This window comes from Chiloscyllium plagiosum, unplaced genomic scaffold (genome assembly GCF_037043375.1).
Source record: "Chiloscyllium plagiosum isolate Xiang-an unplaced genomic scaffold, Cpla_swu_hap1 HiC_scaffold_29, whole genome shotgun sequence".
Lineage (NCBI taxonomy): Eukaryota > Metazoa > Chordata > Chondrichthyes > Orectolobiformes > Hemiscylliidae > Chiloscyllium > Chiloscyllium plagiosum.
In genome coordinates, this window is record NW_028270167.1 from 47747140 (window position 1) to 47819228 (window position 72089).

The following is a 72089-nucleotide window of genomic DNA, read 5'->3' on the forward strand; positions in this document are numbered from 1 at the left end:
CACGCAGGACACTCAATGACCCATGCTGGACACTCATGACCCACGCAGGACACTCAATGACCCACGTAGGACACTCAATGACCAACACCGGTCACTCAATGACACACGCACGACTCTCAATGACCCACGCTGGACACTCATGACCCACGCAGGACACTCATGACCCACACAGGACACTCAATGACCCACGCAGGACACTCAATGACCCACGCAGGATACTCAATGGCCCACGCAGGACACTCAATGACACATGCAGGACACTCATAACCCACGCAGGACACTCAATGACCAACGTAGGACACTCAATGACCAACACAGGCCACTCAATGCCCCACACAGGATTCTAAATGACCCACGCTGGACACTCAATGACCCAAGCAGGACACTCAATGACCCACGCAGGACACTGATGACCCACACAGGACATTCAATGACCCACGCAGGACACTCATGACCCACACAGGACACTCAATGACCCACGCAGGACACTCAATGACCCATGCAAGACACTCAATGACCCACGCAGGATACTCAATAGCCCACGCTGGACACTCAATGACCCATGCAGGACAACCATGACCCACGCAGGACACTCAATGTCCCACGCAGGACACTCATGACCCAGGCAGGACACTCAATGACCCACGCAGGACACTCAATGACCAACGTAGGACACTCAATGATCAACACAGGCCACTCAATGCCCCACACAGGATTCTAAATGACCCACGCTGGACACTCAATGACCCAAGCAGGACACTCAATGACCCACGCAGGACACTGATGACCCACACAGGACATTCAATGACCCACGCAGGACACTCATGACCCACACAGGACACTCAATGACCCACGCAGGACACTCAATGACCCATGCAAGACACTCAATGACCCACTCAGGATACTCAATAGCCCACGCTGGACACTCAATGACCCATGCAGGACAACCATGACCCACGCAGGACACTCAATGTCCCACGCAGGACACTCATGACCCAGGCAGGACACTCAATGACCCACGTAGGACACTCAATGACCCACGCATGATACTCATGACCCACGCAGGACACTCAATGACCCAGGCAGGACACTCAATGACCCAAACCGGACACTCAATGGCCCACGCAGGACACTCATGACCCACACACGACACTCAATGACCCATGCAAGACACTCAATGACGCACGCAGGATACTCAATAGCACACGCAGGACACTCAATGACCCATGCAGGACACTCATGACCCACGTAGGACACACAATGACCCACGTAGGACACTCATGACCCACGCAGGACACTCAATGTCCCACGCAGGACACTCATGATCCACGCAGGACACTCAATGACCCACGCAGGACACTCATGACCCACGCAGGACACTCAATGACCCACGCAGGACACTCATGACCCACGCAGGACACTGAATCACCCGCGCAGGACACCCATGACCCACGCAGGACACCCACGACGCACGCAGGGCACTCAATGACCCACACAGGACACTCAATGACCCATGCAGGACACTCATGACCCACGTAGGACACACAATGACCCACGTAGGACACTCATGACCCACGCAGGACACTCAATGTCCCACGCAGGACACTCATGATCCACGCAGGACACTCAATGACCCACGCAGGACACTCATGACCCACGCAGGACACTCAATGACCCACGCAGGACACTCATGACCCACGCAGGACACTGAATCACCCGCGCAGGACACCCATGACCCACGCAGGACACCCACGACGCACGCAGGGCACTCAATGACCCACACAGGACACTCAATGAAACACGCAGGACACTCATGACCCACGCAGGACACTCAATGACCCACGCAGGACACTCATGACCCACGCAGGACACTCAATGAAACACGCAGGACACTCATGACCCACGCAGGACACTCATGACCCACACAGGACACTCAATGACCCACGCAGGACACTCAATGACCCACGCAAGACACTCATGACCCACGAAGGACACTCAATGACCCACGTAGGACTCTCAATGACCCATGCAGGACACTCAATGACACATGCAGGACACTCATAACCCACGCAGGACACTCAATGACCCACGTAGGACACTCAATGACCAACACCGGTCACTCAATGACCCACGCACGACTCTCAATGACCCACGCTGGACACTCATGACCCAAACAGGACACTCAATGACCCACGCAGGACACTCATGACCCACACAGGACACTCAATGACCCACGCAGGACACTCATAACCCAAACAGGACACTCAATGACCCACGCAGGACACTCATGACCCACACAGGACACTCAATGACCCACGCAGGACACTCAATGACCCACGCAGGATACTCAATGGCCCACGCAGGACACTCAATGACCCATGCAGGACACTCATGACCCACGGAGGACACTCAATGACCCACGCAGGACTCTCATTGACCAACACCGGCCACTCATGACCCACGCAGGACACTCAATGACCCACGCAGGACACTCATGACCCACGCAGGACACTCATGACCCACGAAGGACACTCAATGACCCACGTAGGACTCTCAATGACCCATGCAGGACATTCAATGACCCATGCAGGACACACATGACGCACGCAGAACACTCAATGACCCACGTAGGACACTCAATGACCAACACCGGTCACTCAATGACCCACGCAAGACTCTCAATGACCCACGCTGGACACTCATGACCCAAACAGGACATTCAATGACCCACGCAGGACACTCATGACCCACACAGGACACTCAATGACCCACGCAGGACACTCAATGACCCACGCAGGATACTCTATGGCCCACGCAGGACACTCAATGACCCATGCAGGACACTCATGACCCACGCAGGACACTCAATGACCCACGTAGGACTCTCATTGACCAACACCGGCCACTCATGACCCACGCAGGACACTCAATGACCCATGCAGGACACTCATGAACCACGCAGGACACTCAATGACCCACGCAGGACACTCACGGCCCACGCAGGACACTCAATTACCCACGCAGGACACTCATGACCCACGCAGGACACTCATGACCCACACAGGACACTCAATGACCCACGCAGGACACTCAATGACCCACGCACGATACTCAATGGCCCACGCAGGACAGTCAATGACCCAAGCAGGACCCTCATGACCCACGCAGGACTCTCAATGACCCACGTAGGACACTCAATGACCAACACAGGCCACTCAATGACCCACGCAGGATTCTAAATGACCCACGCTGGACTCTCAATGACCCAAGCAGGACACTCAATGACCCACGCAGGACACACATGACCCAGACAGGGCATTCAATGACCCACGCAGGACACTCATGACCCGCGCAGGAAACTCAATGACCCACACCGGACACTCATGACCCACGCAGGACACTCATGACCCACACAGGACACTCAATGAACCACGCAGGACACTCAATGACCCACGCAGGATACTCAATGGCACATGCAGGACACTCAATGACCCATGCAGGACACTCATGACCCACGCAGGACACTCAATGACCCACGTAGGACACTCAATGTCCAACACAGGCCACTCAATGACCCACGCAGGATTCTAAATGAGCCACGCTGGACACTCAATGACCCAAGCAGGACACTCAATGACCCACGCAGGACACACATGACCCACACAGGGCATTCAATGACGCACACAGGAAACTCATGACCCATGCAGGACACTCAATGACCCACGCAGGACACTCATGACCCATGCAGGACACTCAATGACCCACACAGGACACTCAATGGCTCACGCAGGACACTCAATGACCCACGCAGGACACTCATGACCCACACAGGACACTCAATGAACCATGCAAGACACTCAATGACCCACGCAGGATACTCAATGGCCCACTCAGGACCCTCAATGACGCATGCAGGACACTCATGACCAAGCAGGACACTCAATGACCCACGTAGGACACTCATGACCCACGCAGGACACTGAATCACACAAGCAGGACACCCATGACCCACGCAGGACACTCACGATACACGCAGGACACTCAATGGCCCACGCAGGACACTCATGACCAACCAGGACACTCAATGACCCACGCAGGACACTCAATGACCCACGCAGGACACTCATGACTCACGAAGGACACTCAATGACCCACGTAGGACTCTTAATGACCCATGCAGGACACTCAATGACCCATGCTGGACACTCATGACCCACGCAGGACACTCAATGACCCACGTAGGACACTCAATGACCAACACCGGTCACTCAATGACACACGCACGACTCTCAATGACCCACGCTGGACACTCATGACCCAAACAGGACACTCAATGACCCACGCAGGACACTCATGACCCGCACAGGACACTCAATGACCCACGCAGGACACTCAATGACCCACGCAGGATACTCAATGGCCCACGCAGGACACTCAATGACACATGCAGGACACTCATAACCCACGCAGGACACTCAATGACCAACGTAGGACACTCAATGACCAACACAGGCCACTCAATGCCCCACACAGGATTCTAAATGACCCACGCTGGACACTCAATGACCCAAGCAGGACACTCAATGACCCACGCAGGACACTGATGACCCACACAGGACATTCAATGACCCACGCAGGACACTCATGACCCACACAGGACACTCAATGACCCACGCAGGACACTCAATGACCCATGCAAGACACTCAATGACCCACGCAGGATACTCAATAGCCCACGCTGGACACTCAATGACCCATGCAGGACAACCATGACCCACGCAGGACACTCAATGGCCCACGCAGGACACTCATGACCCAGGCAGGACACTCAATGACCCACGCAGGACACTCAATGACCAACGTAGGACACTCAATGACCAACACAGGCCACTCAATGCCCCACACAGGATTCTAAATGACCCACGCTGGACACTCAATGACCCAAGCAGGACACTCAATGACCCACGCAGGACACTGATGACCCACACAGGACATTCAATGACCCACGCAGGACACTCATGACCCACACAGGACACTCAATGACCCACGCAGGACACTCAATGACCCATGCAAGACACTCAATGACCCACGCAGGATACTCAATAGCCCACGCTGGACACTCAATGACCCATGCAGGACAACCATGACCCACGCAGGACACTCAATGTCCCACGCAGGACACTCATGACCCAGGCAGGACACTCAATGACCCACGCAGGACACTCAATGACCCACGCAGGATACTCATGACCCACGCAGGACACTCAATGACCCAGGCAGGACACTCAATGACCCACACCGGACACTCAATGGCCCACGCAGGACACTCATGACCCACACACGACACTCAATGACCCATGCAAGACACTCAATGACGCACGCAGGATACTCAATAGCACACGCAGGACACTCAATGACCCACGCAGGACACTCATGACTCACGAAGGACACTCAATGACCCACGTAGGACTCTTAATGACCCATGCAGGACACTCAATGACCCATGCAAGACACTCAATGACCCACGCAGGATACTCAATGGCCCACGCAGGACCCTCAATGACCCATGCAGGACACTCATGACCCACATAGGAGACTCAATGACCCACGTAGGACACTCATGACCCACGCACGACTCTCAATAACCCACGCTGGACACTCATGACCCAAACAGGACACTCAATGACCCACGCAGGACACTCATGACCCACACAGGACACTCAATGACCCACGCAGGACACTCAATGACCCACGCAGGATACTCAATGGCCCACGCAGGACACTCAATGACCCATGCAGGACACTCATGACCCACGCAGGACACTCAATGACCCACGTAGGACTCTCATTGACCAACACCGGCCACTCATGACCCACGCAGGACACTCAATGACCCACGCAGGACACTCATGAACCACGCAGGACACTCAATGACCCACGCAGGACACTCATGGCCCACGCAGGACACTCAATGACCCACGCAGGACACTCATGACCCACGCAGGACACTCATGACCCACACAGGACACTCAATGACCCACGCAGGACACTCAATGACCCACGCAGGATACTCAATGGCCCTCGCAGGACACTCAATGGCCCACGCAGGACACTCATGACCCACGCAGGACACTCAATGTCCCACGCAGGACACTCAATGACACATGCAGCACACTCATAACCCACGCAGGACACTCAATGACCAACGTAGGACACTCAATGACCAACACAGGCCACTCAATGCCCCACACAGGATTCTAAATGACCCACGCTGGACACTCAATGACCCAAGCAGGACACTCAATGACCCACGCAGGACACTGATGACCCACGTAGGACACTCAATGACCCACGCAGGACACTCATGACCCACACAGGACACTCAATGACCCACGCAGGACACTCAATGACCCATGCAAGACACTCAATGACCCACGCAGGATACTCAATAGCCCACGCTGGACACTCAATGACCCATGCAGGACAACCATGACCCACGCAGGACACTCAATGTCCCACGCAGGACACTCATGACCCACGCAGGACACTCATGACCCACACAGTACACTCAATGACCCACGCAAGACACTCAATGATCCACGCAGGATGCTCAATAGCCCACGCAGGACTCTCAATAACCCATGCAGGACACTCATGACCCACGCAGGACACTCAATGACCCATGGAGGACACTCATGACCCACACAGGACACTCAATGACCCACGCAGGACACTCAATGACCCACGCAGGATATTCAATGGCCCACGCAGGACACTCAATGACACATACAGGACACTCATGACCCACGCAGGACACACAATGACCCACGTAGGACACTCAATGACCAACACAGGCCACTCAATGACCCACACAGGATTCTAAATGACCCACGCTGGACACTCAATGACCCAAGCAGGACACTCAATGACCCACGCAGGACACTCATGACCCACACAAGACATTCAAAGACCAACGCAGGACACTCATGACCCACGCAGGTCACTCAATGACACACGCAGGACACTCAAGGACCCACACAGGACACTGAATAGCCCACGCAGGACACTCATGCCCCATGCAGGACACTCATGACCCACGCAGGACACTCAATGTCCCACGCAGGACACTCATGACCCACGCAGGACACTCAATGACCCACGCAGGACACTCATGACCCACGCAGGACACTCAATGATCCACGCAGGACACTCAATGACCCACGCAGGACACTGAATCACCCACGCAGGACACCCATGACCCACGCAGGACACTCAATGACACACGCAGGACACTCAATGACCCACACAGGACACTCAATGGCCCACGCAGGACACTCATGACCCACGCAGGACACTCAATGACCCACGCAGGACACTCATGACCCACGCAGGACACTCAATGACCCACGCAGGACACTCATGACCCACACAGGACACTCAATGTCCCATGCAAGACACTCAATGACCCACGCAGGATACTCAATGGCCCACGCAGGACCCTCAATGACCCATGCAGGACACTCATGACCCACATAGGAGACTCAATGACCCACGTAGGACACTCATGACCCACGCACGACTCTCAATAACCCACGCTGGACACTCATGACCCAAACAGGACACTCAATGACCCACGCAGGACACTCATGACCCACACAGGACACTCAATGACCCACGCAGGACACTCAATGGCCCACGCAGGACACTCAATGACCCATGCAGGACACTCATGACCCACGCAGGACACTCAATGACCCACGTAGGACTCTCATTGACCAACACCGGCCACTCATGACCCACGCAGGACACTCAATGACCCACGCAGGACACTCATGAACCACGCAGGACACTCAATGACCCACGCAGGACACTCATGGCCCACGCAGGACACTCAATGACCCACGCAGGACACTCATGACCCACGCAGGACACTCATGACCCACACAGGACACTCAATGACCCACGCAGGACACTCAATGACCCACGCAGGATACTCAATGGCCCTCGCAGGACACTCAATGGCCCACGCAGGACACTCATGACCCACGCAGGACACTCAATGTCCCACGCAGGACACTCAATGACACATGCAGCACACTCAATGACCCACACAGGACACTCATGACCCACGCAGGACACTCAATGACCCAGGCAGGTCACTCATGACCCACACAGGAGACTCAATGACCCACGCAAGACACACAATGATCCACGCAGGATGCTCAATGGCCCACGCAGGACACACATGACCCACACAGGACACTCAATGACCCACGCAGGACACTCAATGTCCCACGCAGGACACTCATGACCCACGCAGGACACACAATGACCCACGCAGTACACTCATGACCCACACAGGACACTCAATGAACCATGCAAGACACTCAATGACCCACGCAGGATACTCAATGGCCCACTCAGGACCCTCAATGACGCATGCAGGACACTCATGACCAAGCAGGACACTCAATGACCCACGTAGGACACTCATGACCCACGCAGGACACTGAATCACACACGCAGGACACCCATGACCCACGCAGGACACTCACGATGCACGCAGGACACTCAATGGCCCACGCAGGACACTCATGACCCACACAGGACACTCAATGACCCACGCAGGACACTCAATGACCCACGCAGGACACTCATGACCCACGAAGGACACTCAATGACCCACGTAGGACTCTCAATGACCCATGCAGGACACTCAATGACCCATGCTGGACACTCATGACCCACGCAGGACACTCAATGACCCACGTAGGACACTCAATGACCAACACCGGTCACTCAATGACACACGCACGACTCTCAATGACCCACGCTGGACACTCATGACCCAAACAGGACACTCATGACCCACACAGGACACTCAATGACCCACGCAGGACACTCAATGACCCACGCAGGATACTCAATGGCTCACGCAGGACACTCAATGACCCATGCTGGACACTCATGACCCACGCAGGACACTCAATGACCCACGTAGGACACTCAATGACCAACACCGGTCACTCAATGACACACGCACGACTCTCAATGACCCACGCTGGACACTCATGACCCACGCAGGACACTCATGACCCACACAGGACACTCAATGACCCACGCAGGACACTCAATGACCCACGCAGGATACTCAATGGCCCACGCAGGACACTCAATGACACATGCAGGACACTCATAACCCACGCAGGACACTCAATGACCAACGTAGGACACTCAATGACCAACACAGGCCACTCAATGCCCCACACAGGATTCTAAATGACCCACGCTGGACACTCAATGACCCAAGCAGGACACTCAATGACCCACGCAGGACACTGATGACCCACACAGGACATTCAATGACCCACGCAGGACACTCATGACCCACACAGGACACTCAATGACCCACGCAGGACACTCAATGACCCATGCAAGACACTCAATGACCCACGCAGGATACTCAATAGCCCACGCTGGACACTCAATGACCCATGCAGGACAACCATGACCCACGCAGGACACTCAATGTCCCACGCAGGACACTCATGACCCAGGCAGGACACTCAATGACCCACGCAGGACACTCAATGACCAACGTAGGACACTCAATGATCAACACAGGCCACTCAATGCCCCACACAGGATTCTAAATGACCCACGCTGGACACTCAATGACCCAAGCAGGACACTCAATGACCCACGCAGGACACTGATGACCCACACAGGACATTCAATGACCCACGCAGGACACTCATGACCCACACAGGACACTCAATGACCCACGCAGGACACTCAATGACCCATGCAAGACACTCAATGACCCACTCAGGATACTCAATAGCCCACGCTGGACACTCAATGACCCATGCAGGACAACCATGACCCACGCAGGACACTCAATGTCCCACGCAGGACACTCATGACCCAGGCAGGACACTCAATGACCCACGTAGGACACTCAATGACCCACGCATGATACTCATGACCCACGCAGGACACTCAATGACCCAGGCAGGACACTCAATGACCCAAACCGGACACTCAATGGCCCACGCAGGACACTCATGACCCACACACGACACTCAATGACCCATGCAAGACACTCAATGACGCACGCAGGATACTCAATAGCACACGCAGGACACTCAATGACCCATGCAGGACACTCATGACCCACGTAGGACACACAATGACCCACGTAGGACACTCATGACCCACGCAGGACACTCAATGTCCCACGCAGGACACTCATGATCCACGCAGGACACTCAATGACCCACGCAGGACACTCATGACCCACGCAGGACACTCAATGACCCACGCAGGACACTCATGACCCACGCAGGACACTGAATCACCCGCGCAGGACACCCATGACCCACGCAGGACACCCACGACGCACGCAGGGCACTCAATGACCCACACAGGACACTCAATGACCCATGCAGGACACTCATGACCCACGTAGGACACACAATGACCCACGTAGGACACTCATGACCCACGCAGGACACTCAATGTCCCACGCAGGACACTCATGATCCACGCAGGACACTCAATGACCCACGCAGGACACTCATGACCCACGCAGGACACTCAATGACCCACGCAGGACACTCATGACCCACGCAGGACACTGAATCACCCGCGCAGGACACCCATGACCCACGCAGGACACCCACGACGCACGCAGGGCACTCAATGACCCACACAGGACACTCAATGAAACACGCAGGACACTCATGACCCACGCAGGACACTCAATGACCCACGCAGGACACTCATGACCCACGCAGGACACTCAATGAAACACGCAGGACACTCATGACCCACGCAGGACACTCATGACCCACACAGGACACTCAATGACCCACGCAGGACACTCAATGACCCACGCAAGACACTCATGACCCACGAAGGACACTCAATGACCCACGTAGGACTCTCAATGACCCATGCAGGACACTCAATGACACATGCAGGACACTCATAACCCACGCAGGACACTCAATGACCCACGTAGGACACTCAATGACCAACACCGGTCACTCAATGACCCACGCACGACTCTCAATGACCCACGCTGGACACTCATGACCCAAACAGGACACTCAATGACCCACGCAGGACACTCATGACCCACACAGGACACTCAATGACCCACGCAGGACACTCATAACCCAAACAGGACACTCAATGACCCACGCAGGACACTCATGACCCACACAGGACACTCAATGACCCACGCAGGACACTCAATGACCCACGCAGGATACTCAATGGCCCACGCAGGACACTCAATGACCCATGCAGGACACTCATGACCCACGGAGGACACTCAATGACCCACGCAGGACTCTCATTGACCAACACCGGCCACTCATGACCCACGCAGGACACTCAATGACCCACGCAGGACACTCATGACCCACGCAGGACACTCATGACCCACGAAGGACACTCAATGACCCACGTAGGACTCTCAATGACCCATGCAGGACATTCAATGACCCATGCAGGACACACATGACGCACGCAGAACACTCAATGACCCACGTAGGACACTCAATGACCAACACCGGTCACTCAATGACCCACGCAAGACTCTCAATGACCCACGCTGGACACTCATGACCCAAACAGGACATTCAATGACCCACGCAGGACACTCATGACCCACACAGGACACTCAATGACCCACGCAGGACACTCAATGACCCACGCAGGATACTCTATGGCCCACGCAGGACACTCAATGACCCATGCAGGACACTCATGACCCACGCAGGACACTCAATGACCCACGTAGGACTCTCATTGACCAACACCGGCCACTCATGACCCACGCAGGACACTCAATGACCCACGCAGGACACTCATGAACCACGCAGGACACTCAATGACCCACGCAGGACACTCACGGCCCACGCAGGACACTCAATTACCCACGCAGGACACTCATGACCCACGCAGGACACTCATGACCCACACAGGACACTCAATGACCCACGCAGGACACTCAATGACCCACGCACGATACTCAATGGCCCACGCAGGACAGTCAATGACCCAAGCAGGACCCTCATGACCCACGCAGGACTCTCAATGACCCACGTAGGACACTCAATGACCAACACAGGCCACTCAATGACCCACGCAGGATTCTAAATGACCCACGCTGGACTCTCAATGACCCAAGCAGGACACTCAATGACCCACGCAGGACACACATGACCCAGACAGGGCATTCAATGACCCACGCAGGACACTCATGACCCGCGCAGGAAACTCAATGACCCACACCGGACACTCATGACCCACGCAGGACACTCATGACCCACACAGGACACTCAATGAACCACGCAGGACACTCAATGACCCACGCAGGATACTCAATGGCACATGCAGGACACTCAATGACCCATGCAGGACACTCATGACCCACGCAGGACACTCAATGACCCACGTAGGACACTCAATGTCCAACACAGGCCACTCAATGACCCACGCAGGATTCTAAATGAGCCACGCTGGACACTCAATGACCCAAGCAGGACACTCAATGACCCACGCAGGACACACATGACCCACACAGGGCATTCAATGACGCACACAGGAAACTCATGACCCATGCAGGACACTCAATGACCCACGCAGGACACTCATGACCCATGCAGGACACTCAATGACCCACACAGGACACTCAATGGCTCACGCAGGACACTCAATGACCCACGCAGGACACTCATGACCCACACAGGACACTCAATGAACCATGCAAGACACTCAATGACCCACGCAGGATACTCAATGGCCCACTCAGGACCCTCAATGACGCATGCAGGACACTCATGACCAAGCAGGACACTCAATGACCCACGTAGGACACTCATGACCCACGCAGGACACTGAATCACACAAGCAGGACACCCATGACCCACGCAGGACACTCACGATACACGCAGGACACTCAATGGCCCACGCAGGACACTCATGACCAACCAGGACACTCAATGACCCACGCAGGACACTCAATGACCCACGCAGGACACTCATGACTCACGAAGGACACTCAATGACCCACGTAGGACTCTTAATGACCCATGCAGGACACTCAATGACCCATGCTGGACACTCATGACCCACGCAGGACACTCAATGACCCACGTAGGACACTCAATGACCAACACCGGTCACTCAATGACACACGCACGACTCTCAATGACCCACGCTGGACACTCATGACCCAAACAGGACACTCAATGACCCACGCAGGACACTCATGACCCACACAGGACACTCAATGACCCACGCAGGACACTCAATGACCCACGCAGGATACTCAATGGCCCACGCAGGACACTCAATGACACATGCAGGACACTCATAACCCACGCAGGACACTCAATGACCAACGTAGGACACTCAATGACCAACACAGGCCACTCAATGCCCCACACAGGATTCTAAATGACCCACGCTGGACACTCAATGACCCAAGCAGGACACTCAATGACCCACGCAGGACACTGATGACCCACACAGGACATTCAATGACCCACGCAGGACACTCATGACCCACACAGGACACTCAATGACCCACGCAGGACACTCAATGACCCATGCAAGACACTCAATGACCCACGCAGGATACTCAATAGCCCACGCTGGACACTCAATGACCCATGCAGGACAACCATGACCCACGCAGGACACTCAATGGCCCACGCAGGACACTCATGACCCAGGCAGGACACTCAATGACCCACGCAGGACACTCAATGACCAACGTAGGACACTCAATGACCAACACAGGCCACTCAATGCCCCACACAGGATTCTAAATGACCCACGCTGGACACTCAATGACCCAAGCAGGACACTCAATGACCCACGCAGGACACTGATGACCCACACAGGACATTCAATGACCCACGCAGGACACTCATGACCCACACAGGACACTCAATGACCCACGCAGGACACTCAATGACCCATGCAAGACACTCAATGACCCACGCAGGATACTCAATAGCCCACGCTGGACACTCAATGACCCATGCAGGACAACCATGACCCACGCAGGACACTCAATGTCCCACGCAGGACACTCATGACCCAGGCAGGACACTCAATGACCCACGCAGGACACTCAATGACCCACGCAGGATACTCATGACCCACGCAGGACACTCAATGACCCAGGCAGGACACTCAATGACCCACACCGGACACTCAATGGCCCACGCAGGACACTCATGACCCACACACGACACTCAATGACCCATGCAAGACACTCAATGACGCACGCAGGATACTCAATAGCACACGCAGGACACTCAATGACCCACGCAGGACACTCATGACCCACGCAGGACACTCAATGACCCACGCAGGACACTCATGACCCACACAGGACACTCAATGACCCATGCAAGACACTCAATGACCCACGCAGGATACTCAATGGCCCACGCAGGACCCTCAATGACCCATGCAGGACACTCATGACCCACATAGGAGACTCAATGACCCACGTAGGACACTCATGACCCACGCACGACTCTCAATAACCCACGCTGGACACTCATGACCCAAACAGGACACTCAATGACCCACGCAGGACACTCATGACCCACACAGGACACTCAATGACCCACGCAGGACACTCAATGACCCACGCAGGATACTCAATGGCCCACGCAGGACACTCAATGACCCATGCAGGACACTCATGACCCACGCAGGACACTCAATGACCCACGTAGGACTCTCATTGACCAACACCGGCCACTCATGACCCACGCAGGACACTCAATGACCCACGCAGGACACTCATGAACCACGCAGGACACTCAATGACCCACGCAGGACACTCATGGCCCACGCAGGACACTCAATGACCCACGCAGGACACTCATGACCCACGCAGGACACTCATGACCCACACAGGACACTCAATGACCCACGCAGGACACTCAATGACCCACGCAGGATACTCAATGGCCCTCGCAGGACACTCAATGGCCCACGCAGGACACTCATGACCCACGCAGGACACTCAATGTCCCACGCAGGACACTCAATGACACATGCAGCACACTCATAACCCACGCAGGACACTCAATGACCAACGTAGGACACTCAATGACCAACACAGGCCACTCAATGCCCCACACAGGATTCTAAATGACCCACGCTGGACACTCAATGACCCAAGCAGGACACTCAATGACCCACGCAGGACACTGATGACCCACGTAGGACACTCAATGACCCACGCAGGACACTCATGACCCACACAGGACACTCAATGACCCACGCAGGACACTCAATGACCCATGCAAGACACTCAATGACCCACGCAGGATACTCAATAGCCCACGCTGGACACTCAATGACCCATGCAGGACAACCATGACCCACGCAGGACACTCAATGTCCCACGCAGGACACTCATGACCCAGGCAGGACACTCAATGACCCACGCAGGACATTCAATGACCAACGTAGGACACTCAATGACCAACACAGGCCACTCAATGCCCCACACAGGATTCTAAATGACCCACGCTGGACACTCAATGACCCAAGCAGGACACTCAATGACCCACGCAGGACACTGATGACCCACACAGGACATTCAATGACCCACGCAGGACACTCATGACCCACACAGGACACTCAATGACCCACGCAGGACACTCAATGACCCATGCAAGACACTCAATGACCCACGCAGGATACTCAATAGCCCACGCTGGACACTCAATGACCCATGCAGGACAACCATGACCCACGCAGGACACTCAATGTCCCACGCAGGACACTCATGACCCAGGCAGGACACTCAATGACCCACGCAGGACACTCAATGACCCACGCAGGATACTCATGACCCACGCAGGACACTCAATGACCCAGGCAGGACACTCAATGACCCACACCGGACACTCAATGGCCCACGCAGGACACTCATGACCCACACACGACACTCAATGACCCATGCAAGACACTCAATGACGCACGCAGGATACTCAATAGCACACGCAGGACACTCAATGACCCATGCAGGACACTCATGACCCACGTAGGACACACAATGACCCACGTAGGACACTCATGACCCACGCAGGACACTCAATGTCCCACGCAGGACACTCATGATCCACGCAGGACACTCAATGACCCACGCAGGACACTCATGACCCACGCAGGACACTCAATGACCCACGCAGGACACTCATGACCCACGCAGGACACTGAATCACCCGCGCAGGACACCCATGACCCACGCAGGACACCCACGACGCACGCAGGACACTCAATGACCCACACAGGACACTCATGACCCACGCAGGACACTCATGACCCACACAGGACACTCAATGACCCACGCAGGACACTCAATGACCCACGCAAGACACTCATGACCCACGAAGGACACTCAATGACCCACGTAGGACTCTCAATGACCCATGCAGGACACTCAATGACACATGCAGGACACTCATAACCCACGCAGAACACTCAATGACCCACGTAGGACACTCAATGACCAACACCGGTCACTCAATGACCCACGCACGACTCTCAATGACCCACGCTGGACACTCATGACCCAAACAGGACACTCAATGACCCACGCAGGACACTCATGACCCACACAGGACACTCAATGACCCACGCAGGACACTCATGACCCAAACAGGACACTCAATGACCCACGCAGGACACTCATGACCCACACAGGACACTCAATGACCCACGCAGGACACTCAATGACCCACGCAGGATACTCAATGGCCCACGCAGGACACTCAATGACTCATGCAGGACACTCATGACCCACGGAGGACACTCAATGACCCACGCAGGACTCTCATTGACCAACACCGGCCACTCATGACCCACGCAGGACACTCAATGACCCACGCAGGACACTCATGACCCACGCAGGACACTCATGACCCACGAAGGACACTCAATGACCCACGTAGGACTCTCAATGACCCATGCAGGACATTCAATGACCCATGCAGGACACACATGACGCACGCAGAACACTCAATGACCCACGTAGGACACTCAATGACCAACACCGGTCACTCAATGACCCACGCAAGACTCTCAATGACCCACGCTGGACACTCATGACCCAAACAGGACACTCAATGACCCACGCAGGACACTCATGACCCACACAGGACACTCAATGACCCACGCAGGACACTCAATGACCCACGCAGGATACTCAATGGCCCACGCAGGACACTCAATGACCCATGCAGGACACTCATGACCCACGCAGGACACTCAATGACCCACGTAGGACTCTCATTGACCAACACCGGCCACTCATGACCCACGCAGGACACTCAATGACCCACGCAGGACACTCATGAACCACGCAGGACACTCAATGACCCACGCAGGACACTCATGGCCCACGCAGGACACTCAATGACCCACGCAGGACACTCATGACCCACGCAGGACACTCATGACCCACACAGGACACTCAATGATCACGCAGGGCACTCAATGACCCACGCACGATACTCAATGGCCCACGCAGGACAGTCAATGACCCAAGCAGGACCCTCATGACCCACGCAGGACTCTCAATGACCCACGTAGGACACTCAATGACCAACACAGGCCACTCAATGACCCACGCAGGATTCTAAATGACCCACGCTGGACTCTCAATGACCCAAGCAGGACACTCAATGACCCACGCAGGACACACATGACCCAGACAGGGCATTCAATGACCCACGCAGGACACTCATGACCCGCGCAGGAAACTCAATGACCCACACCGGACACTCATGACCCACGCAGGACACTCATGACCCACACAGGACACTCAATGAACCACGCAGGACACTCAATGACCCACGCAGGATACTCAATGGCACACGCAGGACACTCAATGACCCATGCAGGACACTCATGACCCACGCAGGACACTCAATGACCCACGTAGGACACTCAATGACCAACACAGGCCACTCAATGACCCACGCAGGATTCTAAATGAGCCACGCTGGACACTCAATGACCCAAGCAGGACACTCAATGACCCACGCAGGACACACATGACCCACACAGGGCATTCAATGACGCACACAGGAAACTCATGACCCATGCAGGACACTCAATGACCCACGCAGGACACTCATGACCCATGCAGGACACTCAATGACCCACACAGGACACTCAATGGCTCACGCAGGACACTCAATGACCCACGCAGGACACTCATGACCCACACAGGACACTCAATGAACCATGCAAGACACTCAATGACCCACGCAGGATACTCAATGGCCCACTCAGGACCCTCAATGACGCATGCAGGACACTCATGACCCACGCACGACTCTCAATTACCCACGCTGGACACTCATGACCCAAACAGGACACTCAATGACCCACGCAGGACACTCATGACCCACACAGGACACTCAATGACCCACGCAGGACACTCATGACCCAAACAGGACACTCAATGACCCACGCAGGACACTCATGACCCACACAGGACACTCAATGACCCACGCAGGACACTCAATGACCCACGCAGGATACTCAATGGCCCACGCAGGACACTCAATGACCCATGCAGGACACTCATGACCCACGGAGGACACTCAATGACCCACGCAGGACTCTCATTGACCAACACCGGCCACTCATGACCCACGCAGGACACTCAATGACCCACGCAGGACACTCATGACCCACGCAGGACACTCATGACCCACGAAGGACACTCAATGACCCACGTAGGACTCTCAATGACCCATGCAGGACATTCAATGACCCATGCAGGACACACATGACGCACGCAGAACACTCAATGACCCACGTAGGACACTCAATGACCAACACCGGTCACTCAATGACCCACGCAAGACTCTCAATGACCCACGCTGGACACTCATGACCCAAACAGGACACTCAATGACCCACGCAGGACACTCATGACCCACACAGGACACTCAATGACCCACGCAGGACACTCAATGACCCACGCAGGATACTCAATGGCCCACGCAGGACACTCAATGACCCATGCAGGACACTCATGACCCACGCAGGACACTCAATGACCCACGTAGGACTCTCATTGACCAACACCGGCCACTCATGACCCACGCAGGACACTCAATGACCCACGCAGGACACTCATGAACCACGCAGGACACTCAATGACCCACGCAGGACACTCATGGCCCACGCAGGACACTCAATGACCCACGCAGGACACTCATGACCCACGCAGGACACTCATGACCCACACAGGACACTCAATGACCCACGCAGGGCACTCAATGACCCACGCACGATACTCAATGGCCCACGCAGGACAGTCAATGACCCAAGCAGGACCCTCATGACCCACGCAGGACTCTCAATGACCCACGTAGGACACTCAATGACCAACACAGGCCACTCAATGACCCACGCAGGATTCTAAATGACCCACGCTGGACTCTCAATGACCCAAGCAGGACACTCAATGACCCACGCAGGACACACATGACCCAGACAGGGCATTCAATGACCCACGCAGGACACTCATGACCCGCGCAGGAAACTCAATGACCCACACCGGACACTCATGACCCACGCAGGACACTCATGACCCACACAGGACACTCAATGAACCACGCAGGACACTCAATGACCCACGCAGGATACTCAATGGCACACGCAGGACACTCAATGACCCATGCAGGACACTCATGACCCACGCAGGACACTCAATGACCCACGTAGGACACTCAATGACCAACACAGGCCACTCAATGACCCACGCAGGATTCTAAATGAGCCACGCTGGACACTCAATGACCCAAGCAGGACACTCAATGACCCACGCAGGACACACATGACCCACACAGGGCATTCAATGACGCACACAGGAAACTCATGACCCATGCAGGACACTCAATGACCCACGCAGGACACTCATGACCCATGCAGGACACTCAATGACCCACACAGGACACTCAATGGCTCACGCAGGACACTCAATGACCCACGCAGGACACTCATGACCCACACAGGACACTCAATGAACCATGCAAGACACTCAATGACCCACGCAGGATACTCAATGGCCCACTCAGGACCCTCAATGACGCATGCAGGACACTCATGACCAAGCAGGACACTCAATGACCCACGTAGGACACTCATGACCCACGCAGGACACTGAATCACACACGCAGGACACCCATGACCCACGCAGGACACTCACGATGCACGCAGGACACTCAATGGCCCACGCAGGACACTCATGACCCACACAGGACACTCAATGACCCACGCAGGACACTCAATGACCCACGCAGGACACTCATGACCCACGAAGGACACTCAATGACCCACGTAGGACTCTCAATGACCCATGCAGGACACTCAATGACCCATGCTGGACACTCATGACCCACGCAGGACACTCAATGACCCACGTAGGACACTCAATGACCAACACCGGTCACTCAATGACACACGCACGACTCTCAATGACCCACGCTGGACACTCATGACCCAAACAGGACACTCAATGACCCACGCAGGACACTCATGACCCACACAGGACACTCAATGACCCATGCAGGACACTCAATGACCCACGCAGGATACTCAATGGCCCACGCAGGACACTCAATGACACATGCAGGACACTCATAACCCACGCAGGACACTCAATGACCAACGTAGGACACTCAATGACCAACACAGGCCACTCAATGCCCCACACAGGATTCTAAATGACCCACGCTGGACACTCAATGACCCAAGCAGGACACTCAATGACCCACGCAGGACACTGATGACCCACACAGGACATTCAATGACCCACGCAGGACACTCATGACCCACACAGGACACTCAATGACCCACGCAGGACACTCAATGACCCATGCAAGACACTCAATGACCCACGCAGGATACTCAATAGCCCACGCTGGACACTCAATGACCCATGCAGGACAACCATGACCCACGCAGGACACTCAATGTCCCACGCAGGACACTCATGACCCAGGCAGGACACTCAATGACCCACGCAGGACACTCAATGACCAACGTAGGACACTCAATGACCAACACAGGCCACTCAATGCCCCACACAGGATTCTAAATGACCCACGCTGGACACTCAATGACCCAAGCAGGACACTCAATGACCCACGCAGGACACTGATGACCCACACAGGACATTCAATGACCCACGCAGGACACTCATGACCCACACAGGACACTCAATGACCCACGCAGGACACTCAATGACCCATGCAAGACACTCAATGACCCACGCAGGATACTCAATAGCCCACGCTGGACACTCAATGACCCATGCAGGACAACCATGACCCACGCAGGACACTCAATGTCCCACGCAGGACACTCATGACCCAGGCAGGACACTCAATGACCCACGCAGGACACTCAATGACCCACGCAGGATACTCATGACCCACGCAGGACACTCAATGACCCAGGCAGGACACTCAATGACCCACACCGGACACTCAATGGCCCACGCAGGACACTCATGACCCACACACGACACTCAATGACGCACGCAGGATACTCAATAGCACACGCAGGACACTCAATGACCCACGCAGGACACTCATGACCCACGCAGGACACTCAATGACCCACGCAGGACACTCATGACCCACACAGGACACTCAATGACCCATGCAAGACACTCAATGACCCACGCAGGATACTCACTGGCCCACGCAGGACCCTCAATGGCCCACGCAGGACACTCATGACCCACACAGGACACTCAATGACCCACGCAGGACACTCAATGACCCACGCAGGACACTCATGACCCACGAAGGACACTCAATGACCCACGTAGGACTCTCAATGACCCATGCAGGACACTCAATGACCCATGCTGGACACTCATGACCCACGCAGGACACTCAATGACCCACGTAGGACACTCAATGACCAACACCGGTCACTCAATGACACACGCACGACTCTCAATGACCCACGCTGGACACTCATGACCCAAACAGGACACTCAATGACCCACGCAGGACACTCATGACCCACACAGGACACTCAATGACCCACGCAGGACACTCAATGACCCACGCAGGATACTCAATGGCCCACGCAGGACACTCAATGACACATGCAGGACACTCATAACCCACGCAGGACACTCAATGACCAACGTAGGACACTCAATGACCAACACAGGCCACTCAATGCCCCACACAGGATTCTAAATGACCCACGCTGGACACTCAATGACCCAAGCAGGACACTCAATGACCCACGCAGGACACTGATGACCCACACAGGACATTCAATGACCCACGCAGGACACTCATGACCCACACAGGACACTCAATGACCCACGCAGGACACTCAATGACCCATGCAAGACACTCAATGACCCACGCAGGATACTCAATAGCCCACGCTGGACACTCAATGACCCATGCAGGACAACCATGACCCACGCAGGACACTCAATGTCCCACGCAGGACACTCATGACCCAGGCAGGACACTCAATGACCCACGCAGGACACTCAATGACCAACGTAGGACACTCAATGACCAACACAGGCCACTCAATGCCCCACACAGGATTCTAAATGACCCACGCTGGACACTCAATGACCCAAGCAGGACACTCAATGACCCACGCAGGACACTGATGACCCACACAGGACATTCAATGACCCACGCAGGACACTCATGACCCACACAGGACACTCAATGACCCACGCAGGACACTCAATGACCCATGCAAGACACTCAATGACCCACGCAGGATACTCAATAGCCCACGCTGGACACTCAATGACCCATGCAGGACAACCATGACCCACGCAGGACACTCAATGTCCCACGCAGGACACTCATGACCCAGGCAGGACACTCAATGACCCACGCAGGACACTCAATGACCCACGCAGGATACTCATGACCCACGCAGGACACTCAATGACCCAGGCAGGACACTCAATGACCCACACCGGACACTCAATGGCCCACGCAGGACACTCATGACCCACACACGACACTCAATGACGCACGCAGGATACTCAATAGCACACGCAGGACACTCAATGACCCACGCAGGACACTCATGACCCACGCAGGACACTCAATGACCCACGCAGGACACTCATGACCCACACAGGACACTCAATGACCCATGCAAGACACTCAATGACCCACGCAGGATACTCACTGGCCCACGCAGGACCCTCAATGACCCATGCAGGACACTCATGACCCACATAGGAGACTCAATGACCCACGTAGGACACTCATGACCCACGCACGACTCTCAATGACCCACGCTGGACACTCATGACCCAAACAGGACACTCAATGACCCACGCAGGACACTCATGACCCACACAGGACACTCAATGACCCACGCAGGACACTCAATGACCCACGCAGGACACTCAATGGCCCACGCAGGACACTCAATGACCCATGCAGGACACTCATGACCCACGCAGGACACTCAATGACCCACGTAGGACTCTCATTGACCAACACCGGCCACTCATGACCCACGCAGGACACTCAATGACCCACGCAGGACACTCATGAACCACGCAGGACACTCAATGACCCACGCAGGACACTCATGGCCCACGCAGGACACTCAATGACCCACGCAGGACACTCAATGACACATGCAGCACACTCAATGACCCACACAGGACACTCAATGACCCACGCAGGACACTCAATGATCCACGCAGGACACTCATGACCCACACAGGAGACTCAATGACCCACGCAAGACACACAATGATCCACGCAGGATGCTCAATGGCCCACGCAGGACACACATGACCCACACAGGACACTCAATGACCCACGCAGGACACTCATGACCCACACAGGACACTCAATGACCCACGCAGGACACTCAATGACCCATGCAAGACACTCAATGACCCACGCAGGATACTCAATAGCCCACGCTGGACACTCAATGACCCATGCAGGACAACCATGACCCACGCAGGACACTCAATGTCCCACGCAGGACACTCATGACCCAGGCAGGACACTCAATGACCCACGCAGGACACTCAATGACCAACGTAGGACACTCAATGACCAACACAGGCCACTCAATGCCCCACACAGGATTCTAAATGACCCACGCTGGACACTCAATGACCCAAGCAGGACACTCAATGACCCACGCAGGACACTGATGACCCACACAGGACATTCAATGACCCACGCAGGACACTCATGACCCACACAGGACACTCAATGACCCACGCAGGACACTCAATGACCCATGCAAGACACTCAATGACCCACGCAGGATACTCAATAGCCCACGCTGGACACTCAATGACCCATGCAGGACAACCATGACCCACGCAGGACACTCAATGTCCCACGCAGGACACTCATGACCCAGGCAGGACACTCAATGACCCACGCAGGACACTCAATGACCCACGCAGGATACTCATGACCCACGCAGGACACTCAATGACCCAGGCAGGACACTCAATGACCCACACCGGACACTCAATGGCCCACGCAGGACACTCATGACCCACACACGACACTCAATGACCCATGCAAGACACTCAATGACGCACGCAGGATACTCAATAGCACACGCAGGACACTCAATGACCCATGCAGGACACTCATGACCCACGTAGGACACACAATGACCCACGTAGGACACTCATGACCCACGCAGGACACTCAATGTCCCACGCAGGACACTCATGATCCACGCAGGACACTCAATGACCCACGCAGGACACTCATGACCCACGCAGGACACTCAATGACCCACGCAGGACACTCATGACCCACGCAGGACACTGAATCACCCGCGCAGGACACCCATGACCCACGCAGGACACCCACGACGCACGCAGGACACTCAATGACCCACACAGGACACTCATGACCCACGCAGGACACTCATGACCCACACAGGACACTCAATGACCCACGCAGGACACTCAATGACCCAAGCAAGACACTCATGACCCACGAAGGACACTCAATGACCCACGTAGGACTCTCAATGACCCATGCAGGACACTCAATGACACATGCAGGACACTCATAACCCACGCAGAACACTCAATGACCCACGTAGGACACTCAATGACCAACACCGGTCACTCAATGACCCACGCACGACTCTCAATGACCCACGCTGGACACTCATGACCCAAACAGGACACTCAATGACCCACGCAGGACACTCATGACCCACACAGGACACTCAATGACCCACGCAGGACACTCATGACCCAAACAGGACACTCAATGACCCACGCAGGACACTCATGACCCACACAGGACACTCAATGACCCACGCAGGACACTCAATGACCCACGCAGGATACTCAATGGCCCACGCAGGACACTCAATGACCCATGCAGGACACTCATGACCCACGGAGGACACTCAATGACCCACGCAGGACTCTCATTGACCAACACCGGCCACTCATGACCCACGCAGGACACTCAATGACCCACGCAGGACACTCATGACCCACGCAGGACACTCATGACCCACGAAGGACACTCAATGACCCACGTAGGACTTTCAATGACCCATGCAGGACATTCAATGACCCATGCAGGACACACATGACGCACGCAGAACACTCAATGACCCACGTAGGACACTCAATGACCAACACCGGTCACTCAATGACCCACGCAAGACTCTCAATGACCCACGCTGGACACTCATGACCCAAACAGGACACTCAATGACCCACGCAGGACACTCATGACCCACACAGGACACTCAATGACCCACGCAGGACACTCAATGACCCACGCAGGATACTCAATGGCCCACGCAGGACACTCAATGACCCATGCAGGACACTCATGACCCACGCAGGACACTCAATGACACACGTAGGACTCTCATTGACCAACACCGGCCACTCATGACCCACGCAGGACACTCAATGACCCACGCAGGACACTCATGAACCACGCAGGACACTCAATGACCCACGCAGGACACTCATGGCCCACGCAGGACACTCAATGACCCACGCAGGACACTCATGACCCACGCAGGACACTCATGACCCACACAGGACACTCAATGACCCACGCAGGACACTCAATGACCCACGCACGATACTCAATGGCCCACGCAGGACAGTCAATGACCCAAGCAGGACCCTCATGACCCACGCAGGACTCTCAATGACCCACGTAGGACACTCAATGACCAACACAGGCCACTCAATGACCCACGCAGGATTCTAAATGACCCACGCTGGACTCTCAATGACCCAAGCAGGACACTCAATGACCCACGCAGGACACACATGACCCAGACAGGGCATTCAATGACCCACGCAGGACACTCATGACCCGCGCAGGATACTCAATGACCCACACCGGACACTCATGACCCACGCAGGACACTCATGACCCACACAGGACACTCAATGAACCACGCAGGACACTCAATGACCCACGCAGGATACTCAATGGCACACGCAGGACACTCAATGACCCATGCAGGACACTCATGACCCACGCAGGACACTCAATGACCCACGTAGGACACTCAATGACCAACACAGGCCACTCAATGACCCACGCAGGATTCTAAATGAGCCACGCTGGACACTCAATGACCCAAGCAGGACACTCAATGACCCACGCAGGACACACATGACCCACACAGGGCATTCAATGACGCACACAGGAAACTCATGACCCATGCAGGACACTCAATGACCCACGCAGGACACTCATGACCCATGCAGGACACTCAATGACCCACACAGGACACTCAATGGCTCACGCAGGACACTCAATGACCCACGCAGGACACTCATGACCCACACAGGACACTCAATGAACCATGCAAGACACTCAATGACCCACGCAGGATACTCAATGGCCCACTCAGGACCCTCAATGAAGCATGCAGGACACTCATGACCAAGCAGGACACTCAATGACCCACGTAGGACACTCATGACCCACGCAGGACACTGAATCACACACGCAGGACACCCATGACCCACGCAGGACACTCACGATGCACGCAGGACACTCAATGGCCCACGCAGGACACTCATGACCCACACAGGACACTCAATGACCCACGCAGGACACTCAATGACCCACGCAGGACACTCATGACCCACGAAGGACACTCAATGACCCACGTAGGACTCTCAATGACCCATGCAGGACACTCAATGACCCATGCTGGACACTCATGACCCACGCAGGACACTCAATGACCCACGTAGGACACTCAATGACCAACACCGGTCACTCAATGACACACGCACGACTCTCAATGACCCACGCTGGACACTCATGACCCAAACAGGACACTCAATGACCCACGCAGGACACTCATGACCCACACAGGACACTCAATGACCCACGCAGGACACTCAATGACCCACGCAGGATACTCAATGGCCCACGCAGGACACTCAATGACACATGCAGGACACTCATAACCCACGCAGGACACTCAATGACCAACGTAGGACACTCAATGACCAACACAGGCCACTCAATGCCCCACACAGGATTCTAAATGACCCACGCTGGACACTCAATGACCCAAGCAGGACACTCATGACCCACGCAGGACACTGATGACCCACACAGGACATTCAATGACCCACGCAGGACACTCATGACCCACACAGGACACTCAATGACCCACGCAGGACACTCAATGACCCATGCAAGACACTCAATGACCCACGCAGGATACTCAATAGCCCACGCTGGACACTCAATGACCCATGCAGGACAACCATGACCCACGCTGGACACTCAATGTCCCACGCAGGACACTCATGACCCAGGCAGGACACTCAATGACCCACGCAGGACACTCAATGACCAACGTAGGACACTCAATGACCAACACAGGCCACTCAATGCCCCACACAGGATTCTAAATGACCCACGCTGGACACTCAATGACCCAAGCAGGACACTCAATGACCCACGCAGGACACTGATGACCCACACAGGACATTCAATGACCCACGCAGGACACTCATGACCCACACAGGACACTCAATGACCCACGCAGGACACTCAATGACCCATGCAAGACACTCAATGACCCACGCAGGATACTCAATAGCCCACGCTGGACACTCAATGACCCATGCAGGACAACCATGACCCACGCAGGACACTCAATGTCCCACGCAGGACACTCATGACCCAGGCAGGACACTCAATGACCCACGCAGGACACTCAATGACCCACGCAGGATACTCATGACCCACGCAGGACACTCAATGACCCAGGCAGGACACTCAATGACCCACACCGGACACTCAATGGCCCACGCAGGACACTCATGACCCACACACGACACTCAATGACCCATGCAAGACACTCAATGACGCACGCAGGATACTCAATAGCACACGCAGGACACTCAATGACCCACGCAGGACACTCATGACCCACGCAGGACACTCAATGACCCACGCAGGACACTCATGACCCACACAGGACACTCAATGACCCATGCAAGACACTCAATGACCCACGCAGGATACTCAATGGCCCACGCAGGACCCTCAATGACCCATGCAGGACACTCATGACCGACATAGGAGACTCAATGACCCACGTAGGACACTCATGACCCACGCACGACTCTCAATGACCCACGCTGGACACTCATGACCCAAACAGGACACTCAATGACCCACGCAGGACACTCATGACCCACACAGGACACTCAATGACCCACGCAGGACACTCAATGACCCACGCAGGATACTCAATGGCCCACGCAGGACACTCAATGACCCATGCAGGACACTCATGACCCACGCAGGACACTCAATGACCCACGTAGGACTCTCATTGACCAACACCGGCCACTCATGACCCACGCAGGACACTCAATGACCCACGCAGGACACTCATGAACCACGCAGGACACTCAATGACCCACGCAGGACACTCATGGCCCACGCAGGACACTCAATGACCCACGCAGGACACTCATGACCCACGCAGGACACTCATGACCCACACAGGACACTCAATGACCCACGCAGGACACTCAATGACCCACGCAGGATACTCAATGGCCCTCGCAGGACACTCAATGGCCCACGCAGGACAGGCATGACCCACGCAGGACACTCAATGTCCCACGCAGGACACTCAATGACACATGCAGCACACTCAATGACCCACACAGGACACTCATGACCCACGCAGGACACTCAATGACCCACGCAGGACACTCATGACCCACACAGGAGACTCAATGACCCACGCAAGACACACAATGATCCACGCAGGATGCTCAATGGCCCACGCAGGACACACATGACCCACACAGGACACTCAATGACCCACGCAGGACACTCAATGTCCCACGCAGGACACTCATGACCCACGCAGGACACACAATGACCCACGCAGTACACTCATGACCCACACAGGACACTCAATGAACCATGCAAGACACTCAATGACCCACGCAGGATACTCAATGGCCCACTCAGGACCCTCAATGACGCATGCAGGACACTCATGACCAAGCAGGACACTCAATGACCCACGTAGGACACTCATGACCCACGCAGGACACTGAATCACACACGCAGGACACCCATGACCCACGCAGGACACTCACGATGCACGCAGGACACTCAATGGCCCACGCAGGACACTCATGACCCACACAGGACACTCAATGACCCACGCAGTACACTCAATGACCCACGCAGGACACTCATGACCCACGAAGGACACTCAATGACCCACGTAGGACTCTCAATGACCCATGCAGGACACTCAATGACCCATGCTGGACACTCATGACCCACGCAGGACACTCAATGACCCACGTAGGACACTCAATGACCAACACCGGTCACTCAATGACACACGCACGACTCTCAATGACCCACGCTGGACACTCATGACCCAAACAGGACACTCAATGACCCACGCAGGACACTCATGACCCACACAGGACACTCAATGACCCACGCAGGACACTCAATGACCCACGCAGGATACTCAATGGCCCACGCAGGACACTCAATGACACATGCAGGACACTCATAACCCACGCAGGACACTCAATGACCAACGTAGGACACTCAATGACCAACACAGGCCACTCAATGCCCCACACAGGATTCTAAATGACCCACGCTGGACACTCAATGACCCAAGCAGGACACTCAATGACCCACGCAGGACACTGATGACCCACACAGGACATTCAATGACCCACGCAGGACACTCATGACCCACACAGGACACTCAATGACCCACGCAGGACACTCAATGACCCATGCAAGACACTCAATGACCCACGCAGGATACTCAATAGCCCACGCTGGACACTCAATGACCCATGCAGGACAACCATGACCCACGCAGGACACTCAATGTCCCACGCAGGACACTCATGACCCAGGCAGGACACTCAATGACCCACGCAGGACACTCAATGACCAACGTAGGACACTCAATGACCAACACAGGCCACTCAATGCCCCACACAGGATTCTAAATGACCCACGCTGGACACTCAATGACCCAAGCAGGACACTCAATGACCCACGCAGGACACTGATGACCCACACAGGACATTCAATAACCCACGCAGGACACTCATGACCCACACAGGACACTCAATGACCCACGCAGGACACTCAATGACCCATGCAAGACACTCAATGACCCACGCAGGATACTCAATAGCCCACGCTGGACACTCAATGACCCATGCAGGACAACCATGACCCACGCAGGACACTCAATGTCCCACGCAGGACACTCATGACCCAGGCAGGACACTCAATGACCCACGCAGGACACTCAATGACCCACGCAGGATACTCATGACCCACGCAGGACACTCAATGACCCAGGCAGGACACTCAATGACCCACACCGGACACTCAATGGCCCACGCAGGACACTCATGACCCACACACGACACTCAATGACCCATGCAAGACACTCAATGACGCACGCAGGATACTCAATAGCACACGCAGGACACTCAATGACCCATGCAGGACACTCATGACCCACGTAGGACACACAATGACCCACGTAGGACACTCATGACCCACGCAGGACACTCAATGTCCCACGCAGGACACTCATGATCCACGCAGGACACTCAATGACCCACGCAGGACACTCATGACCCACGCAGGACACTCAATGACCCACGCAGGACACTCATGACCCACGCAGGACACTGAATCACCCGCGCAGGACACCCATGACCCACGCAGGACACCCACGACGCACGCAGGACACTCAATGACCCACACAGGACACTCATGACCCACGCAGGACACTCATGACCCACACAGGACACTCAATGACCCACGCAGGACACTCAATGACCCACGCAAGACACTCATGACCCACGAAGGACACTCAATGACCCACGTAGGACTCTCAATGACCCATGCAGGACACTCAATGACACATGCAGGACACTCATAACCCACGCAGAACACTCAATGACCCACGTAGGACACTCAATGACCAACACCGGTCACTCAATGACCCACGCACGACTCTCAATGACCCACGCTGGACACTCATGACCCAAACAGGACACTCAATGACCCACGCAGGACACTCATGACCCACACAGGACACTCAATGACCCACGCAGGACACTCATGACCCAAACAGGACACTCAATGACCCACGCAGGACACTCATGACCCACACAGGACACTCAATGACCCACGCAGGACACTCAATGACCCACGCAGGATACTCAATGGCCCACGCAGGACACTCAATGACCCATGCAGGACACTCATGACCCACGGAGGACACTCAATGACCCACGCAGGACTCTCATTGACCAACACCGGCCACTCATGACCCACGCAGGACACTCAATGACCCACGCAGGACACTCATGACCCACGCAGGACACTCATGACCCACGAAGGACACTCAATGACCCACGTAGGACTCTCAATGACCCATGCAGGACATTCAATGACCCATGCAGGACACACATGACGCACGCAGAACACTCAATGACCCACGTAGGACACTCAATGACCAACACCGGTCACTCAATGACCCACGCAAGACTCTCAATGACCCACGCTGGACACTCATGACCCAAACAGGACACTCAATGACCCACGCAGGACACTCATGACCCACACAGGACACTCAATGACCCACGCAGGACACTCAATGACCCACGCAGGATACTCAATGGCCCACGCAGGACACTCAATGACCCATGCAGGACACTCATGACCCACGCAGGACACTCAATGACCCACGTAGGACTCTCATTGACCAACACCGGCCACTCATGACCCACGCAGGACACTCAATGACCCACGCAGGACACTCATGAACCACGCAGGACACTCAATGGCCCACGCAGGACACTCATGACCCACACAGGACACTCAATGACCCACGCAGGACACTCATGACCCACACAGGACACTCAATGACCCACGCAGGACACTCAATGACCCATGCAGTACACTCAATGACCCACGCAGGATACTTTATGGAATTCAATGTAGCTAAGTGCGAGGTGATTCACTTTGGGAAGAATAACAAAAAGATGGGGTACTGGGCTAATGGTCGGATACTTGGTAGTGTGGATGAGCAGAGGGATCTTGGTGTCCATGTACACAGATCTCTGAAAGTTGCCACCCAGGTAAATAGTGCGGTGAGGAAGGCATATGGCGTACTGGCTTTTATTGGTAGAGGAATTGAGTTCCGGAGTCCTGAGGTCATGATGCAGTTGTATAAGACTCTGGTACGGCCGCATCTGGAATATTGTGTGCAGTTTTGGTCGCCATACTATAGGAAGGATGTGGAGGCATTGGAACGTGTGCAGAGGAGGTTTACCAGGATGTTGCCTGGTATGGAAGGAAAATCGTATGAGGAAAGACTGAGGCACTTGGGGCTGTTTTCACTAGAGAAAAGAAGGTTTAGGGGTGACTTGATTGAGGTGTACAAGATGATTAGGGGGTTAGATAGGGTCGACAGTATGAACCTTTTCCCGCGTATTGAGTCGGGTATTACAAGGGGGCATAGCTTTAAATTAAGGGGGGGTAGATATAGGACTGATGTTAGGGGTAGGTTCTTCACTCAGCGAGTCGTTAGTTCATGGAATGCCCTGCCAGTAACAGTGGTGGACTCTCCCTCTTTATGGGCATTTAAGAGGGCATTGGATAGGTATATGGAGGATAGTGGGTTAGTGTAGTTTAGGTGGGCTTGGATCGGCGCAACATCGAGGGCCCAAGGGCCTGTACTGCGCTGTATTCTTCTATGTTCTATGTTCTATGTTCAATAGCCCACGCTGGACACTCAATGACCCATGCAGGACAACCATGACCCATGCAGGACACTCAATGTCCCACGCAGGACACTCATGACCCAGGCAGGACACTCAATGACCCACGCAGGACACTCAATGACCCACGCAGGATACTCATGACCCACGCAGGACACTCAATGACCCAGGCAGGACACTCAATGACCCACACCGGACACTCAATGGCCCACGCAGGACACTCATGACCCACACACGACACTCAATGACCCATGCAAGACACTCAATGACGCACGCAGGATACTCAATAGCACACGCAGGACACTCAATGACCCATGCAGGACACTCATGACCCACGTAGGACACACAATTACCCACGTAGGACACTCATGACCCACGCAGGACACTCAATGTCCCACGCAGGACACTCATGATCCACGCAGGACACTCAATGACCCACGCAGGACACTCATGACCCACGCAGGACACTCAATGACCCACGCAGGACACTCATGACCCACGCAGGACACTGAATCACCCGCGCAGGACACCCATGACCCACGCAGGACACTCACGACGCACGCAGGACACTCAATGACCCACACAGGACACTCATGACCCACGCAGGACACTCATGACCCACACAGGACACTCAATGACCCACGCAGGACACTCAATGACCCACGCAAGACACTCATGACCCACGAAGGACACTCAATGACCCACGTAGGACTCTCAATGACCCATGCAGGACACTCAATGACACATGCAGGACACTCATAACCCACGCAGAACACTCAGTGACCCACGTAGGACACTCAATGACCAACACCGGTCACTCAATGACCCACGCACGACTCTCAATGACCCACGCTGGACACTCATGACCCAAATAGGACACTCAATGACCCACGCAGGACACTCATGACCCACCCAGGACACTCAATGACCCACGCAGGACACTCATGACCCAAACAGGACACTCAATGACCCACGCAGGACACTCATGACCCACACAGGACACCTAATGACCCACGCAGGACACTCAATGACCCACGCAGGATACTCAATGGCCCACGCAGGACACTCAATGACCCATGCAGGACACTCATGACCCACGGAGGACACTCAATGACCCACGCAGGACTCTCATTGACCAACACTGGCCACTCATGACCCACGCAGGACACTCAATGACCCACGCAGGACACTCATGACCCACGCAGGACACTCATGACCCACGAAGGACACACAATGACCCACGTAGGACTCTCAATGACCCATGCAGGACATTCAATGACCCATGCAGGACACACATGACGCACGCAGAACACTCAATGACCCACGTAGGACACTCAATGACCAACACCGGTCACTCAATGACCCACGCAAGACTCTCAATGACCCACGCTGGACACTCATGACCCAAACAGGACACTCAATGACCCACGCAGGACACTCATGACCCACACAGGACACTCAATGACCCACGCAGGACACTCAATGACCCACGCAGGATACTCAATGGCCCACGCAGGACACTCAATGACCCATGCAGGACACTCATGACCCACGCAGGACACTCAATGACCCACGTAGGACTCTCATTGACCAACACCGTCCACTCATGACCCACGCAGGACACTCAATGACCCACGCAGGACACTCATGACCCACGCAGGACACTCATGACCCACGAAGGACACTCAATGACCCACGTAGGACTCTCAATGACCCATGCAGGACATTCAATGACCCATGCAGGACACACATGACGCACGCAGAACACTCAATGACCCACGTAGGACACTCAATGACCAACACCGGTCACTCAATGACCCACGCAAGACTCTCAATGACCCACGCTGGACACTCATGAACCAAACAGGACACTCAATGACCCATGCAGGACACTCATGACCAACGCAGGACACTCATGACCCACGCAGGTCACTCAATGAGACACGCAGGACACTCAAGGACCCACACAGGACACTCAATAGCCCACGCAGGACACTCATGCCCCATGCAGGACACTCATGACCCACGCAGGACACTCAATGTCCCACGCAGGACACTCATGACCCACGCAGGACACTCAATGACCCACGCAGGACACTCATGACCCACGCAGGACACTCAATGATCCACGCAGGACACTCAATGACCCACGCAGGACACTGAATCACCCACGCAGGACACCCATGACCCACGCAGGACACTCAATGACACACGCAGGACACTCAATGACCCACACAGGACACTCAATGGCCCACGCAGGACACTCATGACCCACGCAGGACACTCAATGACCCACGCAGGACACTCATGACCCACGCAGGACACTCAATGACCCACGCAGGACACTCATGGCCCACACAGGACACTCAATGACCCATGCAAGACACTCAATGACCCACGCAGGATACTCAATGGCCCACGCAGGACCCTCAATGACCCATGCAGGACACTCATGACCCACGTAGGACACTCAATGACCCACATAGGACACTCATGACTCATGCAGGACACTCAATGACCCACGCAGGACACTCAATGACACACGCAGGACACTCATGACCCACGCAGCACACTCAATGACCCACGTAGGACTCTCAATGACCCACGTAGGACTCTCAATGACCAACACCGGCATCTCATGACCCACGCAGGACACTCAATGACCCACGCAGGACACTCATGACCCACGCAGGACATTCAATGACCCACGCAGGACACTCATGGCCCACGCAGGACACTCAATGACCCACGCAGGACACTCATGACCCACGCAGGACACTCATGACCCACACAGGACACTCAATGACCCACGCAGGACACTCAATCACCCACGCAGGATACTCAATGGCCCACGCAGGACACTCAATGACCCATGCAGGGCACTCATGACCCACGCAGGACACTCAATGACCCACGTAGGACACTCAATGACCAACACAGGCCACTCAATGACCCAGGCAGGATTCTAAATGACCCACGCTGGACACTCAATGACCCAAGCAGGACACTCAATGACCCACGCAGGACACACATGACCCACACAGGGCATTCAATGACCCACGCAGGACACTCATGACCCACGCAGGACACTCAATGACCCATGCAGGACACTCATGACCCACGCAGGACACTCATGACCCACACAGGACACTCAATGACCCACGCAGGATACTCCATGGCCCACGCAGGACACTCAATGACCCATGCAGGACACTCATGACCCACGCAATGACCCACGCAGGATACTCCATGGCCCACGCAGGACACTCAATGACCCATGCAGGACACTCATGACCCACGCAGGACACTCAATGACCCACGTAGGACACTCAATGACCAACACAGGCCACTCAATGACGCACGCAGGATTCTAAATGACCCACGCTGGACACTCAATGACCCAAGCAGGACACTCAATGACCCACGCAGGACACACATGACCCACACAGGGCATTCAATGACGCACACAGGAAACGCATGACCCACGCAGGACACTCAATGACCCACGCAGGACACTCATGACCCATGCAGGACACTCAATGACCCACACAGGACACTCAATCGCTCACGCATGACACTCATGACCCACGCAGGACACTCATGACCCACGCAGGACACTCAATGACACACGCATAAAACTGAATGACCAACACAGGACACTCAATGGCCCACCCAGGACACTCATGACCCACGCAGGACACTCAATGTCCCACGCAGGACACTCAATGACACATGCAGCACACTCAATGACCCACACAGGACACTCATGACCCACACAGGACACTCAATGACCCACGCAGGACACTCATGACCCACACAGGACACTTAATGACCCATGCAAGACACTCAATGATCCACACAGGATGCTCAATAGCCCACTCAGGACACTCAATGACCCATGCAGGACACTCATGACCCACGTAGGACATTCAATGACCCACGGAGGACAATCATGACCCACAGAGAACACTCAATGACCCACACAGGACACTCAATGACCCACGCAGGATATTCAATGGCCCACGCAGGACACTCAATGACACATGCAGGACACTCATGACCCACGCAGGACACTCAATGACCCACGTAGGACACTCAATGACCAACACAGGCCACTCAATGACCCACACAGGATTCTAAATGACCCACGCTGGATACTCAATGACCCAAGCAGGACACTCAATGACCCACGCAGGACACACATGACCCACACAGGACATTCAATGACCCACGCAGGACACTCATGACCCACACAGGACACTCAATGACCCACGCAGGACACTCATGACCCATGCAGTACACTCAATGACCCACACAGGACACTCAATGGCCCACGCAGGACACTCATGACCAACGCAGGACACTCATGACCCACGCAGGTCACTCAATGACACACGCAGGACACTCAAGGACCCACACAGGACACTCAATGGCCCACGCAGGACACTCATGCCCCACGCAGGACACTCATGACACACGCAGGACACTCAATGACACACACAGCACACTCAATGACCCACGCAGGGCATTCATGACACACGCAGGACACTCAATGACCCACGCAGGACACTCATGACCCACACAGTACACTCAATGACCCACGCAAGACACTCAATGATCCACGCAGGATGCTCAATAGCCCACGCAGGACTCTCAATGACCCATGCAGGACACTCATGACCCACGCAGGACACTCAATGACCCATGGAGGACACTCATGACCCACACAGGACACTCAATGACCCACACAGGACACTCAATGACCCACGCAGGATATTCAATGACCCACGCAGGACACTCAATGACACATACAGGACACTCATGACCCATGCAGGACACACAATGACCCACGTAGGACACTCAATGACCAACACAGGCCACTCAATGACCCACACAGGATTCTAAATGACCCACGCTGGACACTCAATGACCCAAGCAGGACACTCAATGACCCACGCAGGACACTCATGACCCACACAAGACATTCAAAGACCAACGCAGGACACTCATGACCCACGCAGGTCACTCAATGACACACGCAGGACACTCAAGGACCCACACAGGACACTCAATAGCCCACGCAGGACACTCATGCCCCATGCAGGACACTCATGACCCACGCAGGACACTCAATGTCCCACGCAGGACACTCATGACCCACGCAGGACACTCAATGACCCACGCAGGACACTCATGACCCACGCAGGACACTCAATGATCCACGCAGGACACTCAATGGCTCACGCAGGACACTCATGACCCATGCAGGACACTCATGACCCACGCAGGACACTCAATGACACACGCAGGACACTGAATGACCAACAGAGGACACTCAATGGCCCACGCAGGACACTCATGACCCACGCAGGACACTCAATGTCCCACGCAGGACACTCAATGACACATGCAGCACACTGAATGACCCACACAGGACACTCATGACTCACACAGGACACTCAATGACCCACGCAGGACACTCATGAACCACACAGGACACTCAATGACCCACGCAAGACACTCATTGATCCACGCAGGATGCTCAATGGCCCACGCAGGACACTCAATGACCCATGCAGGACACTCATGACCCACGTAGGACACTCAATGACCCACGGAGGACACTCATGACCTACACAGGACACTCAATGACCCACGCAGGACACTCAATGACCCACGCAGGATATTCAATGGCCCACGCAGGACACTCAATGACACATGCAGGACACTCATGGCCCACGCAGGACACTCAATGACCCACGTAGGACACTCAATGACCAACACAGGCCACTCAATGACCCACACACGATTCTAAATGACCCACGCTGGACACTCAATGACCCAAGCAGGAATCTCAATGACCCACGCAGGACACTCATGACCCACACAGGACATTCAATGACCCACGCAGGACACTCATGACCCACACAGGACACTCAATGACCCACGCAGGACACTCATGACCCATGCAGTACACTCAATGACCCACACAGGACACTCAATGGCCCACGCAGGACACTCATGACCAACGCAGGACACTCATGACCCATGCAGGTCACTCAATGACACACGCAGGACACTCAAGGACCCACACAGGACACTCAATGGCCCACGCAGGACACTCATGCCCCACGCAGGACACTCATGACACACGCAGGACACTCAATGACACACGCAGGACACTCAAGGACCCACGCAGGACACTCAATGGCCCACGCAGGACACTCATGCCCCACGCAGGACACTCATGACACACGCAGGACACTCAATGACCCACGCAGGACACTCATGACCCACACAGGACACTCAATGACCCAACAAAGGACACTCATGACCCACACAGGACACTCATGACCAACACAGGACACTCAATGAGCCACACGCAGGACACTCAATGACCCACGCAGGACACTCATGACCCACACAGGACACTCAATGACCCACGCAGGACACTCAATGACGCACGCAGGACACTCATGACCGACGAAGGACACTCAATGACCCACGTAGGACTCTCAATGACCCATGCAGGACACTCAATGACCCATGCTGGGCACTCATGACCCACGCAGGACACTCAATGACCCACGTAGGACACACAATGACCAACACCGGTCACTCAATGACACACGCACGACTCTCAATGACCCACGCTGGACACTCATGACCCAAACAGGACACTCAATGACCCACGCAGGGCACTCATGACCCACACAGGACACTCAATGACCCACGCAGGACACTCAATGACCCACGCAGGATACTCAATGGCCCACGCAGGACACTCAATGACACATGCAGGACACTCATAACCCACGCAGGACACTCAATGACCAACGTAGGACACTCAATGACCAACACAGGCCACTCAATGCCCCACACAGGATTCTAAATGACCCACGCTGGACACTCAATGACCCAAGCAGGACACTCAATGACCCACACAGGACACTGATGACCCACACAGGACCTTCAATGACCCACGCAGGACACTCATGACCCACACAGGACACTCAATGACCCACGCAGGACACTCATGACCCATGCAGGACACTCATGACCCACACAGGACACTCAATGACCCATGCAAGACACTCAATGACCCACGCAGGATACTCAATAGCCCACGCTGGACACTCAATGACCCATGCAGGACACTCATGACCCACGTAGGACACTCAATGACCCACGTAGGACACTCATGACCCACGCAGGAGACTCAATGACCCATGCAAGACACTCAATGACGCACGCAGGATACTCAATAGCACACGCAGGACACTCAATGACCCATGCAGGACACTCATGACCCACGTAGGACACACAATGACCCACGTAGGACACTCATGACCCACGCAGGACACTCAATGTCCCACGCAGGACACTCATGATCCACGCAGGACACTCAATGACCCACGCAGGACACTCATGACCCACGCAGGACACTCAATGACCCACGCAGGCACTCATGACCCACGCAGGACACTGAATCACCCACGCAGGACACCCATGACCCACGCAGGACACTCACGACGCACGCAGGACACTCAATGACCCACACAGGACACTCATGACCCACGCAGGACACTCATGACCCACACAGGACACTCAATGACCCACGCAGGACACTCAATGACCCACGCAGGACACTCATGACCCACGAAGGACACTCAATGACCCACGTAGGACTCTCAATGACCCATGCAGGACACTCAATGACACATGCAGGACACTCATGACCCACGCAGAACACTCAATGACCCACGTAGGACACTCAATGACCAACACCGGTCACTCAATGACCCACGCACGACTCTCAATGACCCATGCTGGACACTCATGACCCAAACAGGACACTCAATGACCCACGCAGGACACTCATGACCCAAACAGGACACTCAATGACCCACGCAGGACACTCATGACCCAAACAGGACACTCAATGACCCACGCAGGACATTCATGACCCACACAGGACACTCAATGACCCACGCAGGACACTCAATGACCCACACGGGACACTCAATGGCCCACGCAGGACACTCAATGACCCATGCAGGACACTCATGACCCACGCAGGACACCCAATGACCCACGCAGGACTCTCATTGACCAACACCGGCCACTCATGACCCACGCAGGACACTCAATGACCCACGCAGGACACTCATGACCCACGCAGGACACTCATGACCCACGAAGGACACTCAATGACCCACGTAGGACTCTCAATGACCCATGCAGGACATTCAATGACCCATGCAGGACACTCATGACCCACGCAGAACACTCAATGACCCACGTAGGACACTCAATGACCAACACCGGTCACTCAATGACCCACGCAAGACTCTCAATGACCCACGCTGGACACTCATGACCCAAACAGGACACTCAATGACCCACGCAGGACACTCATGACCCACACAGGACACTCAATGACCCACGCAGGACACTCAATGACCCACGCAGGATACTCAATGGCCCACGCAGGACACTCAATGACCCATGCAGGACACTCATGACCCACGCAGGACACTCAATGACCCACGTAGGACTCTCATTGACCAACACCGGCCACTCATGACCCACGCAGGACACTCAATGACCCACGCAGGACACTCATGAACCACGCAGGACACTCAATGACCCACGCAGGACACTCATGGCCCACGCAGGACACTCAATGACCCACGCAGGACACTCATGACCCACGCAGGACACTCATGACCCACACAGGACACTCAATGACCCACGCAGGACACTCAATGACCCACGCAGGATACTCAATGGCCCACGCAGGACACTCAATGACCCATGCAGGACACTCATGACCCACGCAGGACACTCAATGACCCACGTAGGACACTCAATGACCAACACAGGCCACTCAATGACCCACGCAGGATTCTAAATGACACACGCTGGACACTCAATGACCCAAGCAGGACACTCAATGACCCACGCAGGACACACATGACCCACACAGGGCATTCAATGACCCACGCAGGACACTCATGACCCACGCAGGACACTCAATGACCCACGCAGGACACTCATGACCCACGCAGGACACTCATGACCCACACAGGACACTCAATGAACCACGCAGGACACTCAATGGCACACGCAGGATACTCAATGGCCCACGCAGGACACTCAATGACCCATGCAGGACACTCATGACCCACACAGGACACTCAATGACCCACGTAGGACACTCAATGACCAACACAGGCCACTCAATGACCCACGCAGGATTCTAAATGAGCCACGCTGGACACTCAATTACCCACGCAGGACACACATGACCCACACAGGGCATTCAGTGACGCACACAGGAAACTCATGACCCATGCAGGACACTCAATGACCCACGCAGGACACTCATGACCCATGCAGGACACTCAATGACCCACACAGGACACTCAATGGCTCACGCAGGACACTCATGACCCATGCAGGACACTCATGACCCACGCAGGACACTCAATGACACACGCAGGACACTGAATGACCAACACAGGACACTCAATGGCCCACGCAGGACACTCAATGACCCACGCAGGACACTCAATGTCCCACGCAGGACACTCAATGACACATGCAGCACACTCAATGACCCACACAGGACACTCATGACTCACACAGGACACTCAATGACCCACGCAGGACACTCATGAACCACACAGGACACTCATGACCCACGCAAGACACTCATTGATCCACGCAGGATGCTCAATGGCCCACGCAGGACACTCAATGACCCATGCAGGACACTCATGACCCACGTAGGACACTCAATGACCCACGGAGGACACTCATGACCCACAGAGGACACTCAATGACCCACGCAGCAGACTCAATGACCCACGCAGGATATTCAATGGCCCACGCAGGACACTCAATGACACATGCAGGACACTCATGACCCATGCAGGACACTCAATGACCCACGTAGGACACTCAATGACCAACACAGGCCACTCAATGACCCACACAGGATTCTAAATGACCCACGCTGGACACTCAATGAGGAGAAAGTGAGGTCTGCAGATGCTGGAGATCAAAGTTGAAACTTTATTGCTGGAACAGCACAGCAGGTCAGGCAGCATCCAGTGAACAGGAGATTCGACGTTTCGGGCACAGGCCCTTCTTCAGGAATGAAGGAGATCAAAGTTGAAACTTTGTTGCTGGAACAGCACAGCAGGTCAGGCAGCATCCAGGGAACAGGAGATTCGACGTTTCGGGCACAGGCCCTTCTTCAGGAAGGGCCTTTTATCTTCTCCTTTTATCTTCTCCTGCTGAACACTCTCTGCTCATTCCTGAAGAAGGGCCTGTGCCCGAAACGTCGAATCTCCTGTTCCCTGGATGCTGCCTGACCTGCTGTGCTGTTCCAGCAATAAAGTTTCAACCTGGACACTCAATGACCCACGTAGGACTCTCAATGACCCATGCAGGACACTCAATGACACATGCAGGACACTCATGACCCACGCAGAACACTCAATGACCCACGTAGGACACTCAATGACCAACACCGGTCACTCAATGACCCACGCACGACTCTCAATGACCCATGCTGGACACTCATGACCCAAACAGGACACTCAATGACCCACGCAGGACACTCATGACCCAAACAGGACACTCAATGACCCACGCAGGACACTCATGACCCACGTAGGACTCTCAATGACCCATGCAGGACATTCAATGACCCATGCAGGACACTCATGACCCACGCAGAACACTCAATGACCCACGTAGGACACTCAATGACCAACACCGGTCACTCAATGACCCACGCAAGACTCTCAATGACCCACGCTGGACACTCATGACCCAAACAGGACACTCAATGACCCACGCAGGACACTCATGACCCACACAGGACACTCAATGACCCACGCAGGACACTCAATGACCCACGCAGGATACTCAATGGCCCACGCAGGACACTCAATGACCCATGCAGGACACTCATGACCCACGCAGGACACTCAATGACCCACGTAGGACTCTCATTGACCAACACCGGCCACTCATGACCCACGCAGGACACTCAATGACCCACGCAGGACACTCATGAACCACGCAGGACACTCAATGACCCACGCAGGACACTCATGGCCCACGCAGGACACTCAATGACCCACGCAGGACACTCATGACCCACGCAGGACACTCATGACCCACACAGGACACTCAATGACCCACGCAGGACACTCAATGACCCACGCAGGATACTCAATGGCCCACGCAGGACACTCAATGACCCATGCAGGACACTCATGACCCACGCAGGACACTCAATGACCCACGTAGGACACTCAATGACCAACACAGGCCACTCAATGACCCACACAGGATTCTAAATGACACACGCTGGACACTCAATGACCCAAGCAGGACACTCAATGACCCACGCAGGACACACATGACCCACACAGGGCATTCAATGACCCACGCAGGACACTCATGACCCACGCAGGACACTCAATGACCCACGCAGGACACTCATGACCCACGCAGGACACTCATGACCCACACAGGACACTCAATGAACCACGCAGGACACTCAATGACCCACGCAGGATACTCAATGGCCCACGCAGGACACTCAATGACCCATGCAGGACACTCATGACCCACACAGGACACTCAATGACCCACGTAGGACACTCAATGACCAACACAGGCCACTCAATGACCCACGCAGGATTCTAAATGAGCCACGCTGGACACTCAATTACCCACGCAGGACACACATGACCCACACAGGGCATTCAGTGACGCACACAGGAAACTCATGACCCATGCAGGACACTCAATGACCCACGCAGGACACTCATGACCCATGCAGGACACTCAATGACCCACACAGGACACTCAATGGCTCACGCAGGACACTCATGACCCATGCAGGACACTCATGACCCACGCAGGACACTCAATGACACACGCAGGACACTGAATGACCAACACAGGACACTCAATGGCCCACGCAGGACACTCAATGACCCACGCAGGACACTCAATGTCCCACGCAGGACACTCAATGACACATGCAGCACACTCAATGACCCACACAGGACACTCATGACTCACACAGGACACTCAATGACCCACGCAGGACACTCATGAACCACACAGGACACTCATGACCCACGCAAGACACTCATTGATCCACGCAGGATGCTCAATGGCCCACGCAGGACACTCAATGACCCATGCAGGACACTCATGACCCACGTAGGACACTCAATGACCCACGGAGGACACTCATGACCCACAGAGGACACTCAATGACCCACGCAGCAGACTCAATGACCCACGCAGGATATTCAATGGCCCACGCAGGACACTCAATGACACATGCAGGACACTCATGACCCATGCAGGACACTCAATGACCCACGTAGGACACTCAATGACCAACACAGGCCACTCAATGACCCACACAGGATTCTAAATGACCCACGCTGGACACTCAATGAGGAGAAAGTGAGGTCTGCAGATGCTGGAGATCAAAGTTGAAACTTTATTGCTGGAACAGCACAGCAGGTCAGGCAGCATCCAGTGAACAGGAGATTCGACGTTTCGGGCACAGGCCCTTCTTCAGGAATGAAGGAGATCAAAGTTGAAACTTTGTTGCTGGAACAGCACAGCAGGTCAGGCAGCATCCAGGGAACAGGAGATTCGACGTTTCGGGCACAGGCCCTTCTTCAGGAAGGGCCTTTTATCTTCTCCTTTTATCTTCTCCTGCTGAACACTCTCTGCTCATTCCTGAAGAAGGGCCTGTGCCCGAAACGTCGAATCTCCTGTTCCCTGGATGCTGCCTGACCTGCTGTGCTGTTCCAGCAATAAAGTTTCAACCTGGACACTCAATGACCCACGTAGGACTCTCAATGACCCATGCAGGACACTCAATGACACATGCAGGACACTCATGACCCACGCAGAACACTCAATGACCCACGTAGGACACTCAATGACCAACACCGGTCACTCAATGACCCACGCACGACTCTCAATGACCCATGCTGGACACTCATGACCCAAACAGGACACTCAATGACCCACGCAGGACACTCATGACCCAAACAGGACACTCAATGACCCACGCAGGACACTCATGACCCAAACAGGACACTCAATGACCCACGCAGGACATTCATGACCCACACAGGACACTCAATGACCCACGCAGGACACTCAATGACCCACACGGGACACTCAATGGCCCACGCAGGACACTCAATGACCCATGCAGGACACTCATGACCCACGCAGGACACCCAATGACCCACGCAGGACTCTCATTGACCAACACCGGCCACTCATGACCCACGCAGGACACTCAATGACCCACGCAGGACACTCATGACCCACGCAGGACACTCATGACCCACGAAGGACACTCAATGACCCACGTAGGACTCTCAATGACCCATGCAGGACATTCAATGACCCATGCAGGACACTCATGACCCACGCAGAACACTCAATGACCCACGTAGGACACTCAATGACCAACACCGGTCACTCAATGACCCACGCAAGACTCTCAATGACCCACGCTGGACACTCATGACCCAAACAGGACACTCAATGACCCACGCAGGACACTCATGACCCACACAGGACACTCAATGACCCACGCAGGACACTCAATGACCCACGCAGGATACTCAATGGCCCACGCAGGACACTCAATGACCCATGCAGGACACTCATGACCCACGCAGGACACTCAATGACCCACGTAGGACTCTCATTGACCAACACCGGCCACTCATGACCCACGCAGGACACTCAATGACCCACGCAGGACACTCATGAACCACGCAGGACACTCAATGACCCACGCAGGACACTCATGGCCCACGCAGGACACTCAATGACCCACGCAGGACACTCATGACCCACGCAGGACACTCATGACCCACACAGGACACTCAATGACCCATGCAGGACACTCATGACCCACGCAGGACACTCAATGACCCACGTAGGACACTCAATGACCAACACAGGCCACTCAATGACCCACGCAGGATTCTAAATGACACACGCTGGACACTCAATGACCCAAGCAGGACACTCAATGACCCACGCAGGACACACATGACCCACACAGGGCATTCAATGACCCACGCAGGACACTCATGACCCACGCAGGACACTCAATGACCCACGCAGGACACTCATGACCCACGCAGGACACTCATGACCCACACAGGACACTCAATGAACCACGCAGGACACTCAATGACCCACGCAGGATACTCAATGGCCCACGCAGGACACTCAATGACCCATGCAGGACACTCATGACCCACACAGGACACTCAATGACCCACGTAGGACACTCAATGACCAACACAGGCCACTCAATGACCCACGCAGGATTCTAAATGAGCCACGCTGGACACTCAATTACCCACGCAGGACACACATGACCCACACAGGGCATTCAGTGACGCACACAGGAAACTCATGACCCATGCAGGACACTCAATGACCCACGCAGGACACTCATGACCCATGCAGGACACTCAATGACCCACACAGGACACTCAATGGCTCACGCAGGACACTCATGACCCATGCAGGACACTCATGACCCACGCAGGACACTCAATGACACACGCAGGACACTGAATGACCAACACAGGACACTCAATGGCCCACGCAGGACACTCAATGACCCACGCAGGACACTCAATGTCCCACGCAGGACACTCAATGACACATGCAGCACACTCAATGACCCACACAGGACACTCATGACTCACACAGGACACTCAATGACCCACGCAGGACACTCATGAACCACACAGGACACTCATGACCCACGCAAGACACTCATTGATCCACGCAGGATGCTCAATGGCCCACGCAGGACACTCAATGACCCATGCAGGACACTCATGACCCACGTAGGACACTCAATGACCCACGGAGGACACTCATGACCCACAGAGGACACTCAATGACCCACGCAGCAGACTCAATGACCCACGCAGGATATTCAATGGCCCACGCAGGACACTCAATGACACATGCAGGACACTCATGACCCACGCAGGACACTCAATGACCCACGTAGGACACTCAATGACCAACACAGGCCACTCAATGACCCACACAGGATTCTAAATGACCCACGCTGGACACTCAATGAGGAGAAAGTGAGGTCTGCAGATGCTGGAGATCAAAGTTGAAACTTTATTGCTGGAACAGCACAGCAGGTCAGGCAGCATCCAGTGAACAGGAGATTCGACGTTTCGGGCACAGGCCCTTCTTCAGGAATGAAGGAGATCAAAGTTGAAACTTTGTTGCTGGAACAGCACAGCAGGTCAGGCAGCATCCAGGGAACAGGAGATTCGACGTTTCGGGCACAGGCCCTTCTTCAGGAAGGGCCTTTTATCTTCTCCTTTTATCTTCTCCTGCTGAACACTCTCTGCTCATTCCTGAAGAAGGGCCTGTGCCCGAAACGTCGAATCTCCTGTTCCCTGGATGCTGCCTGACCTGCTGTGCTGTTCCAGCAATAAAGTTTCAACCTGGACACTCAATGACCCAAGCAGGAATCTCAATGACCCACGCAGGACACTCATGACCCACACAGGACATTCAATGACCCACGTAGGACACTCATGACCCAAGCAGGACACTCAATGTCCCACGCAGGACACTCATGACCCAGGCAGGACACTCAATGACCCACGCAGGACACTCAATGACCCACGCAGGACACTCATGACCCACGCAGGACACTGAATGACCCACGCCGGACACCCATGACCCACGCAGGACACTGAATGACACACGCATGACACTGAATCACACACACAGGACACTCAATGACCCACGCAGGACACTCATGACCCACACACGACACTCAATGACCCATGCAAGACACTCAATGACGCACGCAGGATACTCAATGGCACACGCAGGACACTCAATGACCCACGTAGGACACTCATGACCCACGCAGGACACTCAATGTCCCACGCAGGACACTCATGACCCAGGCAGGACACTCAATGACCCACGCAGGACACTCAATGACCCACGCAGGACACTCATGACCCACGCAGGACACTGAATCACCCACGCCGGACACCCATGACCCACGCAGGACACTGAATGACCCACGCATGACACTGAATCACCCACACAGGACACTCAATGACCCACGCTGGACACTCATGACCCACACACGACACTCAATGACCCATGCAAGACACTCAATGACGCACGCAGGATACTCAATGGCACACGCAGGACACTCAATGACCCATGCAGGACACTCATGACACACGCAGGGCACTCAATGTCCCACGCAGGACACTCAATGACCCACGCAGGACACTGAATCACCCACGCAGGACACCCATAACCCAAGCAGGTCACTCAATGACCCATGCAGGACACTCAATGACACACGCAGGACACTCATGACCCACGCAGGACACTCATGACCCACACAGGACACTCAATGACCCACGCAGGACACTCATGACCCACGCAGGACACTCAATGAACCACGTAGGACACGCAATGACCCATGCAGGACACTCAATGACCCATGCAGGACACTCAATGACCAACACAGCCACTCAATGACCCACGCACGACTCTCAATGACCCACGCTGGACACTCATGACCCAAACAGGACACTCAATGACCCACGTAGGACACTCATGACCCACACAGGACACTCAATGACCCACGCAGGACACTCATGACCCACGCAGTACACACAATGACCCACGCAGGTCAGTCATGACCCACGCAGGACACTCAATGACCCACGTAGGACACTCAATGACTCATGCAGGACACTCAATGACCCACGTACGACACTCAATAACCAACACAGCCACTCAATGACCCACGCACGACTCTCAATGACCCACGCTGGACACTCAATGGCCAACGCAGGACACTCATGACCCACGCAGGCCACTCAATGTCCCACGCAGGACACTCATGACCCACGCAGGACACTCAATGACCCACGCAGGACACTCATGACCCACGCAGGACACTCAATGACCCACGCAGGACACTCATGATCCACGCAGGACACTGAATCACCCACGCAGGACACCCATGACACACGCAGGACACTCAATGACCCATGCAGGACACTCAATGTCCCACGCAGGACACTCATGACCCACGCAGGATACTCAATGGCCCATGCAGGACACTCAATGACACATGCAGGACACTCAATGACCCACACAGGGCACTCAATGACCCCACACAGGACACTCATGACCCACACAGGACACTCATGACCGATGCAAGGCACTCAATGACGCATGCAGGATACTCAATGGCACATGCAGGACACTCAATGACCCGTGCAGGACACTCATGACCCACGTAGGACACACAATGACCCACGTAGCACACTCATGACACACGCAGGGCACTCAATGTCCCACGCAGGACCCTCATGACCCACGCATGACACTCAATGACCCACGAAGGACAATGAATCACCCACGCAGGACACCCATAACCCACGCAGGTCACTCAATGACCCGTGCAGGACACTCAATGACACACGCAGTACACTCATGACCCACGAAGGACACTCATGACCCACACAGGACACTCAATGACCCACGCAGGACACTCAATGACCCACGCAGGACACTCATGACCCACGCAGGACACTCAATGACCCACGCAGGACACTCATGACCCACACAGGACATTCAATGACCCACGCAGGACATTCATGACCCACACAGTACACTCAATGACCCACGCAGGACACTCATGACCCATGCAGTACACTCAATGACCCACACAGGACACTCAATGCCCCACGCAGGACACTCATGACCAACGCAGGACACTCATGACCCACGCAGGTCACTCAATGACACACGCAGGACACTCAAGGACCCACACAGGACACTCAATAGCCCACGCAGGACACTCATGACCCATGCAGGACACTCATGACCCACGCAGGACACTCAATGACACACGCAGGACACTGAATGACCAACACAGGACACTCAATGGCCCACGCAGGACACTCATGACCCACGCAGGACACTCAATGTCCCACGCAGGACACTCAATGACACATGCAGCACACTGAATGACCCACACAGGACACTCATGACTCACACAGGACACTCAATGACCCACGCAGGACACTCATGAACCACACAGGACACTCAATGACCCACGCAAGACACTCATTGATCCACGCAGGATGCTCAATGGCCCACGCAGGACACTCAATGACCCATGCAGGACACTCATGACCCACGTAGGACACTCAATGACCCACGGAGGACACTCATGACCCACAGAGGACACTCAATGACCCACGCAGCAGACTCAATGACCCACGCAGGATATTCAATGGCCCACGCAGGACACTCAATGACACATGCAGGACACTCATGACCCACGCAGGACACTCAATGACCCACGTAGGACACTCAATGACCAACACAGGCCACTCAATGACCCACACAGGATTCTAAATGACCCACGCTGGACACTCAATGACCCAAGCAGGAATCTCAATGACCCACGCAGGACACTCATGACCCACACAGGACATTCAATGACCCACGCAGGACACTCATGACCCACACAGGACACTCCCGGACCCACGCAGGACACTCATGACCCATGCAGTACACTCAATGACCCACACAGGACACTCAATGGCCCACGCAGGACACTCATGACCAACGCAGGACACTCATGACCCATGCAGGTCACTCAATGACACACGCAGGACACTCAAGGACCCACACAGGACACTCAATGGCCCACGCAGGACACTCATGCCCCACGCAGGACACTCATGACACACGCAGGACACTCAATGACCCACGCAGGACACTCATGACCCACGCAGGACACTCAATGACCCACGGAGGACACTCATGACCAACAGAGGACACTCAATGACCCACGCAGGACACTCAACGACCCACGCAGGATATTCAATGGCCCACGCAGGACACTCAATGACACATGCAGGACACTCATGACCCACGCAGGACACTCAATGACCCACGTAGGACACTAAATCACCAACACAGGCCACTCAATGACCCACACAGGATTCTAAATGACCCACGCTGGACACTCAATGACCCAAGCAGGACACTCAATGACCCACGCAGGACACTGATGACCCACAAAGGACATTCAATGACCCACGCAGGACACTCATGACCCACACAGGACACTCAATGACCCACGCAGGACACTCATGACCCATGCAGGACACTCATGACCCACACAGGACACTCAATGACCCATGCAAGACACTCAATGACCCACGCAGGATACTCAATGGCCCACACAGGACACTCAATGACCCATGCAGGACACTCATGACCCACGTAGGACACTCAATGACCCACGTAGGACACTCATGACCCAAGCAGGACACTCAATGTCCCACGCAGGACACTCATGACCCAGGCAGGACACTCAATGACCCACGCAGGACACTCAATGACCCACGCAGGACACTCATGACCCACGCAGGACACTGAATGACCCACGCCGGACACGCATGACCCACGCAGGACACTGAATGACCCACGCATGACACTGAATCACACACACAGGACACTCAATGACCCACGCAGGACACTCATGACCCACACACGACACACAATGACCCATGCAAGACACTCAATGACGCACGCAGGATACTCAATGGCACACGCAGGACACTCAATGACCCACGTAGGACACTCATGACCCACGCAGGACACTCAATGTCCCACGCAGGACACTCATGACCCTGGCAGGACACTCAATGACCCACGCAGGACACTCAATGACCCACGCAGGACACTCATGACCCACGCAGGACACTGAATCACCCACGCCGGACACCCATGACCCACGCAGGACACTGAATGACCCACGCATGACACTGAATCACCCACACAGGACACTCAATGACCCACGCTGGACACTCATGACCCACACACGACACTCAATGACCCATGCAAGACACTCAATGACGCACGCAGGATACTCAATGGCACACGCAGGACACTCAAGGACCCACACAGGACACTCAATGGCCCACGCAGGACACTCATGCCCCACGCAGGACACTCATGACACACGCAGGACACTCAATGACCCACGCAGGACACCCATAACCCAAGCAGGTCACTCAATGACCCATGCAGGACACTCAATGACACACGCAGGACACTCATGACCCACGCAGGACACTCATGACCCACACAGGACACTCAATGACCCACGCAGGACACTCAATGACCCACGCAGGACACTCATGACCCACGCAGGACACTCAATGAACCACGTAGGACACGCAATGACCCATGCAGGACACTCAATGACCCATGCAGGACACTCAATGACCAACACAGCCACTCAATAACCCACGCACGACTCTCAATGACCCACGCTGGACACTCATGACCCAAACAGGACACTCAATGACCCACGTAGGACACTCATGACCCACACAGGACACTCAATGACCCACGCAGGACACTCATGACCCACGCAGTACACACAATGACCCACGCAGGTCAGTCATGACCCACGCAGGACACTCAATGACCCACGTAGGACACTCAATGACTCATGCAGGACACTCAATGACCCACGTACGACACTCAATAACCAACACAGCCACTCAATGACCCACGCACGACTCTCAATGACCCACGCTGGACACTCAATGGCCAACGCAGGACACTCATGACCCACGCAGGACACTCAATGTCCCACGCAGGACACTCATGACCCACGCAGGACACTCAATGACCCACGCAGGACACTCATGACCCACGCAGGACACTCAATGACCCACGCAGGACACTCATGATCCACGCAGGACACTGAATCACCCACGCAGGACACCCATGACACACGCAGGACACTCAATGACCCATGCAGGACACTCAATGTCCCACGCAGGACACTCATGACCCACGCAGGATACTCAATGGCCCATGCAGGACACTCAATGACACATGCAGGACACTCAATGACCCACACAGGGCACTCAATGACCCCACACAGGACACTCATGACCCACACAGGACACTCATGACCGATGCAAGGCACTCAATGACGCATGCAGGATACTCAATGGCACATGCAGGACACTCAATGACCCATGCAGGACACTCATGACCCACGTAGGACACACAATGACCCACGTAGCACACTCATGACACACGCAGGGCACTCAATGTCCCACGCAGGACCCTCATGACCCACGCATGACACTCAATGACCCACGAAGGACAATGAATCACCCACGCAGGACACCCATAACCCACGCAGGTCACTCAATGACCCGTGCAGGACACTCAATGACACACGCAGTACACTCATGACCCACGAAGGACACTCATGACCCACACAGGACACTCAATGACCCACGCAGGACACTCAATGACCCACGCAGGACACTCGTGACCCACGCAGGACACTCAATGACCCACGCAGGACACTCATGACCCACACAGGACATTCAATGACCCACGCAGGACATTCATGACCCACACAGTACACTCAATGACCCACGCAGGACACTCATGACCCATGCAGTACACTCAATGACCCACACAGGACACTCAATGCCCCACGCAGGACACTCATGACCAACGCAGGACACTCATGACCCACGCAGGTCACTCAATGACACACGCAGGACACTCAAGGACCCACACAGGACACTCAATAGCCCACGCAGGACACTCATGCCCCATGCAGGACACTCATGACCCACGCAGGACACTCAATGTCCCACGCAGGACACTCATGACCCACGCAGGACACTCAATGACCCACGCAGGACACTCATGACCCACGCAGGACACTCAATGATCCACGCAGGACACTCAATGACCCACGCAGGACACTGAATCACCCACGCAGGACACCCATGACCCACGCAGGACACTCAATGACACACGCAGGACACTCAATGACCCACACAGGACACTCAATGGCCCACGCAGGACACTCATGACCCACGCAGGACACTCATGACCCACGCAGGACACTCATGACCCACGCAGCACACTAAATGACCCACGCAGGATACTCATGACCCACACAGGACACTCAATGACCCATGCAAGACACTCAATGACCCACGCAGGATACTCAATGGCCCACGCAGGACCCTCAATGACCCATGCAGGACACTCATGACCCACGTAGGACACTCAATGACCCACGCAGGACACTCATGACCCACGCAGGACACTCAATCTCCCACGCAGGACACTCAATGACCCATGGAGGACATTCATGACCCACACAGGACACTCAATGACCCACGCAGGACACTCAATGACCCACGCAGGATATTCAATGGCCCACGCAGGACACTCTATGACCCACGCAGGACACTCAATGACCCACGCAGGACACTCATGACCCACGCAGGACACTCAATGAACCACGTAGGACACGCAATGACCCATGCAGGACACTCAATGACCCATGCAGGACACTCAATGACCAACACAGCCACTCAATAACCCACGCACGACTCTCAATGACCCACGCTGGACACTCATGACCCAAACAGGACACTCAATGACCCACGTAGGACACTCATGACCCACACAGGACACTCAATGACCCACGCAGGACACTCATGACCCACGCAGTACACACAATGACCCACGCAGGTCAGTCATGACCCACGCAGGACACTCAATGACCCACGTAGGACACTCAATGACTCATGCAGGACACTCAATGACCCACGTACGACACTCAATAACCAACACAGCCACTCAATGACCCACGCACGACTCTCAATGACCCACGCTGGACACTCAATGGCCAACGCAGGACACTCATGACCCACGCAGGACACTCAATGTCCCACGCAGGACACTCATGACCCACGCAGGACACTCAATGACCCACGCAGGACACTCATGACCCACGCAGGACACTCAATGACCCACGCAGGACACTCATGATCCACGCAGGACACTGAATCACCCACGCAGGACACCCATGACACACGCAGGACACTCAATGACCCATGCAGGACACTCAATGTCCCACGCAGGACACTCATGACCCACGCAGGATACTCAATGGCCCATGCAGGACACTCAATGACACATGCAGGACACTCAATGACCCACACAGGGCACTCAATGACCCCACACAGGACACTCATGACCCACACAGGACACTCATGACCGATGCAAGGCACTCAATGACGCATGCAGGATACTCAATGGCACATGCAGGACACTCAATGACCCATGCAGGACACTCATGACCCACGTAGGACACACAATGACCCACGTAGCACACTCATGACACACGCAGGGCACTCAATGTCCCACGCAGGACCCTCATGACCCACGCATGACACTCAATGACCCACGAAGGACAATGAATCACCCACGCAGGACACCCATAACCCACGCAGGTCACTCAATGACCCGTGCAGGACACTCAATGACACACGCAGTACACTCATGACCCACGAAGGACACTCATGACCCACACAGGACACTCAATGACCCACGCAGGACACTCAATGACCCACGCAGGACACTCGTGACCCACGCAGGACACTCAATGACCCACGCAGGACACTCATGACCCACACAGGACATTCAATGACCCACGCAGGACATTCATGACCCACACAGTACACTCAATGACCCACGCAGGACAGTCATGACCCATGCAGTACACTCAATGACCCACAGAGGACACTCAATGCCCCACGCAGGACACTCATGACCAACGCAGGACACTCATGACCCACGCAGGTCACTCAATGACACACGCAGGACACTCAAGGACCCACACAGGACACTCAATAGCCCACGCAGGACACTCATGCCCCATGCAGGACACTCATGACCCACGCAGGACACTCAATGTCCCACGCAGGACACTCATGACCCACGCAGGACACTCAATGACCCACGCAGGACACTCATGACCCACGCAGGACACTCAATGATCCACGCAGGACACTCAATGACCCACGCAGGACACTGAATCACCCACGCAGGACACCCATGACCCACGCAGGACACTCAATGACACACGCAGGACACTCAATGACCCACACAGGACACTCAATGGCCCACGCAGGACACTCATGACCCACGCAGGACACTCATGACCCACGCAGGACACTCATGACCCACGCAGCACACTAAATGACCCACGCAGGATACTCATGACCCACACAGGACACTCAATGACCCATGCAAGACACTCAATGACCCACGCAGGATACTCAATGGCCCACGCAGGACCCTCAATGACCCATGCAGGACACTCATGACCCACGTAGGACACTCAATGACCCACGCAGGACACTCATGACCCACGCAGGACACTCAATCTCCCACGCAGGACACTCAATGACCCATGGAGGACATTCATGACCCACACAGGACACTCAATGACCCACGCAGGACACTCAATGACCCACGCAGGATATTCAATGGCCCACGCAGGACACTCTATGACACATGCAGGACACTCATGACCCACGCAGGACACACAATGACCCACGTAGGACACTCAATGACCAACACAGGCCACTCAATGACCCACACAGGATTCTAAATGACCCACGCTGGACACTCAATGACCCAAGCAGGAATCTAAATGACCCACGCAGGACACTCATGACCCACACAGGACATTCAATGACCCACGCAGGACACTCATGACCCACACAGGACACTCAATGACCCACGCAGGACACTCATGACCCATGCAGTACACTCAATGACCCACACAGGACACTCAATGACCCACGCAGGACACTCATGACCAACGCAGGACACTCATGACCCATGCAGATCACTCAATGACACACGCAGGACACTCAAGAACCCACACAGGACACTCAATGGCCCACGCAGGACACTCATGCCCCACGCAGGACACTCATGACACACGCAGGACACTCAATGACCCACGCAGGACACTCATGACCCACACAGGACACTCAATGACCCACGGAGGACACTCATGACCCACAGAGGACACTCAATGACCCACGCAGGACACTCAATGACCCACACAGGATATTCAATGGCCAACGCAGGACACTCAATGACACATGCAGGACACTCATGTCCCACGCAGGACACTCATGACCCACGCAGGATACTCAATGGCCCATGCAGGACACTCAATGACACATGCAGGACACTCAATGACCCACACAGGGCACTCAATGACCCCACACAGGACACTCATGACCCACACAGGACACTCATGACCCATGCAAGGCACTCAATGACGCATGCAGGATACTCAATGGCACATGCAGGACACTCAATGACCCATGCAGGACACTCATGACCCACGTAGGACACACAATGACCCACGTAGCACACTCATGACACACGCAGGGCACTCAATGTCCCACGCAGGACCCTCATGACCCACGCATGACACTCAATGACCCACGAAGGACAATGAATCACCCACGCAGGACACCCATAACCCACGCAGGTCACTCAATGACCCGTGCAGGACACTCAATGACACACGCAGGACACTCATGACACACGCAGGACACTCAATAACCCACGCAGGACAGTCATGACCCACACAGGACACGCAATGACCCACGGAGGACACTCATGACCCACAGAGGACACTCAATGACCCACGCAGGACACTCAATGACCCACGCAGGATATTCAATGGCCCACACAGGACACTCAATGACCCATGCAGGACACTCATGACCCACGTAGGACACTCAATGACCCACGTAGGACACTCATGACCCACGCAGGACACTCAATGTCCCACGCAGGACACTCATGACCCAGGCAGGACACTCAATGACCCACGCAGGACACTCAATGACCCACGCAGGACACTCATGACCCACGCAGGACACTGACTCACCCACGCCGGACACCCATGACCCACGCAGGACACTGAATGACCCATGCAGGACACTCATGACCGACACAGGACACTCAATGACCCACGCAGGACACTCATGACCCACACACGACACTCAATGACCCATGCAAGACACTCAATGACGCACACAGGATACTCAATGGCACACGCAGGACACTCAATGACCCACGTAGGACACTCATGACCCAGGCAGGACACTCAATGACCCACGCAGGACACTCAATGACCCACGCAGGACACTCATGACCCACGCAGGACACTGAATCACCCACGCCGGACACCCACGACCCACGCAGGACACTGAATGACCCACGCATGACACTGAATCACCCACACAGGACACTCAATGACCCACGCAGGACACTCATGACCCACACACGACACTCAATGACCCATGCAAGACACTCAATGACGCACGCAGGATACTCAATGGCACACGTAGGACACTCAATGACCCATGCAGGACACTCATGACCCACGTAGGCCACACAATGACCCACGTAGGACACTCATGACACACGCAGTGCACTCAATGTCCCACGCAGGACACTCAATGACCCACGCAGGACACTCATGACCGACGCAGGACACTCAATGACCCACGCAGGACACTCATGACCCACGCAGGACACTGAATCACCCACGCAGGACACCCATAACCCATGCAGGTCACTCAATGACCCATGCAGGACACTCAATGACACACGCAGGACACTCATGACCCACGCAGGACACTAATGACCCACACAGGACACTCAATGACCCACGCAGGACACTCAATGACCCACGCAGGACACTCATGACCCACGCAGGACACTCAATGAACCACGTAGGACACGCAATGACCCATGCAGGACACTCAATGTCCCATGCAGGACACTCAATGACCAACACAGCCACTCAATGACCCACGCACGACTCTCAATGACCCACGCTGGACACTCATGACCCAAACAGGACACTCAATGACCCACGTAGGACACTCATGACCCACACAGGACACTCAATGACCCACGCAGGACACTCATGACCCACGCAGTACACTCAATGACCCACGCAGGTCAGTCATGACCCACGCAGGACACTCAATGACCCACGTAGGACACTCAATGACCCATGCAGGACAATCAATGACCCACGTACGACACTCAATAACCAACACAGCCACTCAATGACCCACGCACGACTCTCAATGACCCACGCTGGACACTCAATGGCCAACGCAGGACACTCATGACCCACGCAGGACACTCAATGTCCCACGCAGGACACTCATGACCCACGCAGGACACTCAATGACCCACGCAGGACACTCATGACCCACGCAGGACACTCAATGACCCACGCAGGACACTCATGATCCACGCAGGACACTGAATCACCCACGCAGGACACCCATGACACACGCAGGACACTCAATGACCCATGCAGGACACTCAATGTCCCACGCAGGACACTCATGACCCACGCAGGACACTCAATGGCCCACGCAGGACACTCAATGACACATGCAGGACACTCAATGACCCACACAGGGCACTCAATGACCCCACACAGGACACTCATGACCCACACAGGACACTCATGACCCATGCAAGGCACTCAATGACGCACGCAGGATTCTAAATGACCCACGCTGGACACTCAATGACCCAAGCAGGACACTCAATGACACACGCAGGACACTCATGACACACGCAGGACACTCAATAACCCACGCAGGACAGTCATGACCCACACAGGACACGCAATGACCCACGGAGGACACTCATGACCCACAGAGGACACTCAATGACCCACGCAGGACACTCAATGACCCACGCAGGATATTCAATGGCCCACACAGGACACTCAATGACCCATGCAGGACACTCATGACCCACGTAGGACACTCAATGACCCACGTAGGACACTCATGACCCACGCAGGACACTCAATGTCCCACGCAGGACACTCATGACCCAGGCAGGACACTCAATGACCCACGCAGGACACTCAATGACCCACGCAGGACACTCATGACCCACGCAGGACACTGACTCACCCACGCCGGACACCCATGACCCACGCAGGACACTGAATGACCCATGCAGGACACTCATGACCGACACAGGACACTCAATGACCCACGCAGGACACTCATGACCCACACACGACACTCAATGACCCATGCAAGACACTCAATGACGCACACAGGATACTCAATGGCACACGCAGGACACTCAATGACCCACGTAGGACACTCATGACCCAGGCAGGACACTCAATGACCCACGCAGGACACTCAATGACCCACGCAGGACACTCATGACCCACGCAGGACACTGAATCACCCACGCCGGACACCCACGACCCACGCAGGACACTGAATGACCCACGCATGACACTGAATCACCCACACAGGACACTCAATGACCCACGCAGGACACTCATGACCCACACACGACACTCAATGACCCATGCAAGACACTCAATGACGCACGCAGGATACTCAATGGCACACGTAGGACACTCAATGACCCATGCAGGACACTCATGACCCACGTAGGCCACACAATGACCCACGTAGGACACTCATGACACACGCAGTGCACTCAATGTCCCACGCAGGACACTCAATGACCCACGCAGGACACTCATGACCGACGCAGGACACTCAATGACCCACGCAGGACACTCATGACCCACGCAGGACACTGAATCACCCACGCAGGACACCCATAACCCATGCAGGTCACTCAATGACCCATGCAGGACACTCAATGACACACGCAGGACACTCATGACCCACGCAGGACACTAATGACCCACACAGGACACTCAATGACCCACGCAGGACACTCAATGACCCACGCAGGACACTCATGACCCACGCAGGACACTCAATGAACCACGTAGGACACGCAATGACCCATGCAGGACACTCAATGTCCCATGCAGGACACTCAATGACCAACACAGCCACTCAATGACCCACGCACGACTCTCAATGACCCACGCTGGACACTCATGACCCAAACAGGACACTCAATGACCCACGTAGGACACTCATGACCCACACAGGACACTCAATGACCCACGCAGGACACTCATGACCCACGCAGTACACTCAATGACCCACGCAGGTCAGTCATGACCCACGCAGGACACTCAATGACCCACGTAGGACACTCAATGACCCATGCAGGACAATCAATGACCCACGTACGACACTCAATAACCAACACAGCCACTCAATGACCCACGCACGACTCTCAATGACCCACGCTGGACACTCAATGGCCAACGCAGGACACTCATGACCCACGCAGGACACTCAATGTCCCACGCAGGACACTCATGACCCACGCAGGACACTCAATGACCCACGCAGGACACTCATGACCCACGCAGGACACTCAATGACCCACGCAGGACACTCATGATCCACGCAGGACACTGAATCACCCACGCAGGACACCCATGACACACGCAGGACACTCAATGACCCATGCAGGACACTCAATGTCCCACGCAGGACACTCATGACCCACGCAGGACACTCAATGGCCCACGCAGGACACTCAATGACACATGCAGGACACTCAATGACCCACACAGGGCACTCAATGACCCCACACAGGACACTCATGACCCACACAGGACACTCATGACCCATGCAAGGCACTCAATGACGCACGCAGGATTCTAAATGACCCACGCTGGACACTCAATGACCCAAGCAGGACACTCAATGACCCACGCAGGACACACATGACCCACACAGGGCATTCAATGACGCACACAGGAAACGCATGACCCACGCAGGACACTCAATGACACACGCAGGACACTCATGACCCAGGCAGGACACTCATGACCCACACAGGACACTCAATGACCCACACAGGACACTCAATGACCCACGCAGGACACTCATGACCCACGCAGGACACTCAATGACCCACGTAGGACACTCAATGACCCATGCAGGACACTCAATGACCCATGCAGGACACTCAATGACCAACACAGCCACTCAATGACCCACGCTGGACACTCAAGACCCAAACAGGACACTCAATGACCCACGTAGGACACTCATGTCCCACACAGGACACTCAATGACCCACGCAGGACACTCATGACCCACGCAGTAAACTCAATGACCCACGCAGGTCACTCATGACCCACGCAGGACACTCAATGACCTACGTAGGACACTCAATGACCCATGCAGGACACTCAATGACCCACGTACGACACTCAATAACCAACACAGCCACTCAATGACCCACGCACGACTCTCAATGACCCACGCTGGACACACACTGACCCATGCAGGACACTCAATGTCCCACGAAGGACACTCATGACCCACGCAGGATACTCAATGACCCATGCAGGACACTCAATGACCCACACAGGGCACTCAATGACCCCACACAGGAAACTCATGACCCACGCAGGACCCTCATGACCCACGCAGGACACTCAATGGCCCATACAGGACACGCATGACCCATGCAGGACACTCACGACCCACGCAGGACACTCAATGACCCACAGAGGACACTCATGACCCACGCAGGACACTCAATGTCCCACGCAGGACACTCAATGACACATGCAGCACACTCAATGACCCACACAGGACACTCATGACCCACACAGGACACTCAATGACCCACGCAGGACACTCATGACCCACACAGGACACTCAATGACCCACGCAAGACACTCAATGATCCACGCAGGATGCTCAATGGCCCACGCAGGACACTCAATGACCCATGCCGGACACTCATGACCCACGTAGGACACTCAATGACCCACGGAGGACACTCATGACCCACAGAGGACACTCAATGACCCACGCAGGACACTCAATGACCCACGCAGGATATTCAATGGCCCACGCAGGACACTCAATGACACATGCAGGACACTCATGACCCACGCAGGACACTCAATGACCCACGTAGGATACTCAATGACCAACACAGGCCACTCAATGACCCACACAGGATTCTAAATGACCCACGCTGGACACTCAATGACCCAAGCAGGAATCTCAATGACCCACGCAGGACACTCATGACCCACACAGGACATTCAATGACCCACGCAGGACACTCAATGACCCACACAGGACACTCAATGACCCACGCAGGACACTCATGACCCATGCAGTACACTCAATGACCCACACAGGACACTCAATGGCCCACGCAGGACACTCATGACCAACGCAGGACACTCATGACCCATGCAGGTCACTCAATGACACACGCAGGACACTCAAGGACCCACACAGGACACTCAATGGCCCACGCAGGACACTCATGCCCCACGCAGGACACTCATGACACACGCAGGACACTCAATGACACACGCAGGACATTCATGACCCACACAGGACACTCAATGACCCACGGAGGACACTCATGACCCACAGAGGACACTCAATGACCCACGCAGGACACTCAATGACCCACGCAGGATATTCAATGGCCCACGCAGGACACTCAATGACACATAGAGGACACTCATGACCCACGCAGGACACTCAATGACCCACGTAGGATACTCAATGACCAACACAGGCCACTCAATGACCCACACAGGATTCTAAATGACCCACGCTGGACACTCAATGACCCAAGCAGGAATCTCAATGACCCACGCAGGACACTCATGACCCACACAGGACATTCAATGACCCACGCAGGACACTCATGACCCACACAGGACACTCAATGACCCACGCAGGACACTCATGACCCATGCAGTACACTCAATGACCCACACAGGACACTCAATGGCCCACGCAGGACACTCATGACCAACGCAGGACACTCATGACCCATGCAGGTCACTCAATGACACACGCAGGACACTCAAGGACCCACACAGGACACTCAATGGCCCACGCAGGACACTCATGCCCCACGCAGGACACTCATGACACACGCAGGACACTCAATGACCCACGCAGGACACTCATGACCCACACAGGACACTCAATGACCCACGGAGGACACTCAATGACCCACGCAGGACACTCAATGACCCACGGAGGACACTCAATGACCCACACAGGACACTCAATGACCCACGCAGGACACTCAATGACCCACGCAGGATATTCAATGGCCCACGCAGGACACTCAATGACACATGCAGGACACTCATGACCCACGCAGGACACTCAATAACCCACGTAGGATACTCAATGACCAACACAGGCCACTCAATGACCCACACAGGATTCTAAATGACCCACGCTGGGCACTCAATGACCCAAGCAGGACACTCAATGACCAACGCAGGACACTGATGACCCACACAGGACATTTAATGACCCACGCAGGACACTCATGACCCACACAGGACACTCAATGACCCACGCAGGACACTCATGACCCATGCAGGACACTCATGACCCACACAGGACACCCAATGACCCATGCAAGACACTCAATGACCCACGCAGGATACTCAATGGCCCACACAGGACACTCAATGACCCATGCAGGACACTCATGACCCACGTAGGACACTCAATGACCCATGTAGGACACTCATGACCCACGCAGGACACTCAATGTCCCATGCAAGACACTCAATGACCCACGCAGGATACTCAATGGCCCACACAGGACACTCAATGACCCATGCAGGACACTCATGACCCACGTAGGACACTCAATGACCCACGTAGGACACTCATGACCCACGCAGGACACTCAATGTCCCACGCAGGACACTCATGACCCAGGCAGGACACTCAATGACCCACGCAGGACACTCAATGACCCACGCAGGACACTGAATCACCCACGCCGGACACCCATGACCGACGCAGGACACTGAATGACCCATGCAGGACACTCATGACCCACACAGGACACTCAATGACCCACGCAGGACACTCATGACCCACACACGACACTCAATGACCCATGCAAGACACTCAATGACGCACGCAGGATACTCAATGGCACACGCAGGACACTCAATGACCCACGTAGGACACTCATGACCCAGGCAGGACACTCAATGACCCACGCAGGACACTCAATGACCCACGCAGGACACTCATGACCCACGCAGGACACTGAATCACCCACGCCGGACACCCACGACCCACGCAGGACACTGAATGACCCACGCATGACACTGAATCACCCACACAGGACACGCAATGACCCACGCAGGACACTCATGACCCACACACGACACTCAATGACCCATGCAAGACACTCAATGACGCACGCAGGATACTCAATGGCACACGCAGGACACTCAATGACCCATGCAGGACACTCATGACCCACGTAGGCCACACAATGACCCACGTAGGACACTCATGACACACGCAGTGCACTCAATGTCCCACGCAGGACACTCAATGACCCACGCAGGACACTCATGACCGACGCAGGACACTCAATGACCCATGCAGGACACTCATGACCCACGCAGGACACTGAATCACCCACGCAGGACACCCATAACCCATGCAGGTCACTCAATGACCCATGCAGGACACTCAATGACACACGCAGGACACTCATGACCCACGCAGGACACTAATGACCCACACAGGACACTCAATGACCCACGCAGGACACTCAATGACCCACGCAGGACACTCATGACCAACGCAGGACACTCAATGAACCACGTAGGACACGCAATGACCAATGCAGGACACTCAATGACCCATGCAGGACACTCAATGACCAACACAGCCACTCAATGACCCACGCACGACTCTCAATGACCCACGCTGGACACTCATGACCCAAACAGGACACTCAATGACCCACGTAGGACACTCATGACCCACACAGGACACTCAATGACCCACGCAGGACACTCATGACCCATGCAGTACACTCAATGACCCACGCAGGTCAGTCATGACCCACGCAGGACATTCAATGACCCACGTAGGACACTCAATGACCCATGCAGGACACTCAATGACCCACGTACGACACTCAATAACCAACACAGTCACTCAATGACCCACGCACAACTCTCAATGACCCACGCTGGACACTCAATGGCCAACGCAGGACACTCATGACCCACGCAGGACACTCAATATCCCACGCAGGACACTCATGACCCACGCAGGACACTCAATGACCCACGCAGGACACTCATGACCCACGCAGGACACTCAATGACCCACGCAGGACACTCATGATCCACGCAGGACACTGAATCACCCACGCAGGACACCCATGACACACGCAGGACACTCAATGACCCATGCAGGACACTCAATGTCTCACGCAGGACACTCATGACCCACGCAGGATACTCAATGGCCCACGCAGGACACTCAATGACACATGCAGGACACTCAATGACCCACACAGGGCACTCAATGACCCCACAAAGGACACTCATGACCCACACAGGACACTCATGACCCATGCAAGGCACTCAATGACGCACGCAGGATACTCAATGGCACATGCAGGACACTCAATGACCCATGCAGGACACTCATGACCCAAACAGGACACTCAATGACCCACGTAGGACACTCATGACCCACACAGGACACTCAATGACCCACGCAGGACACTCATGACCCATGCAGTACACTCAATGACCCACGCAGGTCAGTCATGACCCACGCAGGACATTCAATGACCCACGTAGGACACTCAATGACCCATGCAGGACACTCAATGACCCACGTACGACACTCAATAACCAACACAGCCACTCAATGACCCACGCACGAATCTCAATGACCCACGCTGGACACTCAATGGCCAACGCAGGACACTCATGACCCACGCAGGACACTCAATGTCCCACGCAGGACACTCATGACCCACGCAGGACACTCAATGACCCACGCAGGACACTCAATGACCCACGCAGGACACTCATGATCCACGCAGGACACTGAATCACCCACGCAGGACACCCATGACACACGCAGGACACTCAATGACCCATGCAGGACACTCAATGTCCCACGCAGGACACTCATGACCCACGCAGGATACTCAATGGCCCACGCAGGACACTCAATGACACATGCAGGACACTCAATGACCCACACAGGGCACTCAATGACCCCACACAAGACACTCATGACCCACACAGGACACTCATGACCCATGCAAGGCACTCAATGACGCACGCAGGATACTCAATGGCACATGCAGGACACTCAATGACCCATGCAGGACACTCATGACCCACGTAGGACACACAATGACCCACGTAGCACACTCATGACACACGCAGGGCACTCAATGTCCCACGCAGGACCCTCATGACCCACGCATGACACTCAATGACCCACGAAGGACAATGAATCACCCACGCAGGACACCCATAACCCACGCAGGTCACTCAATGACCCACACAGGACACTCAATGACCCACGCAGGACACTCATGACCCATGCAGTACACTCAATGACCCACGCAGGTCAGTCATGACCCACGCAGGACATTCAATGACCCACGTAGGACACTCAATGACCCATGCAGGACACTCAATGACCCACGTACGACACTCAATAACCAACACAGCCACTCAATGACCCACGCACGACTCTCAATGACCCACGCTGGACACTCAATGGCCAACGCAGGACACTCATGACCCACGCAGGACACTCAATGTCCCACGCAGGACACTCATGACCCACGCAGGACACTCAATGACCCACGCAGGACACTCAATGACCCACGCAGGACACTCATGATCCACGCAGGACACTGAATCACCCACGCAGGACACCCATGACACACGCAGGACACTCAATGACCCATGCAGGACACTCAATGTCCCACGCAGGACACTCATGACCCACGCAGGATACTCAATGGCCCACGCAGGACACTCAATGACACATGCAGGACACTCAATGACCCACACAGGGCACTCAATGACCCCACACAGGACACTCATGACCCACACAGGACACTCATGACCCATGCAAGGCACTCAATGACGCACGCAGGATACTCAATGGCACATGCAGGACACTCAATGACCCATGCAGGACACTCATGACCCACGTAGGACACACAATGACCCACGTAGCACACTCATGACACACGCAGGGCACTCAATGTCCCACGCAGGACCCTCATGACCCACGCATGACACTCAATGACCCACGAAGGACAATGAATCACCCACGCAGGACACCCATAACCCACGCAGGTCACTCAATGACCCGTGCAGGACACTCAATGACACACGCAGGACACTCATGACCCACGCAGGACACTCATGACCCACACAGGACACTCAATGACCCACGCAGGACACTCAATGACCCACGCAGGACACTCATGACCCACGCAGGACACTCAATGACCCACAGAGGACACTCAATGACCCATGCAGGACACTCAATGACCCATGCAGGACACTCAATGACCAACACAGCCACTCAATGACCCACGCACGACTCTCAATGACCCACGCTGGACACTCATGACCCAAACAGGACACTCAATGACCCACGTAGGACACTCATGACCCACACAGGACACTCAATGACCCACGCAGGACACTCATGACCCACGCAGTAAACTCAATGACCCACGCAGGTCACTCATGACCCACGCAGGACACTCAATGACCTACGTAGGACACTCAATGACCCATGCAGGACACTCAATGACCCACGTACGACACTCAATAACCAACACAGCCACTCAATGACCCACGCACGACTCTCAATGACCCACGCTGGACACACACTGACCCATGCAGGACACTCAATGTCCCACGAAGGACACTCATGACCCACGCAGGATACTCAATGACCCATGCAGGACACTCAATGACCCACACAGGGCACTCAATGACCCCACACAGGAAACTCATGACCCACACAGGACCCTCATGACCCACGCAGGACACTCAATGGCCCATACAGGACACGCATGACCCATGCAGGACACTCACGACCCACGCAGGACACTCAATGACCCACAGAGGACACTCATGACACACACAGGATACTCAATGACACACGCAGGACACTCAATGACCCACACACGACACTCAATGACCCACGCAGGACACTCAATGACCCACGCAGGACACTCAATGACCCACGCAGGACACTCATGACCCACACAGGACACTCAATGACCCATGCAGGGCACTCAATGACCCACACAGGACACTCAATGACCCACGCAGGACACGCATGACCCACACAGGACACTCATGATCCACGCAGGACACTCAATGACCCACGCGGGACACTCAATGTCCCATGCAGGACACTCAACGAACCACACAGGACACTCAATGACGCACGCAGGACACTCAATGACAGACGTTGGACACTCATGACCCAAGCAGGACACTCAATGGCCCATACAGGACACGCATGACCCATGCAGGACACTCACGACCCACGCAGGACACTCAATGACCCACAGAGGACACTCATGACACACACAGGATACTCAATGACCCACGCAGGACACTCAATAACCCACACACGACATTCAATGACCCACGCAGGACACTCAATGACCCACGCAGGACACTCAATGACCCACGCAGGACACTCATGACCCACACAGGACACTCAATGACCCACGCAGGGCACTCAATGACCCACACAGGACACTCAATGACCCACGCAGGACACGCATGACCCACACAGGACACTCATGATCCACGCAGGACACTCAATGACCCACGCAGGACACTCAATGTCCCATGCAGGACACTCAACGAACCACACAGGACACTCAATGACCCACGCAGGACACTCAATGACCCATGCAGGACACTCATGACCCACGTAGGACACTCAATGACCCACGCAGGACACTCATGACCCACGCAGGACACTCAATGTCCCACGCAGGACACTCAATGACCCATGGAGGACACTCATGACCCACACAGGACACTCAATGACCCACGCAGGACACTCAATGACCCACGCAGGATATTCAATGGCCCACGCAGGACACTCTATGACACATGCAGGACACTCATGACCCACGCAGGACACACAATGACCCACGTAGGACACTCAATGACCAACACAGGCCACTCAATGACCCACACAGGATTCTAAATGACCCACGCTGGACACTCAATGACCCAAGCAGGAATCTCAATGACCCACGCAGGACACTCATGACCCACACAGGACATTCAATGACCCACGCAGGACACTCATGACCCACACAGGACACTCAATGACCCACGCAGGACACTCATGACCCAAGCAGTACACTCAATGACCCACACAGGACACTCAATGACCCACGCAGGACACTCATGATCAACGCAGGACACTCATGACCCATGCAGGTCACTCAATGACACACGCAGGACACTCAAGGACCCACACAGGACACTCAATGGCCCACGCAGGACACTCATGCCCCACGCAGGACACTCATGACACACGCAGGACACTCAATAACCCACGCAGGACACTCATGACCCACACAGGACACGCAATGACCCACGGAGGACACTCATGACCCACAGAGGACACTCAATGACCCACGCAGGACACTCAATGACCCACGCAGGATATTCAATGGCCCACACAGGACACTCAATGACCCATGCAGGACACTCATGACCCACGTAGGACACTCAATGACCCACGTAGGACACTCATGACCCACGCAGGACACTCAATGTCCCACGCAGGACACTCATGACCCAGGCAGGACACTCAATGACCCACGC